General features: G+C 43.4%; 1 protein-coding gene across 1 annotated transcript; it reads right to left on the bottom strand.

Moving 5' to 3' along the window:
* Nucleotides 1–1000: 1000 nt before the first annotated feature.
* adss2 (adenylosuccinate synthase 2) lies at nt 1001–26776 on the bottom strand. Its single transcript, XM_030378969.1, has 13 exons — nt 26510–26776; nt 15176–15278; nt 14131–14199; nt 13962–14012; nt 13659–13725; nt 10722–10829; nt 10424–10505; nt 9663–9789; nt 5412–5566; nt 4701–4825; nt 4342–4439; nt 3637–3786; nt 1001–3358 (listed from the first exon to the last, which is right to left on the bottom strand). The coding sequence occupies exons 1-13, from the start codon at nt 26696–26698 to the stop codon at nt 3306–3308; spliced, it is 1377 nt and encodes a 458-aa protein (XP_030234829.1). The 5' UTR covers nt 26699–26776; the 3' UTR covers nt 1001–3305.
* Between the last annotated feature and the right edge of the window lie 34539 nt (nt 26777–61315).

Below are 61315 nucleotides of genomic sequence, written 5' to 3'. Positions count from 1 at the left end.
CATCCCCTCTAATTCCACGTTCTTTAGGTCGATGTGTTTCACCTACCGACCTTCCACGAACCAACACTGTTGATTGACAGCATGTTGTGGTCTGCCTGCGACCCGACATGGGGGGGCCTATGTGGTCGGTGGAATAACTTGGACCAAAGATGGATGGAATCGTGCTGAACACAATGTCATCATAGTGTCTTCTTGCTTCTGCACAGACATCAGACGTTCAGCACAAAGACACCTTTGAGCGAGTCATTAGAAATAGGTTATTTGAACTTTATTCTTAGCTAAGTGGCGCCCTCTAGTGTCTATGAAGTGATAAGAAAAACTTTCCATCAAATTCATTTGGAGACAAACGTATAGAATTATTAAAATAAAATGTTGTCACAACATCTCTGTATAATTTATGTAGAAAAAAAGGTTAATTAAATCAACCAAAATAAAACTATAGGTATGACTGTCATTATATAAAGGTGCAGGGCGCCTATCCGGAACCTTGTTTTACTGTCTTTCAAACGGTTTATGTGAATATTTCCCAATCATAAAAATTATATATATTTTGAAAATGCAGACCAGGATTAGTGTTGTACAAACAAAACTTAACTATCATGCACAACACACACACACACACACACACACACACACACACACACACACACACACACACACACACACACACACACACACACACACACACACACACACACACACACACACATATATGTGCACAACTGAGTTTATCGCTCAGGGGGAAATAAATGAATGTCAGCGGGTTTTGCACCAAATACAAACAGAGGTCATTGCATAAAAGTCAGGAGATTATTTTCTTCCATTCATTGTTTTTGGTATTTTCTTTGCATACGTCAGAACGTCTCTACTTTCTTTGTTAATTCATTAATGAAAAACCTCGTCGACCACCAGGTTGACTATTTATCTTCAACTAATACGTTATTGAGCTACAGCCAGGGCAACAAAAACCTCGTACAACTACAATAATTGTAAGCAAGAGTAGTTTCTATAGTCGTTTTAATGTAGTGTAAAATATTCTGTTGAATATTTTTTTGAGATTTTTGTAAATAATATTTTTAATTTAATAACAAAATCTTCCCTGCTGCTGGTCCGACAGTCCCCCTTACTCTACAACACAGAGTGTACTTCGTCAGCACATCAGCATTTTTTGTTGACACATTTCTAAACACAAACACATTTATTTTTGGCTTGATGTCCCGTAAAAGAGTAAATACATATCCATTGCAAACATTTTAAATGGCTGTCAGCGACAATTCATAACATCACTTCGATACCACGTTCAACATTCACCCCCATTCAAGTTACATTTGCTAGTGTGAGTAACTGTATGAGTGTGTGTGACAAATTGCAGTTACACTTCTAAGCATCAGGAATTGTGTTAATGCGTGTGTGAATGACCATGTAGTAGACTGTGAGTAACCCTTAGTGTCTGGTGCCAAAAGACAGTCTGCTCTTTCCTTGGAGCTGAACCGAGTCTCTGGTGGCGGAGGCTGAGAAAAACCACTTGGTGTTATGGACTAAGCCTCTCATTCCCTGAACGCCACACTGGAGTCCCATCAGAACCCCTTTACAGCGGAGAGACCCCTGAGGGGAAGCACCACAGGGGGTATCCAACGGTAGAACCTCTCCCCCTGCTCCAGGAGGGAGAACCATAATATCAATATCACCAGAATCTTCACTTTTTAATATCATGTGCAATATTACGTTTCCATTTTGCTTTTCTGTTTTTTGTTAACTTATTATATTCAATTTACTTTACTTTTATAGTTATTCTATTAGGCACTGGTGTTATCATTATAAACTTTACATTTATTTCTCTATTTTTTGTGTTCTATCTCATTTTAAATGTTAAGAGTGAAGTTCCCTTACAATGTGTTTCCGGTCTTTTGGCAACGTAGAATGGTTGATTATTAAGTTGAATACAGATTAACGATTTTGAGTCAGGTTCACCCATATATTAGATATATATATATGGAATTGGATTTCATCAGATACAGGTCAATAAGAAACGATTACTGATGAAAGAAATCCCTTTTGTTTGTATCCAGTGTAAAGTCATACAGTTGTGAAAGACATACAGTCTAAAGATTCTCCACTGGTAAAAATCTATGTTCATTACAACAGGTCAGAGTTATGGATCCCATTTTGACAATAAACCTTTACTGTTTGAACACAATTGTACGATACTTTTCTGATCTGTGTTAATCTAGAATTTAGTTCATTAAATATGTCCCAAAATAATACCATGGTGTTGGGATACTGCTTTTTAAATGTTCGGTAGGTGGGTATTGGTTTCAAACAATAAAAACATCAATAAAGGATAAAATCATAGCATAAGCAAACATGGACATGCTCTCTCAGTCATGCACAAAGACACAAGTACACAAAACACTCCTCAAGAAATAGCAGACAACAGTATAAATATATGTGTTACTGATTCAGGTAAATTAAATAATTTATCGGAAACACCGTTGAATATCATGGTAACATTTTTTAAGGATGATATGTGTAAGACAACAATACATTTCTAGAAATGAAATATTGTTTTTCAATTCGAGAACGTATAGTTACTTTACATCTCTGTAGCCACGGCCCCCTCTGAAATATTGACGCTAGAGAATACCTTTAACAGAGCTTGCTGCTATCCCAGTGTATCAAAAGACCAAATGTTACAGTTGAACGATTATCCTTAACCCCCTTCATCTGTAATACACTGATCCCCACAACCTGCATAACGATCCCAAACCTCTTAATTCTTCTAGCCTGCATCTCCCGTCCCCAACTCTGTATAGAGGTTGTTAGTTTGTTTTCAATCACTGTGTTGGCATTATTATTCTCATCGGTTGCTACGAGGAACCCCACCAGGTAACACTAGACTACCACCACCCAATCAACACCGAAATCAGTAATCAAAATAAATACTCGGCTGTACAGAAAACCGTTGTCAGGGCAGCGAGCCACCAAGCAAAGCCCCCCCCCGCCCAACCAGGAAAATACATGAAACCAAAACAAAGAAGGCATAGGTTGATGAGCAATGCGCTGGACTTCAACCACTCAGGTTCCAGTGAGTCTTTTTTCGAGAGGGCGCTCCGGATCTGCGACCACCGTGGGATTGTTCCATTTCTCTGAAACATGGGAGGGGCTTTCCTTTCGTTGAGATAGCTTACCGAGGGGACACAACATAAAACAGCATAAAAATATGAAAAATCTAAAAACAAGGGGAGGGTAGAGAAAGGGGTCAGCAGAATACAGGTGGTTTGGCCACTGGGCCCGCCGCGTTCCTCTCAGAAGAGCTGGATCATGGACTCCCGGGACTTGCCAACTCCGATCCATTTGACTGTGGAGAGATCGGGTCAGAAGTCAGGGGGCAGGTTGGCCATTCGTAACACGGACTGTAACTGGTGAGGTATAATAATGAGGCAATGCTTCTGATAACAAAACACATCAAAGTAATTACATCAAGACCCAAGGGCAACGCAAACTGAGCAGGAATTTCAACATAGTTGTAGCGTGATACGACAAATAAATACAATTCTAGATTTTTTTTGTATTTGCATGTGTTTGTGTGGTAAGACAGAGAGAGAGAGAGAGAGAGAGAGAGAGAGGGAGTCTCACTTGGCACTCTGAGATGCTCTTCTATGTAATGCACATAGTTCTGAGCGTTCTCTGGAAGCTCCTCGAAGGTCCGGGCAGCGGAGGTGTCACTCTTCCAGCCAGGAAGGGTTTCATACTGGACCTCCACGCGGTGCAGCACTTCCTGATTGGCTACAGGACAGAACAGGGGCGTGGCATGTTATGAACTCCAAGGACAGGATGCAGGCCATAAAATCAAGTACTGTATCGGAACTACCACGGTACTATAGTAGTTTGACATCAATGTGACTGCTTATCTTTATTTTCATTGCACAGTGGCTGGAAGGTGATGGTTGTTGACTGATAAAGTAGCTGGCAGCTGGACTCGTCTGTGTGGCCTGGTGCGTTCACACAAAACAAGATCCTCTTCTCTGAGCTGCTATGATCGAAAGTGTGTGTGATCTTCCAGGGGCTTGTTTGAGCCTCAACTCTGGTCCAGTCCGGCCCTGAGCACCTCTGACAGCTGAGAATCTTAACTACTGGTGCAAGGAGTCAGGGTCAGAAGGACAGCCAGAGAGGCTCGTTAATAGCGCTGCTTATATAGCAATGTTTATAGCGGACAGTAAATCACCTCCATGGTATAACTGTCCCCCTCTCAGCCAATGAACCCAGCCCTATATCTGCATCTTATTAACAAACGTATGAAAACGTACTTCAGAGGAGTTGTTCACGCACACACCAGCTCACCTGGGAAATGAGGTATAGACTGGTTGTCCACTTTGTAGGCCACGCCCACTTTGATCTCATCCATAACGTCAAGGATGTCCAGCTTGGTCAGGGCGAGGCTGCAGAACAGATATGGGTACATGAAAACACACTTAAGGTTTCTCTTTCACACACACACACACACACACACACACACACACACACACACACACACACACACACACACACACACACACACACACACACACACACACACACACACACACACACACACACACCTCCCTTTGGGTATTGAGGCTACTCCAGCCTCAACCTGCCGTAGGGGAACAATTTCATTGGTCCAAAGCCGTTCATGCCATACGTAGCTTTGGTTCACTCACGCTGTGAAGCCGTTGATCATGTGGGCGTATTTGATGAGCACCAGATCCAGCCAACCACATCTTCTCTTCCTGCCGGTAGTCACGCCCACTTCTTTGCCCCTGGTTTGAAGCAGTTCACCAATCTCCTGAGTAGACCAGTAGATCAGAGGTATGAGGGAGGAGCACATTTGCATCACGGCTGTTAGTTTTCCAGTGAGCTGTTTATATGTTGTTTGCAATGGAACAAGTGTGTGCCGCACGCGTGTGCTGCTCACTTTTGAGCTACATTTCTTAAATCATCAGAAACCAACGTCATTCAAAATATTGACATAATATAAATACTATCACTACCTAAACCCGACATAACCCAAAACCAACGCCACACAGAGAATGTATATATGCTCGGATGTTTGCCATGTTAGCGTGTTGCTTGAATGGACTGTGTGTGTGTGTGTGTGTGTTCATATATATGTGTGTGTGTGTGTGTGTTCATGTGTGTGCGTGTTTGTGTGTGTGTTTGTGTGTGTGTGTGATCTTGTTCATGTGTGTGCGTGTGTGTTGTATGTGTTCGTGTGTGTGTGCGTGTTCATGAGTGTGTGTGTGTTTGTGTGTGTGTGTTGTTGTTCATGTGTGTGTATGTGTATGTGTGTGTGTGTGCGCGCGTGCGTATGTGTGGTCATGTGTGTGTGTTCATGTGTGTGTGTGCGTGCATGTGTGTGTGCGTGTCCTTACGTTGCACTGCTCAGAGGGGAAGGCTCCGATGCCCACCCTGGTGGTGTAGGCCTTGACCACGCCGTACACCTCACCCACGTTGCGGGGGGGCATCCCCAGGCCCGTGCACACGCCGCCCACCGTGCAGTTGGAGGAGGTCACAAACGGGTAGGTGCCTGGGGGGGGGGGGGGGAAAGATGCCGGACGGGTCACACAGGGAGGTCGAGACCAGGCAGAGCCGAGGCCAACTGAATGAATGAATGAATGACACCGCTGCTGTGATGCCCAGCGCACTACCGGTCATGTCAACGTACCACGGTCACATGACTAGGGTTGGTAACACAGACCACAGGGTAAGGGGGGGCGTGGGGGGTGGGGACGGGGTCACCAGGGGGGGGATTGACTTCACATTCGCAGTGCAGAGTGAGCTGTTTAACTCTGGCCTGAATCCGGGCTTAGCTCCTCCCCCCCTATTGGAAGGATGTTTCAAGACATTGAGAAACTTTCAGAATTATTTCTAGAAAAAAAAATGGGGATTTTGCCTAAACCTAACTTTACTAAAACCGCTGTTTGCCCTACTTCAATTATTTGGCGTAAAATATTAACCCAGGTACTCATCAGATGTTGTTCTATGGACGTTGATCATTTCATTATCAAACCTATTCTTTTATTATCATGTATTTCATCACATTTGTTTTATGTTCTTTCAGTAGCATGATTACATACAATGGCCCTTTCAGTTGTGGAGATTTACTCCATTTACTTTGTGTATATTATTTTCAGAACAAAACTCAGAAATAGGCCTGGTGATGAAGAGTTCAAGCACCTGTCCTTCCATTTCTCTCTTGACCGATGCAGGCGAGCCACGACTCTCTCCCTCTCTCACCCTACAGGTCAACTAAGCAGTAAACAGTCTTAAACCCGGACCACAGTCGTCTACAGGATAGTGTAATCACATAATCACGAGCATCGTTCTCAGTGAGAATGCTTCTATACCTTCAGGTACCAAAAGGCTTATCGCCCTGACAACGGATCCAGCCGGCGGGCTGAGAAGAATGAGGCCCAACTGGCCTGACAGCCAGGATGACCACTCTTCGGACGGCTCCTGGCCACGGCGGCTTTGTTGAGAGCAACCATGGACCCTGGTCTGTTTCAACACCATCGCCATAGCAACTAATCATGAAAGACCTTATCCATTTTGTAGCCTTGCTTTGTCAATGGTTCTTCCGCGATCAACCCCCAACTAATATAAATGAACTTCAGCTTTGTGGTTTACTGGTTTAAAAGCACCAGGCTGTATATTTCCAAACAGAAAAACGACTACAGTAGCTTATACTGAACAAGGCTGGGCATGGTACACCCAACAGTGCTCAGCTCCATATAGAGAGGCTGATGCACTCAGTCTTATAGTGGTTGACTAACATGAGGATATTGTTGCCTAAATATCACCATCAGGGTGATCACATGATAATGATAATAATACATTGTATTTATAACACACTTTATATCAATTCAATGATCTCAAAGTGCTACAATGCACATTAAACGAAAAGAGAAAAATGCAACAATAAATAAATAAATAAATAAATAACATGATGATCACACCATCCTCCTTTGTTGCTCTCTATTTCAGCCACAGCTTTTAACCCCTCCTGCATCTGTGGTGATGCACACCACGTTTCTATACTATCGCTTCTAACCGCCATACAGCCTCAAACGAGAACTACTGCTTTATCAAGCGATCAGACGTTTGGGGGGGGAGGATTTGTATATAAATAGTTGGGGGAAATGAATGAATACACAAGCCCCCGTCTCCAGGTTGATGCTGGAGGGGTATTCCCTAAATAACCGGCCCTTGCTCAGATTGGTCCAGTAGAGAAGAGAATTATGATTGGGCTGATTTAGAGATGGCGTCATGGCCTAGTTCGTCCAGCAGAGCGCCGTGGTTTACAATAACCTCAGCACTGTCTGCAGCACCTGAAACGTGCGAGGACTCGCAGTCCAGAGGTGTCGTGACTGTAAGTGGCTAGCTAGTAGGCGAAATACATACCGGTGGTTAATAGACAATGACCCATCATAACCCTTTTCAATATAACTCTAATATGACGTTTACCCTGTCCCTCACAACCCTCTTGTCACTCCTGCTGGCTATGAGAGCCAGCTATAAATGTTCAGTAGGTACAGTCAGTACATACATAGCAGATTTATAAGTAAGCATCAAAGCATCTTTCTGCAGCCCAGCAGACCACAGTGGTGGACCGAGTCTGTTGAATGTCGATTTCACGTTACGTTGTTGCCTACTGGTTCTGACACAAGGCTGAAAAGTAAATAAACAACGTCCCTATGTTTTACTCTCTGTGATAACGAGTTTATCATACTTGCATGCACCCAAGTTTGGATTTAAAAGTCTGGTTTTCCACCAGATTTGTTTCCACCAGATTAGCTGCTACATCTTATTTCTTGTGCAGCAGAAAGTGGCAGCAGAAAACCATGAGTAACTGTTCCTGTCACCAGTTTTGGGGCAGTAGTCTTACTAGTGTAACTACATTTCTCTGTAGCTGGGTGGTAGCGGTGCTGTTTTCTGAATCAAATAGCTTTTCTGCAGCCAAGCTCTTTCTATTGATCAGGTGGTGCGGAATGGTCCCCACAAACTATGTTCTCCAGAGTATTTCTGAAGCTCAAGCCAAGCTGTGGTTTTCTGCAGCGGCCTAAAACTGCCAAGGATCAGTAAGTGAGGCCACTGCCACACTATGACCTGGACCTGCCAGCCACAGAAACACACAGACCAATCCTGCGTCTGGTCTTCTGCAGGAGAATTATGTTTATATTCTGTGTATATTTACATCGTGGAAACAACTGCCGTTTTATTTGGATTACAGGGGAGAGGGGAAGGATGAGAACGGTACTATCAAAAAGACGATAATATTTGAGATTGCTCATTCTCTCCGTCCAATCTCTTCTTCTCTTTGCTCTCTTACAACACCGTTGGAGATGTGGTTGGCCGACCTTGCGAACACCTCCTCTCTACCAGCCGTGTGGCAACTCAGACCCTCCCAATCCAGACCTGCATCTCCATCCACAAGAAGGATGCCAGTGCCTACCAGTGGCTGCGGACCATTTCATCTAGGAGTCCAGGCTGGGTCCTTGTATCCTTGTGTCATAAGACCATGTTAAGTACCATTCTACGTCAGTGGTACTTTTACCAAGAATTTAATGCACAGAACGAGATGTTAGCTTTGCTTCTCCTTGTCTTAAAGATTAGTTTGGTCCAGGGGCTAAATAACATAAATACAAATGAACGATTCCTGGGGCACAGGGAAAAAAAACACAATACAGAAAGATACCACTTATCACAGTCGCAGTGATGATAAGCTGTCCAGAGAACCCCACTCGAGTCCCCGTCAGTTTACACAACACAGTGTGGTTTCGAGCGACACTAATAACAACGTTGCTAGGGTTTTGTTGTGGTTACGAGTCCATAGCGGGAGACTGAGTGACCGAGACCGTTGATTGAACACGTCGGGTCGCAAACTCTGTTGATAATAGCAGGTTATGCATTTAGAGTGTCACGTGACCACAGCATCAGCTCGCGTTCGGTTCTCACAAAGGATAATCGGTTTGTAATTCTGAACAGTTAAACAATGACAATCTAAGACAGTGTGTGAAAGTGGAGGTAGCTACACTGACTGCATACGCTCCTGTGTCAACACAGCCAGGATATGAGAACGTGGTGGGGGGTGGTGGTTAGGCTGATAGCCGGGTGGTGCGTGGTGCCCTGGTGCTCCAGAGCAGTAGAGTGAGGGTGAGGGATCAGTGAGGGTACAGGTCATCCTCTGGAAGGCTCCCCCACACACTGCAGTAGGAATGAGTGAACTCACCTCTCACCTGAGGCGGGCCTCCAAGCAGGCTTTCATTAGAAAAGCAGCACACAAAACAAAGTTTAACACCATTACTCTATCAGGAAGATGAATATCAAAAAAAATATTTAGATTATATGTATATGTATTGCATTAGGGGACTGGTGCCTTGGAGGACCTAGGAACATGTTTAGAAATGCTATATCCATATGTTTGTGATAATGTGGCAGCTTTCACAATCAACAGCCCCGTTAAAAAACAGGTCTGTTGGTCTGAGGTGAGTGGCCTTCCGATGGCGTCATCTAGACAGGTAACCTCTGATAGATAGGGAACCAGTTTGATAGCGAGTCAGGTGTAGTAAGGCCAGGTGAGGAGGTTTAACAAGGGAGGTATTGGAGAGGAATCGCTCACTGACCAAAGTCTATGTCCAGGAGAGCAGCGTTGGCCCCTTCCACCAGGATCTTCTTAGGAGGACCATGGAGGGCCTCGTACATGAAGTGCACCCCGTCTCTCACCATGGGCTTGACCCTCTGCACGTAGTCCTACGCACACGCACACACACACACACACACACACACACACACACACACACACACACACACACACACACACACACACACACAAACATATTTTAATCTAACAGGTGACAGCCCGATGAGGGTTCTTTCAAAGGTGCATCCGGGACGTGATGAAATTAAAGTAGGATGGTTGACAAAATTCCCTGTTCATTTCCCATCACGGTTTTGGGTCCTTCATAAAGCTAGCTACCTCTTCGGAAACTATAGCTAGCTTACTTACTAGATCATGATGATCCTTCTAATTACAAATTTTCCATTTGCAGGATTTCCATCTACATAAATGCATTATGCCTCATTTGAAACCAGATATTCTGTTGATATTCACTCATGAAATGCCACTCAGGCTGTTAAACGTCTAGCTCGGTCTGGGACTGATAAACAAACCAGCATCGTGTGCGAGATCATTTGTATCACGGATGATAATAAGGGCTTGATTCGGCACTGGAAGTTATAGCCTCATCATGACTCATCACTCACATACAAATACATAGTGTTATCTATAGATCTGCATGATTTGTGTGGGTCATTATTCTTTGAAAACTTCTGAAAATGTAAGCATCGCACATCCATGTAACAGTATATACTGGACTTCTGGTACCTTGAGTCTGAGCAGCTCCCCCTCCACGTCTATCTCCAGAGTGGGGTACATGGACTTGTACTGCTGGGCTAGCACCTTATACCTAAATGAACCCGAAAGAGGAAAAGATATTGACATACATATATTACAAATCATTTGTTTACAGTCCCCATAGCACAGCAAATACAGCACTAACTGCTTTAGGAAACACACACGCTTAATTGGGTCCTTAGCATGCTTGGCTTCCAGAATTCCCAACTACTCTCTGAAGAAACTTGGGTAAAACCCGGAGAAGAGTCTGGGGTTGAGTGGAGCGGACCTTTGAGAGAACTGCGTGAAGTCTGACATGAGGTCGCATATCCTTAGCCCGCTCCGCGCGGCCTTGGCAGAGTACACAGGTCCGATCCCCTTCTTCGTGGTTCCCAGGCTAGAAAGAGGCAGAGGCAGAGGCAGAGGCAGACACAGACACAGACACAGACACAGACACACACACACACACACACACACACACACACACACACACACACACACACACAGACAGACAGATAGACAGACAGACAGACAGACAGACAGACAGACAGACAGACAGACAGACAGACAGACAGACAGACAGACAGACAGACAGACAGACAGACAGACAGACACAGACAGACAGACAGAAAGAAACGGAGAGACAGAGAGACAGAGACTAAAGTTTAAGCAATCCACATGATTAAAGTGTATCTAAACACTTAAAATAAAACCAGACACAGCAGCAAACCAAAAGCTTGGCAACAGCTGGTTGCACTTGGCTAAATGAACGTCGATAAATAGTTCACGTGCTTTTCTTAAGAGCGCAAGTATGTACCAAACTTTTTTTTCCTGTGATTTGCAATGTTGCAATTTAGTAGGATCATCAAGTGATTCTTTCAAATAATTACTGTGACTCCAAGACATCCTTTGGGGGGGACAAAGCCCATGATAGTTCACCAAAGAGCTTAAGTGCCCAGCAGCATTCAGAAGGCTCTGGGGATGGAACAAACGTTACAAAGAGAGGAGCCTCACAGGCCAGTAGGTGAACTGGAGCGAGATATGTACTCATGATTAAGTTCAACGTATCAACACTGGTTGTACACTATCCCATAAACATCTTGTGGTTTTCTCTGCACCCACGCCCAACCATTACGGATAGTCGTCTAGGTAGCTCTATAAGCACATAATGTAATCCTTTAAACCAATTTGCTGAGCAAAAATCATTCAGAGCCACAGCTAAAATCCCAATATCATCCCACTGCAGACACAAATGGGCGTTCTCGTGTGGTGGGGGTTCCCGTTTACGCAGACTGGAACGCCCCTTTCTTATCCTTCGTCGCCTTTCTCGCTGAACTGTATTAAAATGTCAAACGTGTACTACTCCGAAACCATGTAAGTAGTATTGTAAATAAACTTCCAAAGCTTTTCAAATCTTATTTGGAAAATAACTTCACATGGTGTGTCTTTTTTCAATTTATTCGTTACCAGCATTCGTAGTGTTGATCAGCAGTGAAATAGTCCTCCACAGACGTTGACGTCGCTTAGCAACCGAAGACGCTGGGGTTGACAAGTTACCGGACTACTACCCATGCAAGTGAACGGAGCATTCCACGGCATTGAGAAAACCCGTGTAATAAAGGCCTATAATATTTCTGTTTATGGCATAGATTGCTCCTCAGATTTGGCCAATAAGGCAATGATAACAAAAACAAAAAAAACAAAAAAAAGCTAGCGTTCCACGGCATTGAGAAGACCCCTGTAATCGGGGGTCGGGTCAATCAAATCCCTCATTGTTTAACATGAATTGGCTAAACAAATGACCACTGTAGCATATATAAACACAATTCAAATTGTGCAGAGAATTATTTCCATTGGTCATTCTGACCGGAGACATTTAGAATTTTCGGTCCTCCTCATTTTTTTCCGGTCAATGGCCGGTAATAACCGGACAACGGAAACTAAACCGGCCTAAATTTCACCATCAACACCGAACTCCTTCTTCTTCGCACGGCTGTCAACATCCGGAACATTCGCTAGTTAGATTTTCTCAAACAGAAGTTTCAAAATAAGTTCTAGTAGTAAGTATGGGTAGCATAGAACTAACGTTAGCCAAGTGGGGGCTCCATCATCCATGATTGCTAAATCTAATGAGAGAGGTAAAATTGCGATTAAGGAAGGAAAGCATAGTATGCCTTGCGACTGTGCTTCGTAGTAGGCCTTGCGAAACCCAGTATGCCTTTCGAAACAGCTCGTGATTGGTCGATGAAACGCTACCAGCAGCACCTAAAGGGCGTTCTTTTGTCATGACGGAAACGCCCAAGCCTGCATGGCGTGTGGATGACTGAGCCATTAAGGTGAAACTAGTAAAGCAAGCACCTAAACCCACACACTTCGGGTATTGAGACCACAATGCCTCAGGCCGCTAGGGGGGGAACAATTTAACAACCCCAAAAAACACAACTGAGCCTCCTGCCATACATGACTTAAGTTGGTTTCAATTATAAGGCAGTCGTTTCAAGTTAATGTGTTCGACGAAAACCCCAATGTCTCAATAACCTCATGCAGGTACATGATCAAACTTCTGTTAGAAGTCAAGGGAATCCTGTTGCTTTGGATTTACTTCACAGGATTGAATGAATCCTTTACACGTTTCAAAAAACCTACTTGTGAAGGTATATCCATGCAGGGAGGATATAGTAGAGGAGGTAGTACACAAACTCCTATACAAACATATTTTTTATTAAACATAGAACAGGTTGAAGTAAAAGTTATGCTGGATTGTGAGGTCTTTCACTTTTTTCCCCTGAAAACGAAATCCTAACCCAAATCCTTATAATATATATATATATAATATAATGCTCACATTACAATTGCAATGTATGCGTCATGTATCACCTCCTTATAAGAGTTTGTTCGGTTGTGATGTAACATTCTTTCACGGGAATATATGCATTGACATATGCAATTATACCTCGCTAAACAGAATTCTATGACTATAACAGCTCCAAGCAATAAGCGTGGGAGAAATGCTTCTGCCATACAAAATCACAGAAACAAAGAGGACATAACTCTGTGGACTTCTGTGCAACTCAGCAGTAACATGGTGTAACAAATACAGACCTGGCAGTAGAGGTCATAAGGATAAACCTGTTTTAAGCTGAAGGCCGGATGACATCCTGCCCTGAGAAGCGCCTGTGTTTTTAGGCTTTTAGGATAACAGCTTTTGATGAATACTTCAACTTACTTCCCGCCCACTTGCTCTTTCCTCAGCTGCTCCTGCACCCTGTCGACCGCTTGATGGAAGTCAAACACTGTGAAGAGGGCAGAGAGGGGTCACACTCAAACCCCGTGAAGAGGGCAGAGAGGGGACACACTCATACACCGTGGAGCAACAAGGACGCATGGGAAACATACTCACACACACACACACACGCACGCACGCAGGCACACACACACACACACACACACACACACACACACACACACACACACACACACACACACACACACACACACACACACACACACAGGAAGAGTGATAACTCACCAATGTGTGCCCGGTCTGAGATGATCAACCTCTTATCCCAGTCCTTAAGACCTACACAGACAGATGGAATTATCACTGGAATCTTAGACGGAAGCAGTGCATAATTTGTACTGATCATGTTTTTATAATATTTAACAGATTATGCTGCGTGTCAGTGTGTGTCCCTCACCTTTTCCTTTGAGGGCGTTCTTCTCCGCCTCTTCAAACAGGCCGGGAAGATGGATAACCACCCCATTACCTGAGGTGGGGAGGACCGGTTACAAAGTCCAACACAGTATTCACACTCAGCACCAAGGGAAAGCATCGTGATGGTTTAATATACAAGCAGTATATTGCGGTGAATCTGCTTTTATTGATTGAAAAACATTCCAATAATTTTGGGGAAAACGAGTACAGAAGCTTCTTTATCTTCTGTAGTGGTTTTTACCAACATTTAATAAAAAAACAAGATATAGACACAAACAAGATGATGTACAGTTGTTTGTGAGATATTCTAGCTCCTTGTTCCCATCTCCCAGTGGTGGTTCTCTAACCATATTCCTCTCACTTCCCCTTAGCTCAATTCCTTTCAGAGCAACACAGGCAAAAACAGGAACACACTAAAGGACAAGGGAATAAAACATTTCTTAGTGACTCAGAGTCAACTAATTATCTTGAGGGTACTGAGGTACTGAGAGTTAAGTGAACATTCATAGGGCTGCAGCAGTTTCAGCCCGCACCACATACTGCTCCACACACAAAATGGTGGCACAGCGCCGTATATCAAAGGGGTGGGGAAGAACGTGAAGGAATCCTGGCAGGCATGTTCCACTGCAGATGTAAGGCGGTGCCGAGACGTGAGATAGAGAACGAGAGGAAAAGAAAGACAGACACACAGACAGAGAGCCAGAGAGCCCATTAGCTGATGAAGTTACTGCAGATGAGGAGGTAGGAGGCTGGCCTCAGGCTGGCTCTGGGACAAGTGGGATGAAGCAGCCCGTAGTCGGAGCCACCATAAGCCAGAAGCCTTACAGTAGTCTTACAGTAGCCCTGATGCCCAAACAACAGGACACACCCCTGGACCCCAGGTATTCATCAAGGAGAAATGTAGGACCAGGGCATATATCGAGATGCATTGTCAAACTATGAGACACTTTATGCAAGAACATTTCAGTTGACGTATGCACCTGTGTGTGTGTGTGTGTGTGTGTGTGTGTGTGTGTCTGTTTACACACCGATGAAGGCAGTGACCTTAGGATTGATGATGCCGCTGGGGAGGAGGTGGAAGTCGTACTCCACCGAATCCACCACTACGGTGTGACCCGCATTGTTGCCACCCTGCAGAGAGGGAGAGGGAGAGGGAGAGGGAGAGGGAGAGGGAAAGAGAGAGAGAAAATGGAAATTCAATTCAAAGACTTTGTTTAGTCTTTGTTTAAGGCGGATGACAACCGTCTTGTTGCGAGTTTGTTGGTCGTCAAGCAACAAACCCCTCACTGAAGCCATGGTACCTGCAATGCCTTCTAAGTTTCAACTCTCCTAGTATCCCCTTTAGCAATACAACCTTACCATATATCCTAAACATCAAGGCTTCTCTTATCAACAATCACTAATCTACTGTTGAGTAAACATTAAGCCATAACGGCAACAATGTTCCAGTTAATCTTTAAAAATGCAACAGTGCTCAAAACAGAAGCTAGCATGCCCGAAAAAAGGAGTACAGAAACATGTCAACGTTAAATACTATTTCATTCTTCCTTAAAGTCTAACTGCAGCTCCTGTGAATTCAAAATAACAATTTGTTGGTCCATCCAGGGGACTCCTATGAGAACTATGAGAAACTCCTTTCACAATATCTGTCGTTTGGCTGATGCAACATGGGAACCGAAAGCATCTAGGTACCTGTCTGGACTTTATTAGGAGAGGAAGGATCGCTCATTTATGCTTTGTACTCATTTTAAAATATACCTTGACATTTGGTTGTCCTTCACTAAGACAAATGAAGGATATGATAGGACGTCTCTCAAGTGAAGGTTGTGTATTTGCAATGTAAACACTACATAAAAATTATTAAGAGTTAACTACCTATGATGTCAGACCACCACAAAATCTTTTTCACTCTCAAGAGATTTCATATCTATAACATCTCAATTAATTAAAACCTGGGAGGTGTGTGTTGATAACATACAACATACAAAATAAATAAAAATATAACCAGTTTGGATAAGGCCTTTGATGCACATGAGATCACAGAAACGATAAACTCATACGGGTAGATCATTGAAAACAGAACAGGCCGGAGCATAGCAGTCTGACCGGCTCTGTTCTCTGCAATCTATCTATTCAGATTAGGAAAGACACGGCTACAATCACAGCAAAGAACAGCTCAGTGAGGAAGGACAAAGTAGAACCAAGAGGAGAGGAAACTGTGGGTGAGGTGCGCTTTTAAACACGGGTTGATCTTATGCAACGCTGTGGATGGTAGTCATGTTTCACCCTCATTGTTCATATGTTCACGAGTCAACTTGTCTTGTGATCAGTGTGCTTTTAAATGCTGTAGCTTGTGGGTATGAAATAAACTGTGTGTCTGTGTGCATATGCATACTTGTATGCGTGTTTGCATGCGTGCGTGTTTGTGTGTGTGTGTGTGTGTGTGTTATTTCGGGCCCTCTATATAGCCTGGAGGTCGAGGGCAGCCGGGAGCAAATACTTCTGTTAGCGATGTATCTGCCCCCTCCTGCCCAGGGGTCAAATTTCTTACATTACTCCATGCCCTTTTATTTTTCTTGTTTTTTTGATCCAATATAATGGGCTGCAAGGTGAGTAAGGACCAGCCACTACATTATGTCTGGGTGGTAGTGGGTAACCTCCAAGATAAGTCAGGCTGGCATGGAATACACAATGCCAACCAACAACCTGCTGCCAACCTGCAGGTCTGTAACTGATCATAGGCCTAAACAGTTGGCTGGGGCCCAGGGAGAGGATAGGGAAATGAAACCCAGCGTTAATGAATCACGCCTTCCATCTTTCAGGAGTGGGACAAGTAAACGGAATAAGGACATGGGCTTAAAAGTAGGTAACAGGTAACAGGGGGTATACATTCATTTCAAATTAGCCTGAAATTGGTGACTAGTGGGAGAAGGAAACCTGGATAGTAGAAAGTAAATAAGTAGAGAGAAGTTTTGCTTCCACTGCTCTCCCATTCCCTGATCACTGGATTCATTGGGAAGTCAGAGCAAAGGGAACTCTTGGCAACATGAGCAGCCCCAACACACACACAAACACAATCTACAACGATCCAAATCACAGTGTCGGGGTAGACGCAAAATAAAGATTTATATGGGTCTTATACGAAGTGAGCTAGAAAATGACATGGCCTCTACTGTCTACCTGTTGGGACTGGGAGTGTGTTTACACTGTGCGTTTAGTTTATACCTCCTTTTGTTGCTTTTGGTTTGTGATTGGCCAACAAATCTTGCCATCAACAGCTTACAGGTGGCTTAGACTTACAGGTGGCTTAGAACGAACTGCATACTTGGGAGGGGCGATCGTTTAAATGTTCAGACCGTCACATCGTGGTTTCTCTACATTGCCAGAATACAATCCGATGGCCAGCGGGCAGCAGGAAGAGGTTGGGGAGCTACGTCATAGCATGCAAGTGAAATGCCAGAATGGAGGACTAAGTGTCAAAGAAAAATGTGACATCTTGCATTTGGGAGAATAATGGGTTTCACCCAGAGGTAAAAGGTCAGCCTAATGATATGACACAGCCTATCAGCAAGCTATGTCAAATATGTGGGCCAGTGAAGAACCTGAAGAGTTGAGAATATAAGCAAGGCAGCGACAGATGTGTCCAGTGCACAGCGCCTGTTACAAAATATATTGCAAAGGAAGCGGTCTCGTTCTGCAGTTGAGAAACAATCTTTCAAAGAAATGCTGGCTATATCGTACCACCACCAGGTACCAGTGTTAGCAGAATTATAAGTAGTATGATAGGCCTGTTATAAGTAGTTCTATTGGTATGACAAGAAGTAGCAGTACCTGCATAGTATTGATAGGATAAGTAGTAGAAGTAGTAATCTAGGTTGCAGAGTCTAGGTCAAAGAACAAGGCTTATACTTCTGGAATCTGTGGAATCTCAGCTTAAACAGCATTTAAGCGTCACTGACGCCTTGGGGCATTGATTTGTGTCGTCTGCTCTGAGATGTGGATCTCCTCTGCTGTTCTACCTGCTCGACCACCTGTGGCTGAAGATACCTGGGACTGGCGCGCCCCTCGACGCTGAGGATAGGGTCAATGCACAGGTACGTTCTGTCTATTTCTAACCCCACACCCTGCAACGTCCACAAAGATGGTTAGAGAGATCCTAAGTGACTTCTCAGCTGCCCGTAAAGGGACTCCTTTCCTGGTCGTCATTCTCTCCTGGGAATGCGCCTTGAGGAATGCTCCGTCTGTGGCCATGGGGAAATGGGAGCCTGACTCCATATGCAGCCCTCACCTGCGACGGTGGCTCCACTTTCTCATCTCAATGAACGCAGGTTCATAAAATAGATTTATTAGGAATAAGGGCAGTCTCTTGCATTGCACCAGAAGTGTGCCAGTAGGTTTTTTTTTAGTTCATCTGCACCATAGATATTGAAATTCCAAGAGGACTGTTTTTGGGTCCAGAAAATAGTGAGCCATACATGACACAATATTCATTATGGCAGCAGGGAATCCTCAATTTGTCAATTTCATCTATCAAGGATCCCACATACCTGGTCTTCAAATGTCATCAAAGGATGTTTGAGTGTGAATGTAAAAAAGCTTGTTTCCTTTAAACTTGTTACCTTGAAGAGAGATGAAGAATCCCTCTTCTGCAGGGCCATTGTATTATTTATTTGGTAGTTTTAACCATTGGTTGGATCTTGGAGGAGTCCAGATCTTCTCCTTTGAAAAGGCCACAAAGTTGAACTGTCTGACGTTCTGTAGGCCTTTGGCTGTACCTCAGGGACATCTCTTAGGGCTTTCACTGATCTTCACACCACTGATTGTGAATTGATAGCCACCTCACTGTATGTTGTTGGGTAAACATAAGTTGAGGCTCATGCTCATCCAGCTGGTTCTGCAATTCATGCAGCTTGTTACTTCTGACAGCAGGATTACTTAAAAAATCCTGCTGAAACGTTTTCACCTGTTGCACAGATTTGACTGCGTCACCAGTGGGAAGAGCAAGATGGTGAGCTGTGCAATGCACCCCTACCAGTTGAGAGTTGAATTCCTCCGAGTTTTCCAACAACTCCTTGGCAGAATCCTGTCATAACAACAGCACCATTAATACAAACTGCTACTGCTTCCATCTAAATTCTTCTTTGTCAGCAGCTGCTTTGTGTCCTCAAAAATGGTTTTGGCTCTTCCATTTACAAATTAAGAGTTCCTGAACAACTTTGTTTTAATCCTGTCGCATTGTACCTTACGTAGGTAAACACAGGAATTGTAAAATGTTCACGCAATAGCTTGGTGCATTTTTGACAGACCGTTCTCATTAAGGTAGCTTCCATAACTTAGTGCGTCTGTCAGACACTCCAGGATTTTGCGATGTTGCGATTTGCAACTTCGACGCAACATCAACCATTCACCGCGAATTGAGTGCGGTGTCGCAATTTTAACCAACCACCGCAACTTTCCTGCAAATTTGACCAATCAGTGGCGTTGTCTTGAACTGACGTTGACAAACAACCTTTCGCTTTATTTCCGTGTTTTCTACTTACTACGATTCAAGCATTCATGCAGGATGTGCGAGTCCAACGTTTCACACTTGCTTCACGCTTTATTTTCAGTGCTGCTGTATGAGAAACGCCATCTTAGTGGCGATGTAAAGTATACGTTTAGTTACACCAGCTGGTACAAGCCTGTACATCGAACATTTTACAAATCAAGCAGCTAATTTTGGCGTTGTTGAATTCAAGCCATGGATAAAATCAGTGCCAGTAAGCCTGGAACTTGTCTTTGTTCCGTTTAGTGACGTTACCAGTTTGAGAGGGGTCATGTTGTTAACTTTAATTTCACTGGAACTACTGTATGCATTAGCGTCAGTCCTTCCAGGTTCCAGTGTTTTCTTCAGAACAGGTTCCACGTCAGGAGATGTAACGTCAGATTGTGTAGAGAGAGGAAGAGAGGGGGAAGTCGGTCCGTCTTAAGGTGCGGCCACACCAGACGCGTATCTCGCGTACTTCGCATATAAAATCGCCATTTTTTCCATAGGGAACCATTGGTTTACGCGCGTATTACGCGTTTCACGCGTATAAGCAACATTTTACGCGCTATATGCGCGTATATTTACGCGCGTATATGGCGTACATTTCAAGAGTTCAAAAAATTGAACTTTTTACGCTCATACGCATGACGATTAGCCGCGTTGCCCAATCAGCGTTGAGCTTGACCCGACGTCACTGGCAGAGAGTAGTGAGCTTGGACAGAAGCATACGGCCGACATCTTTCTTTATTCTGTGTGGAAATAGTAACATAGTTACGCCATTAAATGCTTTTATGGAAACATTTCTAGCGAGAATTGTGCATTTTACTTTCATAATGTTCGCTCGGTGAATGTGAAGGATGTTTGGTTTGATAGTTATGACGAAGAGGGAACGCTCCGTTCACTTGCATGGACAGAGTCTCTGGTTACTAAGCAACCTCAACGTCTTGGCGGACTATATATCTGCTGATCAACACTACGAATGCTGGAAACACACCAGACACACCATGTGAAGTTATTTAACCCGATTATTGTTATTTATATCCGAGATTATTTAATCTAACCCGATCTAAACTCTATCACCCAAACACGGCGGCGTTTGGGTTTCCTACCTCGGACTCCAGCGCAGCCACGGCCGACAACTTTCTTTATTCTGGGTGGAAATAGTAACATAGTTACGCCATTAAATGCTTTTATGGAAACATTTCTAGCGAGAAATGTGCATTTTACTTTCATAATGTTCGCTCGGTGAATGTGAAGGATGTTTGGTTTGATAGTTATGACGAAGAGGGAACGCTCCGTTCACTTGCATGGACAGAGTCTCTGGTTACTAAGCAACCTCAACGTCTTGGCGGACAATATATCTGCTGATCAACACTACGAATGCTGGAAACACACCAGACACACCATGTGAATATATTTAACCCGATTATTGTTATTTATATCCGAGATTATTTAATCTAACCCGATCTAAACTCTATCACCCAAACACGGCGGCGTTTGGGTTTCCTACCTCGGACTCCAGCGCAGCCACGGCCGACAACTTTCTTTATTCTGGGTGGAAATAGTAACATAGTTACGCCCTTAAATGTGTTTATGGAAACATTTTTAGCGAGAAATGTGCATTTTACTTTCGTAATGTTCGCTCGGTAAATGTGATGAAATGTTTGGTTTGATAGTTATGACGAAGAGGGAACGCTCCGTTCACTTGCATGGACATGGACTCATCTAGGCGAGTGACGTAGGCGCGTATGGGGCGTATGGGGCGTATGGGGCGTATGTAGGGCTGTCAACGAATATTCGAAGTTCGAATATTCGTTCGAAATGTATCCAACAACGCGAATTCGAACGTGAAAATTAATATTCGAATGTGAAAAAACACTCCCGCGGTACAAGCGCCTCTATCTGCTTTGTGAATGAGCCTCTGTCTGTTCGCGATGTCCCTCATAATATTCGAAGGTGAAAAAAACACTCCCGCGGTACAAGTGTAACAGACTAGTATTGTGAAGAGCGAATGTATTTTATCCCCTCGGGGTTTCCGTACTTGGATATAGGTATTCCAGCTCTCACGCTGTGACTGGGTGACTTCTGATATGTACTAAGTAAACGAGACTATTTTCCCTTCCACGCTTGTGTCATTCTTGCCATATAAATATCTAAGTGCCAACGCTCGGTTACACAAGCGCCTATCTGCTTTGTGAGTGAGCCTCTGTTTGTTCGCGATGTCCCTCATAATATTTGAATGTGAAAAAACACTCCCGCGGTACAAGCGCCTAACTGCTTTGTGAATGAGCCTCTGTCTGTTCGCGATGTCCCTCGTTTTAAAGTAAGGAAATGCCCAGCAGGAAGCCGCGGCCCACCAGCACTCTCAACGAGACGGCAAACATATTCGAAGTTCGAATATTCGTTCGAAATGTATCCAAAAACGCGATATTCGAATAGTTCGAATTCGTGATTTTTTTCCAAACGAACATTCGAATGTCATTTTTTAGCAATTTTGACAGCCCTAGGCGTATGCGACCATTTTTGACACAAAATGGTCAAGCAACATTTTACGCGCGTATCTCGCGTAAAAATTACACGAGATACGCGTCTGGTGTGGCTGCACCTTTATGCAGCACTCTGGCCAGTCCCGCATTCTGCTTCTGAGTATAACGCCACGGTTGGTGGCAGGTTTCATAAACAACATAACTCATTATAAAGCTCATACACAACACCTTTATAAAAAAGTAGCACAAAGTTCCTTCCTAGAACTCCTTCCTAGAACTTCACTAAACACATTTTTTAAATAGTGTTTGAATCCCAGCTGAAACAGCGGGCTCACTTGCTCTTCAAGGCAAAACAAATCTGCAGTCTATAACTTTTATGAATCACAGTTTTGTGATTCAGCCATTTCACAAACGACCATAAGAAAGTAGAAACCCAAATCAATCAAATAAAATGATACAATTGGCCAGCAAAGGGGAATGAAATTGAGCAATGCTTAATGAAACATGCCTTTTAAAGCATGCACAGCGTGCCTATGCATGGGTTTATCTAGCATGCCTAAAAGTAAACATGACACCAGTGTGGTCCACGAGTTCTTCGGCATGTGTACAACCTACAAAAAGTGCTGGCAAGGGCGTTTTTATAAAAAGATGAATACTATACTCCCTCTTACTCATGCAACGCGTGTGTGTGTGTGTGTGTGTGTGTGTATGTGTATGTGTATGTGTATGTGTGTGTGTACGTGTGTGTGTGTGTGTGTGTACGTGTGTGTGTGTGTACGTGTGTGTGTGTGTGTGTGTGTGTGTGTGTGTGTGTGTGTGTGTGTGTGTGTGTTGTCATAAAATGTATTTTTAAATGTATCCAGCCTTGGTAGGCAATGTAAGAGTAGGGTGGAATCCTTAGCCAGAAGGGAATCTTTGCTCAGTAAACCTGTTATCAATGCCAGGCATAAGGTTGACCAGAAATGTCACATTACTGGTCAGAATAAACCTACAGGGGATTTAAGGAAATCTTCTTGATTTTCAACCTTGAGCCTATTTTCAATAATTTTGGGTCTAATTATTTTTTATTGGTCTGGTATTGAGCATGTACGCTGCAGCTGTACTTATATTGCAGCAAAACATGCTGCAATGTATAACGATCGTTAACAATTATTCGTCGAAGGCGAAGTGAATTGTATTCACGGAGCCTGAGGCGAATAATTGTTTTAGTATATACCAGACCCTTCAGGATTTCGCGATGTTGCGATTTGCAACTTCAACACAGCATCAACCAATCACTGCAAATTGAGTGCGGCGTCGCAATTTTAACCAACCACCGCAACTTTCCCGCAAATTTGACCAATCAGTGGCGTCAACTTGAACTGACGTCGACAAACTACCTTCCGCCTTACTTCCGTGTTTACTACGTTCAAGCGATTCAAGCATTCATGCAGCATGTGCGCGTCCAACGTTTCACACTTGCCAACCAAAATAACTTCAAAAGTATCCTGGTATTCTACATGAAAGCGGGGGGAAATTATTTTGCACTGCATGCAACATTGTGGTGGAACATAAGCATAAATCTTCCATTGATAAGCATTTTGCCACCGCATACATAACTACAGAACTGCAGAACTGCAGGCAGGACGTCAGACGACGAGGCAGATCGTCGGGGAAAATTGCAGTAATAACCTAATATTTAACATCAGGAAAATCGCAACTTACGCAACTTTTATCGCAAAATTCACTTCCTCTTGCACTGTAATCGCAACAAAAACCTAACATCAGGCATTTTAGGCCGCAACAATCTCAAAAAAGGCCCGGGAAATCCTGGAGGGACTGATATACTACACTCCAAAAATAAACAAGATAACACTTTTTACCGGGATTCATTTGTTTTTATTAGCGCTCTTTTTGTTTTTATTAGCGTGACGAGACAGACATTTTGCGACGAAAACAATATCCGAGTTTAAGATCTCAATAATGGGATATTGCCCAATATCCCGAGATAGCATACCAATCAAATTGCGCCATCTTAGGAGGTTCATCATGTAGCATACTAATACGATTTAGATATCCCCCCGATATAAATCGTCATGTCGCACAGCCTTAGTAGCAGCCTTCAAACGTAAAGGTCCTTTTACATGATTGAACGCGATGGTTCGGTGGGATTTGAAGATTTTAATCAATAAGAAAATCATGGAGCTGAATGGGACTCTACACACAGGCAACTAGGCGATTTCCGTTTTGGGGAAAAGTGACGATCATTTTATTTGCAGCAATGTCGATTTTGAAGGCTCTAACCTTCAGTTGCTACCGGGTATCTTTGTCATGATAGTCACCATGGTTTCAGTAGGCCTACATGTTGTAGGTGGCGAAGGTAAACGCCTATCACAATTCCTCTAATTGCATCTACAGTCCTAAACTACATTCATTGCCTACTTTTTGTTATGTGTTATTGTATATATAATTTACTTCTTCAAAACATGGATACATTAAAGAATGTACACTCACTTCATAGTCCCCCTCATGCACGAATTGCCACTCGTAACACCATTTTACACTTGGATAAAACCCCAATCCATTGTAAATAATTGAAGAATTGGGTGAAGGGGAGTAACGAAATTAGGGACATTACCTGCAACAATGCAACAATGTAATTTCCTTGCAAGACACAATAACTAACAGACAGATCAAGAGAAAGCTCAAACAAAAAGTTGTATTTCTCTGTAGTGATCCATTCCATAATGCTAGAATATAAGATAAGGCCTGTCAATGGCAAAAACAAACACTTTAAGAGGACATTCACTGAAGAGTCCCAATTGCCCCAATAACTATTCACTGGTTACGAATGCAGCTTTCTCACTCGATTCTGGACCAATTTCATAAATTGTTGTCGACAATAGTCCCTTAAACCCAATTTTCTTTCCTTCTCCCGGACTCGATCATCAAAATCAATGGCTTTCCAGAAGGAGCTCCACACATCTGCACATCAGACACACCCTGGCGTTATACGATAAGTGTCCGAGAAGATTAACCCTCTCTCGGACACCGCATTCAACCGCTGCCAAGACAATAGACCTTGGCAGCGTTGGAAGCAGACTGGAGGCTCACGTAGTGATTTGGTAAACTAGCAAAAATATAGGATTTGACTTTATCCATGGGGTACTCAAACAACTTACTCACTCAGTACCTGCGACAGAGACATGCGGTGACATTGCAGGTGTGCAGCACCAAGAGATGCAGATGCCAGCTCAAGCCACAAAGCGCATGCAAAAGAGCAGGCTTCCTTGGCAGCAGCAGTCATTCCTTTTGATAAGAAAGGGCCCTGGCAGGTGGCAGGCAGATGCAGTGACATTTTAAATCGCAAAGGTATGGTCTCCATTAAAATAGTAGAAAAAAGGGTTCATTAGGACAGTGCAAACAATGGACTGTATATTCTGCTCTTTCTAGTTTGTTAAGAGAAAAACGAAAAAAAAAAAGGGCTGGTACCAGTTTTGTAAACCAGTTTTGTAAATCAGTTTTGTAAACCAGTTTTGTAAACTAGTCCCAGTACACAAGGTTATAGCAGCTTAATACAAGTGCTAAATGCATTATTATGCGAAAACTAAGTTGGCTTATTCCAACCACATGAATCAAACATTATACATGAAGAAACCTTTACAGTTCCTTTCATGATAGTTTTAGACATCACAAGTAAAGACATCACTGAATACTTTATATGAAGATTGCTATTAGACCGTTTACTTTGGACGCACTTTCCTACTGGTTTTCACATGCATTAATAGGATAGGTTCACCAAACCACTCCCACACCGTTTCATGATAAGATGGGATGTAGTTTGGAGCCCACTGCTAAGTACAAAATGCGTATAAAAAGCGTATAAAGCATGACATCTGGAAGAAGAATTGAACCACTTGCTTTAGATAATCAGATATCAGATCCATTTGAAAAAAATCTAAGCCAGTTCACAGTAAGGTTAACAGATCGTTTAGCCAGTGAGTCATGTTGGAAGTGAACCATTGAGCTTACATTTCGGTCATAGATCAGAGAAAAACATGCACTTTGTTCATCTCCGAGCCACCGACGGTGTGTCAAACTTGACATGTGTACATGACAGGAGACAATGTATATTCAGTCTTAACGTTAGCCTGTCTAGCAAGCTGGGCAGCTAGCAAGAACCCAAGGTGACATTAGCAATCACTGCGAACACAATAATGAAAGTAAAAATGAAGACCACGGAACCGACCACACAAGTGGAGCATGACACCCTCCTCCTAGCCAGACGACACAACAGGGACACTAAAGCAGCTAGGAGGCTAAGTAGCCCCATGCTACCCAGGAAGGAAAGTAAACAAGCAACCACCGACCTGACATCTGCACACGATGTTCGCATCTTGCGCTATTAAATCCACCACTTTGCCTTTCCCCTCGTCGCCCCACTGCGCCCCCAATACCACGGTCACCCTGTTGCCGATCGGCGGGCTGAATCCATGGTTCCCCTCGACGCCAGCGGGCTCTAGGGACCCCGGGGCTTCCTGACACCCACTCTCCGACATGACTCCTCTGGGTTCAAGCCTCACTGGTGCGCTGTTCCCGCTTGACACACGGGGCAGACGGATGGGGCGTTCTCCTGTGGTGGGGGTTCCCGTTTACGCAGACTGGAACGCCCCCTTCTTATTCTTCGTCGCTTTTCTCGCTCAACTGTATTAACATGTCAAAGTGTACTACTCCGAAACCATGTAAATAGGGTTGGAAATAAACCTCCAAAGCTTTTCAAATCTTATTTGGGAAATAACTTCACATGGTGTGTCTTTTTACAATTTATTCGTTACCACCATTCGTAGTGTTGATCAGCAGAGAAATAGTCCGCCAAAGACGTTGACGTCGCTTAGCAACCGAAGACGCTGGAGTTGACAAGTTACCCATGCAAGTGAACCGAGAGTTCCACGGCATTGAGAAAACCCGTGTTATAAAGGCCTATAATATTTCTGTTTATGGCATAGATTTCTCCTCTGATTGGGCCAATAAAGCAATCAGAGGAGAAAAAAAAACGCTCGATCAAAGGCCCGGCCCGACCCGGCTCAAGGATAGTGGTGGGTAATATCGGCGGGCCGGGTCGGGTCAATCAAAAACCTCCTTGTTTAACATGAATTGGCTAAACAAATGACAACTGTAGCATATATAAACACAATTCAAATTGTGCAGAGAATTATTTCCATAGGCTACTGACCGGGGACAGTTAGAATTTTCGGTCCTCCTCATTTTTTTCCGGTCAATGACCGGTAATAACCGGACAACGGAAACTCTGCAAAACCGGCCTAACTTTCACCGTCAACACCGAACCCCTTCTTCTTCGCACGGCTGACAACATCCGGAACATTCGCTAGTTAGATTTTCTCAAACAGAAGTTTCAAAATAAGATCTAGTAAGTACGGGTAGCATAGAACTAACGTTAGCCAAGTGGGGGCTCCATGATTGCTAAATCTAATGAGAGAGGTAAAATTGCCATCAAAGAAGGAAAGCAAAGTATGCCTTGCGGCTGTGCTTCGCAGTATGCCTTGCGAAACCCAGTGTGCCTTTGGAAACACCTCGTGATTGGTCGATGAAACGCTACCAGGAACGCCTAAAGGGCGTTCTTTTTTTCATGACGGAAACGCCCAAGCCTGCAGATGGACCCTTCTCGACGGAGAGGCGGTTGACGAATAGCGAAGCTCATCAGCTGAGGCGCGTTATCATGTGCTCCGTCCTATGCGTTAAATTAGAAGAGGCGCGCACAGTGCCGCTGCTAGCTATTTTGGGGCCCTAAGCATAACTCCTTTATGCCCCCCCCCCCCCCCCGAAAAAAAGGATTGGTTTCTGCCAGTTTAACATTTTATTAAAACGCAAAAGTTAAATCTACTTTGTAAACACAGTTCACAGAACAGCCAAAACATACATACAGTACACACAAGTATTGGAATGTCCAAAATCTTTTAAATTAAATAGTTATCCATAAATACAAACTTAAAACCAGAAGTATACAAGTAAGAAAAATCGTTCAGCTCTTTTCTGCTCTTTTCTCCTCTTGCTCTTTTATAGAGACTCTTCAGACAAGTACTTCAAGGTGTTGCAATACAATCACATAACTTTCAGACCTAATCACACTTCATACATCATCACTTTGAGTGTGAGTTTGTCTTATGCCTTTAGCCATTCAGAGAGAACAGTGTAAATCCTGCACTGTGACTTTCAGAGGAATTGCGTGACTATAATCCGAAATATAAACAACACATTTTGTTCTCTTTTTAGAAAGTCAGATCATGTATCATTGAACCTGAACATGCGGACCAGTGGTAAACCACACTGCTGTGCTTCCCTCAAAGGTTGGTTCCGTCATGCATCAGTCTGTAGCTGTATCAGAGAATGACTTGGTGTTAGACAGAGGTGTTGCCTCCATCTGGTGGAGTTATTAAACACAAGCATGCTGTACCACAGACAAATTCCACACTGTTATTTGCTGCACACTAATTTGTTCCTCACTGGATATGGCGTTATAACACATTATATTATATCATGCACTGATAGAGTTACAGACAGTATTTCATTCATTTGTATACTTCAGGAAAGCTATATTTTCTATATTTGACAAAAGGATTGCTATGTTTGCCATTTTGATGCATGATGAACTTATTTAGCCCTTTCCTAGTATCCACTCTCTTGTTTTCTAGTCTTCATTCAAGCGAGGTGCGTCATTAGGCTGTTTCATTCGGGGCTAAAGCCCCGGATATTATTTAATTCGCCCCGAATCTTATTTAAAAAAAATAATATATATTTTTCTTCTTGTTTTTTAGCTTGCTTTACACTAGAAACAAACATGGAGATTCCACGGGCATCTCAAAATAAAGTAGCTTAGTCCTTCTAGGATAAGAGTGACTCTAAGATTAGTTTAGTTTATATTCAAAGAGACTTTTTGTTTATTATTTATTTGCTGATATTATTTGACTACTGCACTATTTGTGTTTTAAAGGAAGCAGGTATAGGTCATACCATTTGTCTTAGTCTTGATTAATTTTGCACATCTGTGTTGTCATAATTGACGATGGCAAATGTAAAAAAGCTACATCTTCATGTCGATATGTTTATTGTTGTCACTTTCACTTGTCACTTCTTGCCATTAAATTAAATTATGTGGCTTATTACCCTGTCACTTCCATTCCATTTTGCTGATAATTTGAAACAGGAATGGTGTATTACAGAACTTTTCGTGTTCAGTGCTGTCATTTGGCACTTATTATCTGGTTACTTAACCTGTAGATGCTCGAGGGTCATTCTGTGTCAACTCAACCAGAGTTTGGCAGCTTTAGATTTTAACTTTAGATATATATTTATCTAATATCATTTTAAAGAACTAAAGTCGTCCCCTGGTGCTGTGCTGTTTGTGGTTATGTAGCCACTATGGAGGTGCAACTGAATGCGAGAGGCTGATAAATCACTCAATAGACCTCTGAACAATTTGTCCCCCTCACTTCTGAAAAGAGAGCTACGCCCCTGTCTACGTGTGTCTTTACACACTAATTTACAGGCCAGCAACGTGCAAATGAATGCTCACTTAAGATTGCATGGATTTTGGGGCAACATACAAAAAGGAGTGCTTGAACGCCGCTGCCGAGACGTTACTTGAAGGTAAACAAAGGGATGAATGGTGTGAAAAAATAAAGCAAATCCCAATGTGAGCTGCAACGACAACCAGAAAATCCGAAATGTTAACAGATGACGCACTGTCACAGCCTCATGCGGCTGTTCAGAGTGCCCCATCCTTAGCCATTGATGAGTCTTCAGATGTAACGGATAATGCCCAGCTTTTGGTTTTTGTGTGATTGTTTCATCAAGACAAGAAAGAGATCTGTGAGGACCTGTTGGGTCTAACACCACTTGAGACACTGTTTTGCTTACTTGAATTTAAGGCCTAATGCTCTTTTTGTTTTTATTTGAAATGTAGGTCTGGTGTACCTGTTTTGCTTACTTGAAATGTAGGCCTAATGCACTTTGTGTTTATTTGAAGTGCCGGCCTAGTGTTCCTGTTCTGCTTACTTCACATGTAGGCCTTATGCACTTTTTATGTTCGTTTGAATTGCAGGCCTAATGTACCTGTTGCGTTTACTTGAAATGTTAATATGCGTTACTTTGTCTTACTAGTTTTTCATGGTTAAAAGTAAGCTATTTGGAAATTGAAAATAAATTCATCTGAAATGATAAGGTAATATGCCGTGTTGATTGTATTTGACAAAAGAAGGCTATTAGGACGTGTTCGGACCTTTCTTGGAAGGAATTTTTAGTAACTGGACCTTGTTCAATTTTAATTGAAGACCCCTGTTCTAGATAGTCCTTTTAATTGAAGACCCCTGTTCTAGATAGTCCTTCTGGCAAGAGAATAAACGGTTTATATGTATATATATATATATATATATATATATATATATATATATATATATATATATATATATATATATATATATATATATATATATATATATATATACATATATATACATATATATTATGTATGTATGGTCTGTCTCACTTGTATTCATTTTACTCTGAAATAACTTGAATGGAACGTTACTTTAGATGTCTGGGGATAAACAGCACAGAGGTTAGGTAGCTATTTAAAGCTATAATAAACTGCGTATTTTGTGTATTTAGGTAAAGCATTATGAAAAATGTGCATGCGCAATAAAGCATACAATTGTTTCTGCATTTTCCCTTTCCCTCTGGGCTTAGCCCCGGATATTTTAAAAACCTAGAAACGCCCCTGCTTCAAGCTGACGGGAAACTTCTACAGCCACAGTCAATACCCCACGGTACGTTTCATAAATTTAACCATAAGATTTCTTAAAAGTGCATGGAATGTGATCATTCCTGACAAACATCTGGCTGCATTGCCCCCTCTGTGTATTTTTTAAAAGATGCGCATAGCATCATTGTACGCAACTTTCAGCCTCTGCATGCTAGATTTTTTGTAGCTTGACCATAATTGAGCGCAGTAAAGCGGTGTACAATAGGCTTTGAACAGGGCTACCTTCACCTGTGTTGAACAAAAGCTGAACTTGAGCGCCATAGTGTTTGCCTGGGCATATAGTTTGCAGCATTGTCTGTACGCATCATCATCATCATTCAACTGATCATTTATAAAATGTCCATGGTATTTAATCCTACACGTCAAGAATATTGCCAGACAGTTTGAACGCAGGGAAATCGAGCCATTTATCCAGCTTGGTTCTACATATTAAAACAGCACTCTTGCTAGCATTATATTTAATGTCATGTTTTGATCCATACTCAGTGCAGATATTAAGGAGTTGCTGCACTATTTCCTTGAGTGCATATATACACATGTCTGTCCCATGCTTTAGTTACTCTATCAAGTAGGATTATTTTCACAACTTTTGTTAGTATGCTGGCTAGCGCTATGGGCCTTATGTATGCAATTTACTCTCCCAGCGGTGTCCTTAAGCACTGGGACAAGCATGGGGATAACATTGAATCGGGTAGTATGCCATGGATCATAAAACCAGTCAGGCTGCAAGCTAGGAGATGAGCTAGCCTCAAACTGGCATTTTTGAGATGTTCAGCTGAAATAAGGTCAAAACCACATGCTTTATTGTTTGGCAGTGTATGCTAGCCATAAAAACCGCATGAGTAGGCCTACTTATTGTTTCATGTGTGTGTTCAAATGCAGCATCCTCAGTGAGACCAACAAACAACACAAACAAGAAATTAGGGAAGGAAATTATATCATGCAATTTTGTGCTTGTTATTAATTAAAGTTTTCAGTGCAGTGATTGAAAGGTAAAGGAATCCCCTGTTTCAGCTTTAAATACGAACACTGAGCAAAAAGCTGTTGCAAAAACATCCGCAAGAAAAAAACTGCTGAGACTCGTAGCAGCAGATTCGAGCAGTTGTGTCGATGGACTTGTGCTCGCTCATTAAAATGCTCATTGAACATTGCGATCTATATAATTTCACAGATGTGCAACTTCTGATGCATTAGTTCACATTTGGGTTTACTGGTGAAAATGAACAACCATGTGATTTTCTACTGTACGGTGAGTCTTCACCTGCACATGTGGCGACGGACCACAATGGAGTGGGTTCTAGTGTAACCAAAAAGCTGCAACTAGGTCTTATTCGCTGGCTTTAATGCCATGGCATCATTGCCTACCTGCCTAACCCTTCCTTGCTCCATGATTGCCTATATTCACTGTATGTTGCTTTCAGTGTAGACCCACACCGCATATTGATAAGGAGTATTAGTATTGAAAGTATAAACCAATTTTGAACCTTTAAACCATGGTTTCTCAACGGGGGCGTTCGCACGCTGGGAATGTGATTACATTTTTGGGTGGAGATTTAATAAAAAAAAATTGGGTGAAAAAATAGGCTACCTGAAATAAATAGCCTATTTTCATACATTGTTTTCTAACCCCTCTACCGTCTCAGCTACTTTTTACTGTCTATGCGCAGTGGAACAGTGATAATACAGTTCGGTCCTGCACCCGCCCAGAGTCCCGTTACATCAGCTATCGTCATGATCTGTATAGTAAAAATATATCACATTTTGTTTCATAGCCCGTTTTCCTCCTTCCTCTTGTTCAGTTCCAGCTGCTCTGAGCGTAGTCTCCACGAAAAGACTGTTGCATTTCAAATACAAAATATATAGGCCTTATTAGGCCTCTGCGTGCGTTCTGTTTTCTAGGAGTCCGCGTTGCCCGGGCCGCGGTGCCCGTGGTTCCCGGGCCATTCATTCATTCGTTCACGGGGCATGGCGGGGGTCGCGGGAGACGAGGTAGTGGTCGCGGTGCCCAAGGTCACGGTGCCCGGGCCGCAGGGTGACGCGTTCGGGGCACGACGGGAGACGTGGCGGCTGGGAGTCGGTCACGGTGATGAATGTTCAATCCAATCATTTCTTCCTCAACTCCTCTCCACGCTCTCTCTCTCTCTCTCTCTCTCTCTCTCTCTCTCTCTCTCTCTCTCTCTCTCTCTCTCTCTCTCTCTCTCTCTCTCTCTCTCTCATTAATATTTTTATATTTTTTGTACCAAAACCGACTCAGAGGGCATTCATTGCTATTAGTGACCAATGAAAAAACGATGAACTGACAACTTTAAGCAATATAACACGAGTGTGAGTGGGGTTGTTCGTTTATTTTTATTTTTTTATTGGGGGGGGGGGGGGGGGGCGCCAGAGCATCAGGGTAAGGTCAGGGGGGCGTTTGCTCAAAAAAGGTTGAGAACCACTGCTTTAAACCATAATGCTCACCTCTGTCGCTGTCCATGGTGCTTCTCCAGAAGCTGAATTCGCTTTAGAAAGGAACCTTTCATCTTCTAAGACAGTATTTTTCAACCTTTTTTGTGCCACGGAACACTTCAGACAAGGAAAAAATCCCACGGCACACCAACATGTTTACATTTATTGTTCAAAGACTTAAAACTCACTCAGTGTGAAATCTGGGCCTGTTTAGATGCACACAAACGTGGTATCCTGGCAGAAATTGATGAGCGGCACACGCCTAGTTCCTCATCAATTGATCGCAGACGTTCTCCGTTTGTAGTCTTTATTGCAGTTAGACTTGAAAAGCCAAGCTCGCAGAGGTATGTTGTGAAGAACGGGAGCAATGTTGAGATAGCCTTGTTTGCCACGATTGGGTATTCTTTGGCCGCAGTCAACCCAGCTGTTCTGCATGGAGCAGTGTTAATGTGCGATCTTCTTTCAGTTCAATTATTTGTTCTTGCTCCTGCAAAGTCAAATTCGTGTCTTTATCAACCACATGGGTCCCTGACCCAGTCAAAGGAGTTGGTGTTGGCTGAGGGAAAATAAAAGGATATTTTCTCTTCAAGTGTTTTCAGGTGTTTTTTGATCAATTTGCACAAGGCTGAGGTGTTGACCTGTTCTTGCCATTTTTGGGCGAGGGGGAACATTTCGAGAGTGTCACACCTTTCCAAATGCTGTCGCCAGAGGGCGATCCTTGAACGGAATCCGTTTATTTTGTCCGTGCTTGAAAGAAGGTTTTCATCTCGACGCATTCGCGCATTGAGTTCATTCAGATATGCAAACGTATCTATCATCTACCGCGCACACCATTCATCACTTACAAGCAGATTTGCGTCATCGAACCTCCTCTCTTCAGTCAAAAATATTTTTAATTCCACCCTCAATTCGTATCCGCGGGCCAGAACTTTTCCCCGGGTCAACCACCGGACCTTCGTATGGAGCAATAAGGCCTTATGCTCCGCCCCCATCTCCTCACACAAAATTGCAAACAGTCGGCTTTTCAGGGTTCTAGTTTTAATGTAGTTCACCAGGCTCACAACGTTATCCAACACACTGGCCAGCTCCGTTGGCAAAGTTTTTATCAACAAGTGCCTGTTTCCCAGTGCTTTCACGCAAACTAATAAAATAGTCCGAAGGCTTATTTTGGAGGGATGGGTGTTTGGTTTGCAGGCGTCGCTTAAGCTTGCTAGGGACCATGGCACAGTTTGATAGCTTCTCCCCACATACTACGCACAACGGACACGGTGCAACACGATCCCCAGTAAAGGTAAAACCAAATGACAGATACGTGTCACTGAAGGCCTACAGCCTTGAGCTCACCGTTTTTGCTTTCTTTTGAACCCCACTTGTTGTGGGCTCATCGACTGAATTGGTTATGGGGGCACTTTGATCAGGAGTTTGCATATCTGTCAATTAATTGCGCTGCCTACCGCCACCAACAGGCATATGGGACAGCGCGACCACGCACACTCGGCTCAGACTGGCTCACATGGAGTAGATCAATATATTTTATTTAGAGCTGTCAAGTGATTAAAATATTTAATCGTGATTGATCGCATTAATGTCATAGTTAACTCTAATTAATCGCGATTAACCACAAATTATTTTTCTATGCTAAATATCCCTTGATTTTTTTGTCCCATAATTCTTCTCATTTTAATTCTCTTATCAACATGGTGAAGTGCATCGGCTTGCCTTGTGCAAATGATTTTTACACTTTTATACACTGATCAAAACAGGACGATACAAAAAAAGAGCCTACAGTCCAATTAAACGACTGCTTTGAAAAAATGTCATTTGAACATAGCAGTCAGGCTACTGCTTCTTTGTTTTGAGCCAAAGAAAAAAAATAAAAAAAGTTTTTTTTTTTTTTTTTTAAATAAAATAATTGCGTTAATCGCGCGATAAAAAAATTAACGCCGTTAAATTTGGTTTGCGTTAACGTCGTTAATAACGCGTTTAACTGACAGCTCTAATTTTATTTTTAACCAATGAAGTGAATTTGCATCATTTTTCACGGCACAGTGGTTGAAAAACACTGTTCTAAGATGTCATCATCTATACAACATGAAGTGTTCTGGATACAGAAAGTTAAGCTACACATAAATATATAACCCTATCTATTTATACAGTCCCCTCCAAAAGTATTGGAACGGCAAGGCCAATTTCATTGTTTTTGTTGTTCACTAAAGACATTTGGGTTTAAGATCAAAAGATGAGTATGAGACAAGAGTCCAGAATTTCAGCTTTTATTTGCTGGTATTTACATTTAGATGCATTAAACAACTTAGAATATATCCCCGTTTGTAGCAGACCACAGCATTTTTAGGTGAGCAAAAGTAAAGGAACAAAAATCTTAAGGTAAATAACTTTAATATTTGGTGGCATAACCCTTGCTTGCAATAACTGCCTCAAGCCTGCGACCCATGGACATCACCAAACATCTCATTCTTCTTGTTGGTCGTGTGCTTTGGCTCATTTTCCTGTTGCATGGTAACCTCCTCCCGATGAGGTTAGAAGCATTTCTACGTAAAATTGGCAGACAAAATGTTTCTGTATACTTGTTTCTGTATACTTGCTGCTACCATCATCAGTTACATTGTCAATTAATATGAATGAGCCTGTTCCAGTACCAGCCATGCATGCCTAAGCAATGACATTACCTCCTCCATGCTTCACAGATGAGCTTGCATGCTTCGGCTCAAGAGCAGTTCCTTTCTACCTCCGCAATTTGGCCTTCCCATCATTTTGGTAGAGATTCATCTTGGTCTCATCAGTCAATAAGATTGTGTTCAAGAAGTTTTTTGCCTCATTTACTTCTTTGCAAATTCCAATCTGGCCTTCCGATTCTTACTGCTGATGACTGGTTTGCGTCTTGTGGTATAGCCTCTATATTTATTCTCTTTATTCTCTGGAGGTCGTTTTTGATGTCACATGTTTTTGGTGTTTTCTTCACAGCCCTCACAATATTTCACTCATCAACTACTGTTCCTTGGTCGACCAATTCAATGTCTGTTGCTCAGGTCACCAGTAGTTTCTTTCCTTTTCAGGACATTCCAAATGTTCTGGTTGCAATGCCTAACAATTGTCCAATGGCTCTGATTGATTTTCCTTCTTTTCTCAGCTTCAAAATGGCTCCCTTTTCTCCCTTAGACAGCTCTCTGGTCTTCATCTTGGTTTACCTTCTTTAACAAGAAATGGACTCTTTACTGGTTTGAAAAAGGCAAAAGACTTTGATGAATCAACCTCAAAGGCAAACCTGGGCAAGAAGAAACACCGGTCAGCCACATGTTCCTTTACTTTTGCTCACCTAAAAATGCTGTGGTCTAATACAAACGTTGATATATTCCAAGTTATTTAATGCATCTAAATGTAAATACCAGCAAATAAAAGCTGAAAATCTGAACTCTTGTCTCATACTCATCTTTTAATCTTAAACCCAAATGTCTTTAGTGAACAAAAAAAACAAAGAAATTGGCCTTGCCGTTCCAATACTTTAGGAGGTGCTACAGATAATGTATACAGGGTGCCGTGCGTGATTGGGCCCTATCTACATTAAGTGTAACCCAGCCAAACATTCCTAATAAGGTGTCCAGCACTGAATATGCAGGCATAACAACAAGTTACAGTTGTGACATATTGTACCTTTAATCTCTTATAACATATAATGGTAATGTTATGATTTAGTACAATACATTTGTTACGTATTGTTCCTTTGATCTCTGACATATCATGGTAATGTACATGTAACTGATGCGATAATTACCCAGAATTCTATGTCTAACAATTTAACAATAACATTTTCAGCTGTATAGATACATAGAGAGAAAGAGAAACAACCCAACGCTACTACTGCTTTCTCTTTTCCCTAGCTTACACGTCTCTTCTAAAGATGCCTACATGCTTTTGAGCCCCCTGTGGGTAGTAGCCGAGCCCCAGCGTGCAAAACAGGGTGAATGTGTGCCCTGTGAAGTGTTCATCCATCTGTGGATCAGATGGAGATACACTGCTGTTAAAACTGAAAAACAGACTGCTTTCAAAACTACTACTAACTTCTAGAATCAGTCATAAAAAAGTCCTATAGCCCAGTATCTTTTAGACATTAGGCAGTGTCTCATCTCTGATCCAGAAGTCCTGGAGATAAAACGTGGCCATCCATGATGTCGTCAAGGATACGAGGTAAACCATCAGGGTTCAGGACGCTCGTGTTCACTGTCACCTCTGGGCCCACAGCTTTACCCCCCAGCAACATGGATCTCCAGTTCCGAGCTTCATGCATACAGCCAACCTAAACACACACAGGCACACACACACAGACAAAAACCTGTCTCCGTCATACCTTGACAACACATTCATAAAACTACGCTAAACACATGAAGTTTGGACAATTTGTGGGCACCTCTTGTGGTCCCTGCTATAGTTTAGGTTGAGCACAATGAGCAGGTTGATCACATGGCGCCAGACATAGACATTCACCTTGCCAGCCGAATGTGTTTGGTGGGCAGCCAACGTGAAAATGGGAAATCTGTGTTGGAGACAAAGGGACAGTTGGTTGCAGGAAATAAATAATCTGAGTTAAGAATCAGGGCATTGGGTATAATGAGATGAAACTCAGCCAACTGCCAAATGATGGCAGAGTTTTATACAGGGATTAATGAGAAAGTAGTTAATGCAAAAACAAACATAAATATACTTACACCACAGTGCAAAAAACCTACCCACTTGAAGACCAAACCATCGGAAGTGCTGATAAGTAGGCAAACAATGAGACTTATGGACAGATAACGGATAGATGGCGGAACCAGCTGCTCCTAATTTTGTCCCAGTGCAGGACACTCACATCAATTCAGAGTAGAGGTCTGTCTCACTGTAGTCCACTCTGTGGTACAGAGTCCATGTCTGAAATTAAACATAAATATGAAAGAAACAAGGCAAAATCATAGCAAATAAGAAAAAAATATATATAATCATTATACACACAGACAGACACACACACACACACACACACACATGCACACACACACACACACACACACACACACACACACACACACACACACACACACACACACACACACACACACACACACACACACACACACACACACACATACACACATACGTACATACATAAGATAAGATATACTTTATTCATCTCAGCAGAGAAATGTAGGTGTTCCTGCAGCCAGCATACATACACAACACAACACAACACAAAACAACAAAACCATGCACCCACAATACCTAACCTAGGATGGAAAAAATGGAATGGATGGTCCATGTGCGTAAGTAGAAGTAGCTGTTACTCAGAGATAAAAGTACAAAATGTGTGCAAATATATAGGTGTGCAATAAATAGAAAAAAAATATATATAGATATAAGCATATATAAGTTTGATATATATAAGCAGCGCAAGCTAAAGTTTAAATTAATATTCTTCTCTCCTTACTAAAAGAGGGAGTTATTATAAGGTGCAATTGCCATAGGTAAAAAAGTATTCTTAAATCTGTCCTTTCTGCAGATTAACTGTCCTCCCACTAAAAACCCTCTTTTGTTTACTCACTAGATTGCGCAAGGGATGCGTGTTATCATCCATAATACTCAACAATTTCTGTACCATCCTTCTCTCCATCTCCACCTCCAGAGACACTACAGCAGTCCCCAGCAAATAGCCAGCCCTCCTAATCAGCTTGTTAAGCCTTTTAGAGTCACAAGCCCTGATGCCGCTGCCCCAACTGATGGCTGCAAAGAAAATGGCACTTGCCACAACAGACTGATGCCAAAACATACATAACATTTTGCTGTACACATTAAAAGACCTAAGCTTCCTCAAGAAGTAGAGTCTGCTCTGACCCTTCTTGTAGACAGCCTCCGTTTGTTGCTTCCAGTCCAGTTTATAGTCATGTGCACAAACAAGTATTTATATATATATATGTTACTTATTTTATTTTATTTGAATTTTAAATAAACATAATACCAAGGATCAGACGTTTTACCAGAATTTTGATCTTACAAATTCATGACAGAGGGACTTTGTGTCTTTATTCATGCTTGAAAGATGAACAAGCCTCAAGTCACTAGGTGGCAGCAGTGCTCAAACTAATCAACCCAGTAGAAGAAGTAGGCCTACAACGCGGGTGAAATGCTAATGGCCCTAAAGAAACTGAGCTCACGGAGGAGGAGAGATGGAGAAGTTTCTGAGAGGAGAAACGTCAGAGGGGGAAAAAAGTACTACCCTTTGCCACATCCTATCTCTGTGAGATGGGCTTTTCCACTGTTGCATTCAAAACAAAGTACAGGTCCCAGCATAACATTGAGCAAGAGTTAAGAGTAGCAGAGTCAAGTTTGAAGCCCAGATTTGAAAGGATGTGCAGTGCAAAAAGGGCTGACTGCAGTCACTAAAATAGACAGCAAATTGTATTATTGTGTATAGTGTATATTGTGTATTAAAAGTTTAATGTGTTCATATAAAACAGACGAATAAGGAAATAAGTTTGAAAGAATATAAAAAAAAGTGTTATATAAAAAAATACTCAAACAGATGTAGCTGCCAGATTCAAATATTTCAGGGTTCAAGGCTTTTTTATTGTCTTGTGTTATGTTCAGGGAAAGTATATGCAAATTGTATCTGTACATTTTAAATATTGTTGCAAATGTTGCTCACAAAAAATAGGAATGTTTAGGAATTGTGTTATTTTCTTATTTTGTGTAATATGAGTTAATTGATCTATTATAATATGAATTTCTTAGACGGATCATTTTTGCTCTTGTTTTTGCCATTATTTTAAACAAAATAACAAAAAAATAATTGTGTAGAAAATGTATAAAGAAAGCAAAGTTGTAAAATAATCAATATTGAATTGTTTAATTAATTAATAATATTAAGAGATTTCACGTTACTTTTATTAGTGCTTGGTCTCAGGAGGATAAATAGATTCAATGGACATAGTGCAAAGCATTTAAAAGAAGGCTACTTTTGGAAGAACAAGTAGAATACTGGAATGCCGTCATGCAAGGTTTCAGATGTCTGAAATGGATGTTACAAGAAAAGTATATATCGGCACAGGAATAGCTAATGCATTAACTGCCAACGTCAATACCAACTCTTATCCAATCCTTAACTATGTCTCACCTTATACCTGAACTCAATGCTTATTTATTTATATTTATTTATATCTGTATTTTTGCACATCCATCTGCATTGTTTTTATGTGTGTTTTCGGCTGCTACTGGATACTTGAATTTCCCCCGGGATTAATAAAGTATATATCTATCTATCTATCTATCTAATGCCTTAATCCATGTCCTGCCTTCTTCATCGTCTTTTTAACAACCTCATTGACCTTTGGTTTGAGAAGATCTTTAAATTCCCCTATTCTGGTGTCCAGGATCAGATTTATCCCATTTGCATCCTCATTGTTTTCCTCAGATGGTTTAACCTGTCTGACCCTGGCTATGCTCGACGGAACGTCAACCGTCTCCCCATAGTTTTTAAGGACCTCAAACATGGCCGTTTGAACTACAAGCCGCGGGTTGACCACCATCTTGGAGGAGCCGAAGTCATTCTCCCCGATGGGCTCCCGGTAGAACTGCTCCAGAAGGTCTCGGCCTGGCATGCCCTGGTGGCCTTTGGGCATGGCCCTTGCGGAGGGAAAGAGGTGGGTCTGCACCCTGAACACCGCGGCCTGTGGGTGCTGAGCCTGCAGCTCCTCCACCAGCGCCCGCAGAGAGCTGTGCTTGTACGGCACCAGGAGCTGGTCCACGTCAGCCATGAGCACATAGCGAGACGTGTACGTATGTTCTTGTAGACGCACTCGTTCATGACGCTCAGCTGCCCGTTGAGGTGGATGTCCTCCTGGATCCCCGGCCTCAGTCTCCAGGGGATGACCTCCAGGAAGCCCTCCTGGGCATAGTGGTCCAGGACACCCTGGCAGTCTGCGCTGCAACTGGTGAGATAGAGCACCACTCTGCACCCCCCACAGCCGGTACAGCTCCATGCTCTGCAGGAACTAGAGAGCGTTGCTGTAGTTGCCAGAGACCGTGGCCATGCAGACGGCGAGGAAGACGGGGAAGTGGTCCTCTCTGCGCTCCTGGCTGTGGATGGTCAGAACGAGCGGTGGGGAGGGGGAGGCGGCGGCGGCGGAGGAGGGCTCGCCAGGGTGGGGTGCGCCGCACCGAGCGGACAACGCCACCCGCGTAGCGTTGCAGCCCGCGGGTTCACCGCAGATGATGTCGGCGGCGACGTAGGGGTAGCCGTAGTGCACACTGTGCGTCTGGACCACGCCCTCGCCGGCCGCCGTCGGAGCAGCAGAGCACACAGTCCACGGCGGCCGGGCGGCCCATGTGGACCATGGCCAGGACCCTCACCGCCCCATCCTGCCGATGCTCCCTGTGGGCCGCCATCACCGCATGCTCGGAGCCCGGGAGCTCCATGGGGAGGAGGCCCGTCTGGGTCGGCCCCTGGCAGGGGTCGGAGGGGACGCAGGCAACGGTCAACACGACGAGGGTGCACAAGGAGAGGAAGGCGGCGGTCAGCTGCATGCTGTCTCCTCCAGGCAGGTATTTCTTGTTTTTGGTATTTTAATGTTTAAATATGCAATGAGGCCATATCTCATAAAATCTCATACAAAGATGCAAAATAACTATACAGCATGCACATACACACAAACCAAAAATAATTATACACAGCAAAAGACAGAACTTTATACAGCATGCACACAGACAAACACACAATAACTATATACAAGACCTATATACAGCAAAAGAAAGAACTATATTACACAGCATGCTTACAGGACACACACAATAACTATATACAAGAACTGCAAACAGCATGGACACACACACACTGTAAAATAACTATATGTAGTACACACACACAAACACATATTTACAACAAGAACCACACAATCCCACTCAATAGCCTTCACCATCTTCATAATTTGTTTCCTCATTCCCTTCAGTCTCATCTTCTTGGTCTTTTTGGGTATGTACATGTATTGTGAATGGGTTGCAGCAGCAGACCTCACCCCCTTCACACTTGCAGAAGTCAGTGCAACTGATACTTGCAGCATGGCAGCTGCAGTTTCCTTTGCTACAGGCCGCCTTTAATGTGCTGCAGCTACAGCTGGTGGCATCAAGCAGATTTATTGGAGCCACTGCTGCAAGAGCGGGCATGACAGCCCCTTCTTTAGCAACCTCCCAACCAAACTTACTGATGTCTCTGGCCTCTGCAGGAGGCTCTCTCTGACCTGCAGCCTTCCACAACATGACCTGAAGATGAGCAAGCAGTATGTGCAGCATCAGGTTGGCATCAGTTGGAGGAAGCTCCTTAAGTTTGGGAGGCTTTTTGCTGCGACTGTAGATCTGGTAGCGAGTGTTATTCATCGACTTTGCCTTCTTCTGCCCATACAGTGCGATAAAGAACTCGGCCCCAGTATATTTTAGGTCACTATGAGTGGCATCAGGTTCCCCAATCACTGTATTGAGACCAGGAATGTTTTTTCCTAAGAGTACTTTCAGCGCAGATGTCTTGCCCTTCCCACAGGGATAGGGGGCAGTGTCACATCCCGCCAGCGCATGCATCCCCAGGAGACCTTGACATCTGTCACCCAATTCTCTGATGGTGGCATTTATATCCAGGATGGTGCCATTCCACTTCTCCATCTGCACTGTTGATTGACATTGGCCTTCCATGCCCAGTACACCAACAGGTCAGTGTCATCACATATTGTCGGAGCCCATGCTTCAGCTGCTTGCAGCATGTGGCTAATGAGGGTGATGTCAGCCTCCTCATGCTTCACAATGCAGTCTGTGGTTCACAAAATAAGATGTTATTAGTGGTGAGGTCAAATGTGCACAGAAGGCGCGATAACTGGGTCTTAGTTGATGTGCTCTTCATCACAGCTCCTCGACAAGGAAGGGGTGTGTTGACTGTCAGCTTATAATCAATTGCACCAATTCCTCCTCGCCTTCTCCTCTCATGATCCTTAGCAGTGGGTTTATCATTGTACCGGTCAAAGATGACAAGGGTCTCATTAACTCCAGCTGCAGTGGAGAGGCGTGTATTAATGCTTGAGGCGATGTCCTTAATCGTACCTGCCACTGGCCAGACAATGTGATAGAGCAACTGACTTCCATCAACTAGAACAACATTGGGAAGTGGAGCATTTTCATCAGGTACTCCCAATCTTTTGACAAGGACAGACTTGTCACCCTTCCTCAGGCAACCAAATTCATCATTGAGTGAATCTTTTGGCTCAGGTATGCTGGCCACTTCTGACTTGATCCTCCTGATGAGCTTGTCAACTTCATCTTCATCATCCATCTTTGACCGCTTGACAATTTTCAGTGTTTTAGCTATGTAATTCTTAAAATCAACTACAGTTTCACAGCCTTCCACATTCAGAACTACAATTTCTTTACCAAAATATTCACATAAATTTGCAAACATTTGCTTCTGAGTCAATGCACTTAAGTTTGTACTGTATATTTCATACAACTCCCACATGGTCCACGTCTCCTGCATGTTTCCCTTCATTTCCTCTACTACAAATCATAGAGATTCTTCGATTGCTGGCCTACATGATTCAGAATTGACTGAGTTTTGTGGAATTTTTGCGGAAATTGTCATACCAGCTTTTGTGATACTGAGCATCGCTGGCATGCAAATCTCCTCGTACACCGGCTAATCTTAGAGTCACTGCAGTTGACCAGGCATCTTGCCGCTCATCACATACCTCTTTCAACACCCCATTGAATGTTCTGTTTCCTTTCCCCCTATCAACTGTTCAGCACTGGTTCACTTGCTTCCAACGCTCGGGGTGCTTTGGATCCTTAGGAATGCATTAATCTCCACATAATAGACAGTCTCTTTTAAACTCAAATTTTTGAGTCTGTGACTTGAGTGGCCTATGACCAGGATTATTTGACTCAAAAACCTTCCTCTTCTTCAGACCACTGTTCCTTGATGTGGACATATAATTGCAATAACAGATTTTATGTGCATGAATGGAAACACTGTCTCCCTCAGAAGCAACACGAGATGCTAAGATTGTGTGTAGGTCATCTCCGTTTCTCTTTGCTTCGAGAGATAATTGTGTTGATGCCTGAGATTTTGAAAACTTGACGTTGACCTTTACCATTACATGGGGCGAAGAAGCAGTTTCCCGTTTTGCTGTCCATACGGACCCTGAATGAGAAAAACTAAGCAAAAAGGAGTTGTTAATATTGTGTCAGTATGCTTCTAGGTTATACAAGCAAAAGATGACCTAGCATCAAGGAGTTTAAAGATGTTGCATGAATATGAAGCTATTCATATGCATGCTATACAATAGGGCTGTGCAATTAATTAAATTTTGATTCTTGGGTCTCCAAATTAATAAAATCGAGTTGAAACGATTCTTTTGGAATGTTCCGTTGTCTATGAAGTTTTGTGAAAAAAAAAAAAAAAAAATGCCGGCATTTTTTTAAATGCCGAATAAATGGATTTTATTTTCAAACTCAAAAATAATTCCAAAATCAGGCAGCCCTACTATACGGGAGCGTGTCTTTGTACCCCAGGTCCTATGTTTCCCGGGTCCTATGTTCCCCTCTTTGTATGAGACTGGGGGTCCTATGTTCCCCGCTCTTCCCCAAAAGGGTCCTATGTTCCCCGATATGTATGTGACCGGGGAACATAGGACCCTTTTTAAAAAAAAGGGTTCTTTGTTCCCCGGTCTTTTACTGTTTCCACCATTACTGCCAAATTCCGGCCGAGATAACTACCATTGCATGTCTTTACCTTTTGTGGAAGAGGGAGAGACGTCGGAGAACCTGACGCAGTCTATTCATACGCCGGTAAACAAACCCAGAGAACAAGCCCAATCCCTACGAGAGCTCCCCGCGCTACGGCCATCCGGAGGCGCACAGAGCTTTTGGCCGTGATATTATTATACAATTATATTATATTATATACTATTATATAAAGAGCTGCGGGAGTCGCAAACGGCAACAATCACTTTCTCCTCCATGCTGCAGTTCACCCCGGACTGCACTGCACTGAGTTGGCCAGTTGAACGCTGATTGGCTGTTACGTTACACATCTCACTCAGTGGCCACGCAGTTGAACGCCGATTGGCTGTCATCACGCAAATGTCGCGTCAAAGTTTAAATATTTTTAAAGAATGATAGATTGCGGGGTACATAGGACCTTTTTCCCAGAAAAGGGTCCTATGTTCCCCGCTTTTCCCAAAAAGGGTCCTATGCTCCCCGATATATATGGCTACAGGGGAACATAGGACCCTTTTTGGGAAAAACGGGGAACATAGGACCTTTTTTTTAAAAAAATGGTCCTATGTTCCCCGAGCGGGGAACATGGGACCCGGGGAACATAGGGATGACCCCTACTATACAAGCAAATGATAAGAAACATTAGCTTGCTCTAATGAAACACTTAAAGTATCCACTGCATTTAGTAATGCATTCATTAATTTATAGATAACTTTTCTGGGTTCCTGTGTCTAATGGCTGTGTTAATGTTGCAAGAAAAATGGTTATGGGGATAGCTAGCTAACAAGCAAGCAAACAGAGCAACCAAGTACATTGAAGGATGCTAGCAGTCATACTCATTTGTCAGATAGCTCATTTAAGCTAACGGCAGTTCATTTCAACATACTGTAGATACAGATTCTTAACAGTTACATACCTTTATCCTGCACTCTTTATCCGCATGTAGTTTGTAGTTCAACTCAAGATGGAAATGTCGATGTTAGAGGTATTGTCATTCACAGTGGGAGAGTAGTGCTGAAGTGGAGAGTACAATAGCAAGTGACTGGGAAATTCAGTGTCTGGACTAAATAGATGAATGAAATGTAAAAGCTTCTTATCTAATACCATAGCCTGATCAATAAAACAAAAACTTGTATCGTAAAATCGTATCGATTAGAGACTGGACCACCGAGTCTAGCAATGGTCTAATGTGTCAATACTGTAAATCCTTACAAGGTTCCTTAAAGGTTTTCACCAACTCAGACCCCCTTGGAAAAATAATATTGAGCCTTGCTTTATCACACGTTCGGATTTTGTGTGTATGCAAATTAGAGCATATTTAACGAGATAGGGCCTCATTTGCATATGTAAACATTAAAATACAAAAAACATGCAATATATATCTTTCTCATCTTCTAATCAACTCAAAAAGTTTCATGGTGATATCGTTTTATTTATTTTTTTATTCACCTGTAGGGTCTCGCCTTAATTGCCTATTTATGCTACTTATGCTAATTGCCCAAAATGCTACCTTTAGCAACCAAGTTTAATTCCATCCACTAGGTCTATAGATGACATTTCTGCAATAAAACTTTAGGGTACTCAACATTTCTTGGGTTTACTATTGGGCCTATGGGGATTACGACTAGACTATTATGTCTTATGGAGGACACGTTGGCTTGCCTGCTCCTACTTAGGGACAGGACTATAAGGGTTTGACCAAAGCCCTGCACAGACTATTCGATTATTGCCTTTCTAGTTTGGAGATATATATATACATGTATTATTTTTGTTTCTTTTACATTTCTGTATTATTGTACCTCTATCTGTTTTGTCATGGTGTGATTTTTTCAGTATGTGGTTTTGTAAGAATGTGTTTTACAATAACAAAGTCGACGACAGTATATCTCCCAGCCGCTTGGTCGACCGGTTGGTCAAGGGGATTACTTTGGAGGGTGCAGTCAGGTTGTGTTTATGACGTATTGGAGTTGCCTCATGTTCATTGTCAATATTGTGATGGGTGCTCAATAGGAGGGAGGAGGCCTTGGAAGGGATGTATAAAGGAGTGGAGCCTTGAAGTGGGTATAAATAGTTTGAGAACCACTGCACTAGGCCATCTGAGACTGCTGGGTGACCTCTTGCTGTGAGGCTGGTAGGCTATTGTGATTCTCTCTTTGGAACTTTGCTAGTGAGCAACCTCAGGTAGATTTTGTTTTGTTCTAAACCATTCTAAACCACCGGTGTGGTGCTTGGACGAGTAAAAGCAAGGCTGCTAAAATAATATTACTCTTTTCTAGCTATACATACTCAAAGACCCTTCAGTCTATATAAAGAATAACAAAATACAGGAATAAAAACTATAAAATGCAAGGGCCTTCATAAAAATAAGGTTTTTCTAAAGTTAAACACGAAAAAAACATTAATACGATATTTTGTGTGTTACCTGTTGAAGCGTAATTGTAATCCTTTTTGGTATCGTTGTTTCGGGCTAGGTATGACTTGCACTCTGGAGGTGATTCACGAAGAATCTCTCGAACAAAGGTAAGAATTCAGTTTATATTGGAAGTGTGTAGACGCCCACAGGCTCTTATTTACCCAGGTAAGCCTTAAGTCTGTCTTTGCATGGGCAGAATGGCAAAGAGGCCATGTTTGTAGGGTGTGACTTATCCTAAACCCATAAAACTGTTTATGGTGTTGTGTCGACCACTCTTTGTGTAGAAGAAGAAGCTATTCAGTACTGGCGTTAGCACTACACATGTGTGGTCCAATGACAACTGATGTTAGCTTGAAACATGTGGTCTAAATAAAGCCTAGAATTCATTGATTTACATCATACCGCATCATTGAAATATCGAAACAGTGAAATATCTTGCAATGTGTAATGATTGCATTGGTGTAATTTCCTACAAGATTTAATATGATGGAGAATCCTTGTTTCACATTTAACCACAACTTCTGCTTAACCACACATGATTAGGTGATAGGGAGGCATAATTTCAATTTGATAAAACTTCCATTGTATAGTATATCCTGTAGGCTCATAGTATGGGTCTACCCAGTTGAAGTCCTCGGGCCTCAACCTGCCTGTCTTTTCCTGAGCAGAAAGACTCTGAAAGGAAAAATTTAGGCCCCGTTTACACGATGACGCTTGCGGGTAAAAACAACAAAATATTTTATCGGAAGTGCCTTTTGTTTAGACGGTGACAGCGTTTTTGGGGCATGAAAACGCATAAATCTGTAACCACCCTCCAGAGTGGAAAAATTGAATACGCTCCGCCATAGAGTTTCCGTCTACACTGCCAAGACGCAAAACACTGCTTAGATCTGCTCACGTCGCGCACGCGTTTACGTCACATACATGTGCCAGTACAAGGAAATAAACAAACATGTCCGATTATTTCCATGCGTCGGACCTTCAAGCTGCTCTGGCAGCTCTAACAAGCGTACAGGAGTCTTTCCACGAAATGTACAGGATATGTACAGATAGAATTACTGAACAGAGAAGGATCTTTTTGATTTTTGCGGCACGGATAAGAGAAGAAGGAAGATTCTACGCATGCGCTCAGACATGGCGGTGTTGTGTGATAGTGTTTCACAGCACCACCTAGCCGCCTGGCATGCATACCCATTCGAATTCCACACACTTTTGCGTCACCGTATGCACACAGATTTCCTCCCGAAAACGCTCTTCTAAACGCGGAATAAAAAGTGAATATGCGACGCCACTTTTGCGTCTTCTGTTCAGACCGTCATCGTGTAAACGTAGCCTTAGGCCTATCAACATATGATCACAGGCTTACATGATGGCTGTTTGTGTGTATCTGTGGGTGGGTGATAAGCCTAGAACATACAATGTTAACACATAATTTCCTGTGACCCTGATTTGATATTTCCTCGACTAGAACTCAACACTTGCACTTATCAAGTTCCAATTCCTAAAGAAGATTTTGTTTCTAAATGTAGCATGACTGGTGGCTCTGAGGGAGGTGAGGGGCTGTTCTAGATGCCCGTCAGGGAGTCGCTCCAAACACTCGTGCATTTACATGGGACAGCTAAATCGGATTAAGCCTTATACCGATTTTGCTACTCGAACGGACCATGTCACTTGTCCGAACGTACATGGCCTTTAATGGTCCGTTCAGACTACACGATTTCAGCCCGATTTTGCCCCGATTCTTTCGTCGCAGACAAATTTGTGAATTGTACACGATTTTGACGGGTCGGCGACGAGACGAGGTCTTGTAATGTGACATGCTTGCGATCTGCGATGCTTTCGTCTGCGACGTTCAAAAACCCCACGACGAAAAGTTTGGCATGTCAGAATTTTTTGGGGAATCGCATGATGTATCCATTGTTGACATGAGGGAACCACGCCCCCAGTTGCGTGAGGGAAGCCCGCGAACAGCTGGAGCTCACGCGCAGTGTTTACCAACTGACTTCACTGCACTACGCTGAGTAGGAGTAACTACTGCAAAAATGAATAACAAGAAGAATGCTAATAAAGAAAACGATAGAAAATGGAGCAATATAATGGAGACAACTTTGGTGGAAATGTGGCGGCAGCAACGTCCCTACATTGTCAACCCAAGAACGAGTCCACAATCTTTTCTTCTTTTTCTTCCTTTCCGGCATTATGCTGGACCGCCAGCATAATGCCTAGGTACTCGGGATCCATTGTTGACGCTTTGTTGCTAGGCTACGTTGTTGCTGCGTCTACTTTGTATAGTTCATGTCACGCGCATTACTGTGAGGAATTGCCGCATTGAGCATGTATAAAAACTACTGGAACCTTTATGACAAAAATGTAAAAAGAATTTATGTTAGTTCTAAATCTTAGATTTTCAAAATATCTTGCAAACGTGAATGATACAAAGTAGAGAGCATCGCACCCTCGAATCTTGTAGTGTGGCCAGTCTTACGACGAGACAAGGCCCGATTTCCTGGCTCTGAGATCGTATAGTGTGTATCGTATAGTTAAATCGTGGAGGAATGTCTGAGGATTGTGTATTCTGAACCGGCCATAAGAGAATCAAATAATGGACAGAGCATGGATGACTCCGTTACGCTAGGTGATGCTGTTGCCCATTCAACAAGTGGTAGTAGAGCCACCGGCTGACCTCTTTACGTCACCAGCAACAACAAACTCAGGCGGCTTTCGAGAAAGATGTTTTCAGTAGACAGCCGTCAGTTCACTTCTGGTCCATTTAATTTCTCAGACGATCCATTGTTCCGACCTCTCGGTCGTATGTCGACTCCTCCGGAGGCGGTGAGCGGGAATTTTTCTTATTTTTCTTTTTCTTTTCACAGATATAGGTATAAAGAGAGATAAATCTTCTCCAACGTATAGCATTACATCAAACAGCTTCTCCATCAAACAGCTCAATGTATTGCTTATCAATATAGAATCTATCTATACACTAGGGCTGCAACTAACGATTATTTTAATAATCGATTGATCTGTCGATTTATTTTTTCGATTAATCGATGAATCGGATAGAATAATAATAAAAAAAAATTGGAATTGCCGCATCTTTATTCAAAAACTGAACATTACTTCAAATTCACAGTGCAGACTGAAGTGTAAAAACACCAGGTTATTGCTCCAACGTCCCGGAACTATTAAAAGTAATATACAATGTATGATATATTTTTATATGTATATAAGGGATGTCCATGGTTAACCGGTCAAACCTATTGATACCATTTTCGAGACTCCTTGAAATAGAATTTGTAATATTGCTTTAATTGCTGATAAGATGATGATAGTTCAAGATAGGACATTAAACAGGCCATAATTCTATCTTTGTTATCTATTTTATATTACTGGGAAAACAAGTTTTCACCAAAATCTCAACTATTATTTTTTTTTACTGCTGCATTTGAACGCATCAATCATATTACTGAGCCGACCTGAACACATCACATTTTACACTGTTTGTGACCATTTTTAAGCTAACTAGCAGCTATATCCTGCTGATTTTAACATGGATTTAAAAAAGGCATTACTATTTTTAACTGACGGGACTTTCTACACCGTCCGGTTGTGTGATTACTACCGCTGCTTTGAATGACTGTTGATGCACGCGGTGCCGACTCCGAGCCCGTCTGCACACACAACGTCTGCAGCAGCAGCAGCTGACAGAGTTTTCGGTTGGGTTGGACTAGACGGATACTGAGTTGAAGGAGTTTTTTTAACCCAAAGACAGTGAAGGTACAACACTTTTATGTAGGCCTACAGTCCAGTTTTAAGATATGACCAAAATACAAGCTGTGGTCGCTCACACTAAAGCTCGCTGTGGGCGTCCATGAACCGTGAACCAACCTGTCGGCGGCTGGCTGTAAACAGTGCTGCGCCTATGAGTAACTTATTAATCGCGCGACACAACGAATCGACGACCAAATTCGTTGCCAACGCATTTGGTAATCGATTTTTATCGATTCGTTGTTGCAGCCCTACTATACACCGATTAGTAGGCCTACATTGATATACCTAGCAAAAAAGCAGCATCGAAGACAAGGGCATATTTGATTTATTAGTTAGAATTTGTCAAACAACGTAGACTGACGCAAAACTTCGGAAAAAGCTGATAAAACCCGACCTGCCACACCACAGTGCTGTTGCCACACCACAGTGCTGTTGCCACACCACAGTGCTGTTGCCACACCACAGTGCTGTTGCCACACCACAGTGCTGTTGCCACACCACAGTGCTGTTGCCACACCACAGTGCTGTTGCCACACCACAGTGCCCGGCTCCGGGGCTGCAGCTGGATGCTATTCGTCCTGCGTTCCTCTGTGCAAAGCTGCAAACTTGTCGCTTTTCGGCGACAATCGCCGTTTTCTTGGTCAATTTGGTCATTCACGTGATTCGTGTAGAACCGGGGGGGGTCCAGAATTGCGAAGAATTATTGGATCATTCTTATAATTGACATTTCTCTGGGCCAATCGGAATCTCAGCACTTGCTTCAGAATCTTTCTTATAATCGACATTTCTCTGGGCCAATCGGAATCTTGAAGCACACAGCGCCAACTGAGCTCGCCATTGGATGAGACGGTCGCCTGGCTACCGCGCATGCGGCCAAACAACGCAAGAGAGCTTGCAAAACACTCGTCCAGGGGCCTGTACTACGAAGCACGATTAGAGGGTTAGCAAGGTATGTTGAGCTGAAAGCCTGGGTTAGCTGTACCACGAAAGTCGATCTCTTTAAGCGTCGCTCTATCACCATGGGGACTTATGCTCGCAACCAAACCTGGTCGGGAGCAGCTTTTCAGCTAGCCGGAGATCGGCCACTTACATCGGCGTGTGCATTTTCCTAGCCCCTCCTCCGACAATGGCGTCACCATTTTTGGGTGTTCCGGTGGACCACGGCGCACTTATCGTACAGGCGTCTCTCCGGAGACAGGGTTTTTCGGGACAGAACCGATCCCTCGGCATTGTCTGACGATATTCTTTATGAGAGATACAGATTCTCATCAGAGGGTATTCGTTATTTGATCGTCCTTGTTTGACCGTGTGTAGGCAATGCTGCACAAAGAAGCCGTGCACTTACTGTTGCGCAGTGTGTCTGTGTTTCAAGTTCGAAGGTGGCCCCGCACGTTCAACGTACATTAACCATAGTCAAGTGCCGTGTTTTCCATTATCCCTTACATAACCGCTATGTAGGCGTAGGCATTTTTTATTCTACAAATTCATATTATAGCTGTGAGAATTGTTAAAAAAAACCACCTCCATAGTCGCCCTGGAGTCACAGGGTGACAGTCTCCTGCAAGAATCAGGGAAACCTAGACATTCTTTGCAAAAATTAAACATTTAGAAGAATACGTGATACTTTGCTTTGATAGTTATATACCTCTGATTGGAGATTGATTGTCGGCGGCTCCTCCAAAATAATGTTACCTTCAACTAAAAATGACACAATTATTTTACCCTCAATCATTTCACATTTGATTAGCAAGACAATTATTTATGTCCTTTGCCAATACATGAATACTCATTACAAACGCCTTGGATGTTGAGGCAGTGGGGTGAGAGGGCATCCCCCCTTCCACCATCATCGGCCGACCTTCGATATTGGCGAGAGCCAGCTCCTCCGAAGTGGTGAAGGGTGGTGGTCGGAGCAGTATTAATTTGGGTTTTCTTTTTATTTGCTACAGGTAATCAACATGAGATTAAAGGTTGGAGCCTAGGCCATTGCAAGTCATAGGCTAGATTCATCTGAAATGATCAAATGGATGCTTACAACTTACCACATTGAATAATATTTTTATATTTATTTTTGACTTGGCCCCATGTTTGTAGGAGTGTGCTGGCACCACATATGGGGGTAAAACACATGATAATACATGATATTTTTTAGACAATATGCAGAATCATTTCACTTACGAAATAACACGGTAGGCTATTTTTTGCCAGCACACCACCCTAGCCATATTATGGGCAACCGTGTTCCCCTTGGCTGTGATTTGAACTTTGAATTCCTCGTAGGAGTTCATAATAATTCACTGCTCGCCTTGGGTGAAATACACCGCTCTCGCTCGATTCATTTTGTGTAAGGGTGAGTCAAATGACGCGATAAACGCCCCTTTTATGTGAACGCGCATTGAACCTAAAGCGGAAAACCTGGTTCAACTAATTGAATCTAAAGTGAGCGTCGTGGTACCATTTAACTCTGATTGCGAGTTGCGGCTCTGTCGAGCCAGGTTTTCCCAAGAAAGCCTGGGTATGTTCAGCGAGGTTCGTGGTATACCCCCTCAGGCTAAGAGACAAAAAAATAAAATTGTGACAGTTGTAAATAAAATATTTTTTATAAGCCTCAAGGATGTTTTGACATTGGTTTTTGATAAAGTATGCTGAGTTTTGTTAAGTCACGCTCAGACTAGTGTCATTTGCATATTACAATCAAAAAAAATCCCCCGTGACACTGTCACTTTTTTTCCTCTGAGGAGTTTGCAGGTCTGTCTGTGTCCGAGGTGCCAGATTACAAAATATGCAACGATGCATTCACTTCCTCCAACTGAAACGCAAATGTAGTCAAACCGTTTTCTTCAATATGAATAACCCTCAGCTCCTTTCTCCTCTCATCTGCCCTCATCGCAACGATAATAATGAACAAGAAGTAATGAACAATGAAAGTCCTTTGTTTGGCTCCTCCAAACAAAGGACAAAGGGTGGTGATATTAAGATGGATTATTGTAGGCCTACAGTTTTCAGGAACATGGCAAGGTTGCTCCGCTGCCACGCTGAAGATCTCTCCCTGCGTGCGTGTGTGGCGTAACCTGTTTAACTGGGCAACAGGTGCACAGCCTCACCCAGCCCCAGAGTCCAATCAGTCTGACTCTGGCCAGATGAGGCTGCTTAAACCAACCGTCATCCACACACACTGCGAGTCGCGTGCTATGGAAATGAGGCTAGAGTGCTGCCTAGTAGTGGTGCCGAGATGATACCTCATGAATCGTCAAAGCCTCTCAGCCAGGTGAACCACCAAAGTGGTTCGTGATCGAAGCTTCAAATGAGTACTCACCTAGTGGTGAATAAAATTATGATGAAAGTGTTTCCAGTCAACCCAACCCAAAATGTGATTTTTGCTTCGTGTGCCGATACAACAAAAAAACATCTGAGAATTGAAGTCATTTCCGTGATACATGTGTGTGGTTGTGCCATTCAGAAATATCTCCAGAGCTCATGCTAGAAAATGATTTTGGCAAAAGAGAATGTCTTATCAGTTACAGTACTAATTATTGTAATACTCGAAGAAATTGATAGATTAAAGTGGTATTACACTGCATGATGACTGAGAATGAGTGTGATTAATTTAATAGCCATTAAAGTGTTCTTTGAATTGGGTAGTGTCTTCTTTTTGTGAATGATGTGTTTAGGCAACAGGACAAACGGAAGTGCTTTGGTTATTGACAATTTTCTGGGCAAAATGATAGTTTAACTGATTTTATAAAAGGGGAAATGTGGTTGCGATGTGGGACAGTGTTTTGTGTAACTTTGGAGGGGGTCTAATGATTTCTATTCAGAAACAGCATTTGCTCAAAAACCTTTGGGCTTACCCGGTATCTCTTTTTTGAGACAACCTCTCCTGCCTTCTAAAAAACCCGCTCGCAGGGGACAGAGGATGCAGACAACAATTTCAATGAAAAAATGCAGAGGTGTTGAAATAGTAGTTTGTGCATTTCCCAGTGTTGGAGTGGATCATAATTTCTGTGTGAGGTTCTCTTAAATAGCGCTGGACCTCTACGATGGCATCGGCTGTGGCACTATGACTTTGTCTGCTCCTCTGCACAGTTGCACCTAAATGGCGCCACAGTCGACCAAGGGAAAATAAACAGAAGATTGATTAAATATCATAACAAAGGAGGAGGAGGTGGAAGGGACTTCATCTTAATGTGGTCGATAGGGTTTAAATGTGGTCGATAGGGTTTACATGTTTAAATGTGGTCGATTGGGTTTACATGTTTAAATGTGGTCGATAGTGTTTAAATATGGTCGATAGGGTTTACATGTGGTCGATAGTGTTTAAATGTGGGCGATAGTGTTTAAATGTGGTCGATAGGGTTTACATGTGGTCCATAGTGTTTAAATATGGTCGATAGTGTTTGCATGTGGACTGTGGTCGATAGTGTTTAAATGTGATCGTTAGTGTTTAATTATGGTCGATAGTGTTTAAATGTTCTTTTCCCTCTCTCCACCTCATCCCTCACTCTTCACCTCAAGCTGGTGTGTGGTGAGCGTTCTGGCGCCGATTGGCTGCCGTGCATCACCCAAATGGGTGCTACATACTGGTGGTGGTTAGTGAGGTTCCCCCCCCCCCCCCCCTTCACTGTAGGCGTCTTTGAGTGTCTAGAAAAGCGCTAAATAAATTCAATGAATTATTATTATTATTATCTTCATGGATCGCTGCTGATTCAAGTCGAGATGATTGTAACGGTATATCACTTATCACTTGACCACACTCAGTGGTGAGCCTTTTCACAGCTTCATCAGCCTTGGATGGAGTGAGGAAGCCGAGAGATTTGAAACGTGGGTCCAGCAGAGTGGGAGGGTCAGGATAATGGTCTTTTGGTAGTGGTTAAGGGATTCCATTAACTTCAGTTGTATTGATTTGGTGAGATGTTTGGCCATGTCAGTGTGTAAGAATCTTAGAGGCTGATGTCGTATATTCTATTTGAGGAATATTAATTCAGCGCGGACAACTGTGTCTTGACATTACAGGCACTTTATTAAACTGACATGAAGACGCACGAACCCAGCATCATGTGACCACACACACATAATCCTATTGGTCGACTGTAGCGTAACCCGCGTAACCATTAACCCTTAATGTACTGCATTCAGATACACCACATCTCCCTTTTTTACGAACATGTGAAACACATTTTTTTCAAAGTCCATCAAAACCTGTGAAAGAAAACAGGGTTAAACAAATCCTGGTAAACTGATACTCTTTCTAAACATAACATTTTCCAACTTATTTTCTAAAGTAAATATCTACCCTGTAAAACTGGTACATTGGAAAAACATTTTCTGCTCAGCATGAACATATGACAAACTCTTTTTTTTCACATTGAACATTTTTTTTTCCTTTTCTCAGCCACTTATAAGTTCAGTCTAGTGGGCTGTATGATTGCTCTCCCAGACCTGGTTCTGGGAGTGGAAACCCCAGGAGAGGGAACAGGAGACCCCAAAGCAGGTGGAGTGTCACCCTGCTCTAGGACCGGCAGTGGCTCCTGTTGCTGCTGTCCAGCCTCGTCTCGTGACGGAGACTGGAGTGGTATAAGATGCAGGCGGTTGCGTCTAACCACCCCATGTGGCGCATCCACAAGGTAAGATCTCGGCGAGGTGTGACTCTGGATCACAGTCCCTGGTGTTTTTGTGTCAGTCACCCACACCTCCTGACCTGGAGACAGGCTGCTGAGTGGCTTTGCACGATGTCGCCTGTTGAAGTTTGCAGCATCTGACGACCTCTTCTCCCCTTCTTTCTGGAACAGAGTGCTGCGGTCGGGCAGTGTAGGTTGCAGCTCAGAGGAATGTGTCGGCACTGTGGTGCGGAGACGTCGACCCATGAGCAACTGGGCCGGGCTGTATCCATTCTGAAGAGGTGTGGCTCTGTATGCAAGCAGAGCCATGTACGGATCAGTTGCCTTTTTCAGCAGACCCTTTATGGTCTGTACTGCTCGCTCAGCCTCGCCATTGCTTTGTGGGAATTTGGGGCTACTGGTAAGGTGTTTGAACCCATATGCAGAGGCGAAGGAAGCGAATGCCTGGCCGGAGAATTGAGGGCCGTTGTCAGACATGAGCACCTCCGGGATGCCGTGTCTGGCAAACATAGATTTCAGATGGTTAATCAAATCATTGCATTTTGTGTGTGTCAGCAGGGCAAGTTCGACGTACCTGGAGAGGTAATCAACGACGAGCAGGTAAGTTTTTCCCCCCAGTTCAAAGAGATCGGCCCCCAGCTTTTGCCATGGGCGCTCGGGGCAGTCTGACGGCATGAGTGGCTCACTGTGATTGCGGCGCTCTTGCAGACACGTTCTGCATTTGAGCACCATCTCTGTGATTTGATGTCCCAGCCCAGGCCACCACACAGTCTGACGGGCACGTGCTTTGCACTTCACGACCCCTTGATGGCCCTCATGCAGTCTGTCCAGCACATCGTTCCGCATTGCTGCTGGAATGACCAGACGTGTGTCTTTCAGCAACAGTCCATCTTGTAGTGTGAGTGTAGCCTGCTCGGGCCAGAAGTGTTTCAGGAGTGGTTCCTGCTGTGCGTGATCTGGCCATCCGTCTGCACACATTTTCATGACACGAGAGCATACACTGTCAGCTTCCAGCTGTGCCTTGAGTGTGTCCATGAACGTGGGACTGACAGGTAAGTTGTTGACAATGCAGTCCACGTAAATGTTCGTGCTCTCCATCAGTTCAGTGTCATTTGCGGTCATTTTTTTCTGTACAGGTGAACGTGACAATGTGTCAGCAGTCCAGAGTGACTTTCCAGGAACGTGCACAATGTCATAGGAGTAGCGCATGAGCCGCATTCAAAAGCGCTGTATCCTTGGTGGCAACAGGTCGAGTGCTTGTGCGCCTAGTAAGGAGAGGAGCGGCTTATGGTCAGTCTCTAGGCAGAAGTGCTTTCCTAACAAAAAGTCCCGGAAGCGCTCACATGCCCAGGTTAGACCCAGGGCCTCCTTTTCTACTTGCGCGTAGCTTTGCTCAGTGGCTGAGAGTGAGCGGGATGCGTAAGCTACCGGCCTCCATTCGCTGTCCCATTTCTGGAGGAGCACGCCCCCCAGTCCATAAGATGAAGCGTCTGCCGATACTTTGGTGTCCCTGCTCGTGTCATACATGGCCAGGACCGGTGGAGAGATTAGTGCTTCCTTCAGCACCCTGAAAGCCGCCGCCTGGTCGACACCCCACAGCCAGCAGTTCTTCTTTGAGAGAAGGTCACGGAGAGCTTTGTCTTTCTCTGATAGCTGGGGTATGAATTTTCCCACCTGGTTTACCATCCCCAGGAAACTCCTCAACTCACTCACGTTTGTAGGCTCTTTCATGTCCCTGATGGCCTCTGTCTTTTCTGGATCGGGGCTGATGCCTGACGTGGTGATGACATGCCCGAGGAACACCAACTCACTCCTGGAGAGCTCGCACTTGTCTGCATTCAAAGTCACCCCTGCTTGTTCAAGCTTTTTCAACAAGGCATGGAGACGAGCGTCGTGCTGTTCTTGGTCTTTTCCCCACACCAGCAGGTCATCGATGTGGCAGACCACCCCGTCGAGTCCATCTATCACCTCCGCCATGACACGCTGGAAGTGCTCGGGCGCAGAGTTGATCCCAAACGGAAGACGCTGGAAGTGATACCGTCCGAAGGGTGTTATAAATGTTGTGTATTTGGCTGACTCCTCAGCTAAAGGAATCTGCCAGAATCCCATGTTCGCGTCTAGTTTACTGAAGATTCTGGCTCCAGCTAGCATTCCTAGACTCTGGTCGACTGATGGCAGGACATACTTCTCTCGACACACATACTGGTTCAAGCCCGTGAAGTCCACACACAGGCGTAGTTGCTGGCTGTTCTTCTTTGGGACGACGACGATGCCGGCGCACCACTCCATAGGCTCCTCAACGCGCCTGATGACCCCCATCTCTTCCATCCGCTGGAGCTCCTCCTTCACCTTTCCTATCAGAGGCAGGGGAATTCTCCGTGGAGTCTTTAAAGAGAATGGCACGGCCTCTGGCTTGAGCAGGATGTGGTATGGACGCCTGATGTCGCCTAGGCCCTTGCAGAGTTTTGGGTAGGTTGCCTTTAAAGAGTCCATGGTGACGCTGTCGACTCGAATGAGTAGACCCAGGGCAGTAATGGCCGGTAGCCCGAGCAAAGGTGTGCTCAGGTTTTTGACCACATAGACCTTCTCCTCTGTCTGCTTGGCTCTGTAAGTCAGCTGCATTTTTGCATAGCCAGCTACCTCCAGCTGAATCTTTCCTGGACCCAGCAAGGGTTTCTCTGGCTTGTGGAGGACAGGCATTTGTGCCCCCGGGAACAAGTCTTTCAGGTCACTGTCCGAAATGGCGGTTACATCTGCGCCGGTGTCAAGTTTGAATTTCAGCACTTTCCCTTTTATCTGCACATCAGCCGCCCACATGTTGTTTTCACATGACACAGAGCCCAAGAAGAAACTTTTCCCCTCTTCTTCCTCAATGTACACTACCACAGACTTGCTTCTGCAGACACGCTGGTAATGGCCTTTTTTTCCGCAGCCCCGACAGGTTGCATCGTTGGCGGGACACTTGGCGGGAAACTCGTGAGAAGGCCCCCCACACTTGTAGCACTGGGCGCTGTGCTGCATGCCTTTGTCTCTGCCTTGCGTGTGTTGGCGGGAATGTGCGCCGCTGCTTTTCCAGTTGGTATATTGCTGTCCCTTTTTTATCAGCCTGTCTATGGAGCTCCCCTCCATCTGCATCACACTGCTAGCGTCACCCCTAAGTGTGCTCTGTTGCTTTTTGACTTCTTCAGACTGTCTTGCCATATCAATGGCTTCTTGCAAAGTCAGTTTTTCCTCCATCTGCAAGCGTTCAGAAAGTCTGGTGTTTGCAAGCCCCACTACGATCCGATCTCGTATGAGTTCATCATGCAAGTCCCCATATTGACAGTGTTCTGCTAAAGCATGCAGGGCAGTGACGAATGCCTCGACAGTCTCATTTGGTTCTTGTTTTCGCATATTGAAGCATGCACGTTCAAACACAATATTCTTCTTCACAACAAAGAAATCCCGGAATCCGTCTTTTACTTTGTCATACATTTTCATGTCAGCATCACTCAGTTTTAATCCTCTCAATACATCGTCGGCCTCATCCCCCATACAATATATCAGAGTGTTAACCTGAGTTTCCTCGGAGTTCGTAGTCAAGTTGCTCGCTTGCCGAAACCTCTCGAACCTCCGGATCCATTTTGTCCAATCGAGCGGTTTGTTGAAATCAAAGGGCTCCGGTGGCTGGATGTTGAATGTAGCAGTTGGTGCACTAGCCGCCATGCTCGCTTGTTGCACGTTAACGTTTCCCTCACGTTGTTCGCTCTTAACATCCACCAATGTCTCTCCCTCTGTCTCTGTCGCCGTGGACCGTTGAGTCCTGTGCTTTTTCTTTCGGGTCATAGACACAGCACTTCTGACACCATGTCGTATATTCTATTTGAGGAATATTAATTCAGCGCGGACAACTGTGTCTTGACATTACAGGCACTTTATTAAACTGACATGAAGACGCACGAACCCAGCATCATGTGACCACACACACATAATCCTATTGGTCGACTGTAACGTAACCCGCGTAACCATTAACCCTTAATGTACTGCATTCAGATACACCACAGCTGACACCCTCTTTTTCTCGGACAATTCAATTGTAACCTGATTAAATGGGCCAAGCACACCAAGGCAATCCTTAATTATGGTAAACTCCATTGGAGTCAACATGGTGACTTCAGAAGGGAGAAAACAGCCATAGCTGCACTTACAGCTTCTCTCTCTGAATGCAGGCTCTCCAACATTGGTGATGTTCCACCTTGTCTCAACCTCCTTCAGCAGCTTAGGCAGTGTTCTTCCCATGCGTTGCTGCATCTTG

This window comes from Gadus morhua, chromosome 15, assembly GCF_902167405.1.
Source record: "Gadus morhua chromosome 15, gadMor3.0, whole genome shotgun sequence".
In the NCBI taxonomy this organism is placed as follows: Eukaryota; Metazoa; Chordata; class Actinopteri; order Gadiformes; family Gadidae; genus Gadus; species Gadus morhua.
The sequence above is the reverse complement of the archived record's forward strand: the minus strand, read 5'-3'. Positions and strand labels throughout refer to the sequence as shown.

Bases quoted from the DNA above. Each gene is read 5' to 3' on its own strand.
- adss2 (XM_030378969.1), bottom strand. From the start codon at position 26,698: ATGTCGGAGAGTGGGTGTCAGGAAGCCCCGGGGTCCCTAGAGCCCGCT. The intron at 10,830-13,658 runs GTAAGTTGAAGT...GCCTCTTTCTAG, and splicing joins AAAGAGCAAGTGGGCGGGAA to CCTGGGAACCACGAAGAAGG. The intron at 10,506-10,721 runs GTCCGCTCCACT...GGGTTCATTTAG, and splicing joins TTCACGCAGTTCTCTCAAAG to GTATAAGGTGCTAGCCCAGC.